The 72,089-nt window shown below is 39.3% G+C and overlaps 1 protein-coding gene across 1 annotated transcript; it reads right to left on the reverse strand.

The window, feature by feature from the left end:
* Positions 1-409: 409 nt before the first annotated feature.
* Positions 410-53,940, reverse strand: LOC140241574 (uncharacterized). The gene is made up of 14 exons (XM_072321309.1): positions 53,878-53,940; positions 48,723-48,989; positions 38,195-38,365; positions 36,963-37,053; positions 28,527-28,610; positions 27,641-27,742; positions 25,164-25,298; positions 21,748-21,966; positions 11,630-11,701; positions 9,975-10,049; positions 8,539-8,760; positions 7,075-7,293; positions 4,723-5,161; positions 410-2,974 (listed from the first exon to the last, which is right to left on the reverse strand). The coding sequence occupies exons 2-14, from the start codon at positions 48,941-48,943 to the stop codon at positions 1,053-1,055; spliced, it is 3,972 nt and encodes a 1,323-aa protein (XP_072177410.1). The 5' UTR covers positions 48,944-48,989; positions 53,878-53,940; the 3' UTR covers positions 410-1,052.
* Positions 53,941-72,089: the final 18,149 nt, after the last annotated feature.

The raw sequence follows: 72,089 nt of genomic DNA on the forward strand, positions 1-72,089 counted from the left end.
TACTACATTTCGTGAAGATACCTTGAGAAATTTCTGAGATGAGGGGGAAGAAAGTGAAATTCTAGCATTTCCACTTGACCTTTGACCACTGACTTTATGACCAAAAATTTTCAATAGATAATCTCAATTGTGTAATACATGCATACACCAAGTTTCACGAAAATACATTCAAGCATCACAGAGATATAGACCGATTCTGTGACGCGCTATGTGTATTTTTGGCATGGGCAGCGCCATTACTGCGGTGTCTCAGCCGAACCCCCCTCCTCTCTCCCCACCCTTCTCACGCGCACGGAATGAAAAACTGATGCATGGTTGTTTTAGCCAATGGGCGTCTTGTACTGAGTGCGCGAATGCTTGCTTAGTGCGCGAACCTTTGTTACAAGTGCGCGATAAACATGTTGCCCGTGGGGTGGGGGAGAGGAGGGGGGTCGGCTAAGACACCTCAAAATGAGCTTATGGCTGCACCCAGTGCCACAAATTGTCTGCTGCCCTCAACGAACCCGAATCGGTCTATAGGGGAAAATGGTGAATATTTGTATTTGACCTTGACCTTTGACCTTTAGCATGTGCACCCAGAAGTTGAGAGGCACAACTTTGTTCACTCGTACAAGCATATGCCAAGTTTTATTTGGAAGCCTCAAACAGTTCTTCAAACAGACAATGCAAAAACATGCTGCCTCCAGTGCCATTTCAAGACAGGGGCATAAAAAGCTCTACAATATTTGTAAAAGTGTTTGATATGTTTCACTTCCAGACACAGAATATTTTACACCCTTACAACCACCAAACTGTTAAGTTGCAATTCAGTGATACCGAAATAGCATCTATTAATTCATAAGTATACAGAGATGTAGACATGTTTGCAACAGTTATTTCTACATTTAACATCGTGCAAGAATCCCATACAAGTTAAAAGGTGGCAAACACAAATTAATGTGATAACTCTCAATGAACAGCTCATGGTACATTATGGGCACAAATATGTACAAAGCAGCATTATTTTTTGTTGAATGAATAAAGATATATCTCCAATTAATTTCCCAGCCTCTTCATTCAGTGAAGTCTGAGAGCTGCTTTGGTGCTCTGACACGCCTAGTGCGGGTGTTGGAGGAAGGCTGGCCAATTTCCATGGTTTCCTCGCAGTCCCCCGATCCTTCATCCATCCTAAGAGTGCTCCCAACCTTTGCTGTCGAGGCGAGATCCTCCTTCTCGACAGGCATCACTGGCTGCTGCTGAGGTGCAGCCGCAGAGGCAGCTGGAGTGGATGTTGGCAGAATCGAGGAGGAGAGAAGAGGGGTGGTCTTTAACGTTACAGATGGTGATGAAAGCCATGGCTTGGAGCTTGACGTCACCATCATTGTTTTGTGTGCTTTCGCTGCCCTCTCTGTGCTCGCCTTCAGGCTGCTAGACAAGGCAATGAAGGGTGCAGACGTGGACAGCTTGGGTTTCTGCGAGGCTGTTGCAGCAGGGTCCACTGGCTTCGACACTATCTTAATGGTGGTGGTGGATGGTGCGGGCGATGGCTTATTTGATGGAGGCTTTGTGTCTTTCAGGTGTTCCTTTAGCTTTGACAGAGGAACTGTGTCCAAGTCCACCACAATCGGAGCAGAGGTATCTTTGGGCGCCTGCTGAGTGCGAAGCTTGGACAGGGGGATGGTGTCCAGGTCAATCACGATCTTCCCTCGTCCAGTAGTCTCTGCTGAGTTCCCTGAACCACTCGGTGATGCCAACGACACTGATACTATCTGGCCTGTTGATGACACTCCAGGAGATGGCTTCGCAAGAGAAATCTCTCTCATCGTGGGTTTGACGCCTGATGGTGACTTGGCAGGGGGACTGGTTTTGTGGGAGCTTGGTGAGTCAAGCTTGGTGAGTGGGATCGAGCCTTTCTCTAAGTCTTTAAGAATCTTTGCCTCAGTGACTATATGACCAGTGTGAGTGTAACTCAATGAGGCAGTAGTCAGTGGAAAGTCATGGAACTGCAGCTTTTGTATTGCTTGGACTTGTGCACTACGCTCGTCTTCGGAGGATTTCTTCACTATCTTTCCACTGCTGCTTGTGACATGCTGAGCACCAATCAGACCAAGCATGGAAACATCTGATGTAACCTTTGAACTCTTGCCTCCACAAACTGCAGCAGATGGAGTACTGGATTTGACGCCAGTACTTCTTGCTTGCGCTGGCGATGCTTTTGTGGTGACGAGCGTCACACAGGTGGACTTGGCTGGTGCCGACTGGGCTGCTTTGAGTGCTGTGGATATCAGGTGTGGTAAGTGCATGGCCAAACTGGATGTCTTGACGTCTGAATTGGAGCTTACAGAGAAATGGACGCTAGAGGTCTTTCCTGAAGAGCTACTGGAAGATGCTGTTCCACTGCTGGAAGAGGTTCCTTTGGAATGGGTGGATTTAGTCGGTCCAGGACCTTTAACCAGTCCACTGTCTGCACTTGCAAGAGCTTGGCCAAAGCTCTGCTTCGGGGAGAAGACACCTTCCAGGACCTGCATCTGAGACCCTGTTGTCTCCTTCAGCTGACTACCTTGAATGTTAAAGCTTAGTCCATGCAGGAGACTGCTGTGTGACCCACTGGAGGATGCGCCCCTCATCTGCTGGAGCTGGGACAAGGATTGTCCGGAGTCCAACGTAACCCTGCTGGTTGAAGCCTGCTTGGCCTTCCCATCTGTGGATGAAGGAGATGTAACCGCACCAGAGGTAGCCATCCTGGAGCTAGGAACACCTAACCCTGACGCCACCAGCGTGTAGGTAGTTGGAGGACGACCACGCTGTGTAGGAGTGTGTACCGACATGCCCTTGGTTTGACCTGAAGAGGTCACAGTGGGTGGGGTCAAGGATTGTTCCCCGGTGATGATTGGGAGATCAGCGAGCTTCATCTGTTTGCGCCGCACTGTGGCTGGACTCTGGCTTTGGCTTCTCTTCGGGGCTTGCTTCACCACAATAGTTGTGGCATCAATTCCTGTTTAAAGAAATGCATAAGAGAGTCCTTGTGACAGTTTATATCACAAAAGTAACATTAGTATATCACATGTGTAGAAGGGAACTGACCAACATTAGTAAATTGCATGTGTAGAAGGGAACTGACACTAAAAGCATTAGAGCAGCTTCAGTGTTGCACAGCAAGCAACTGCAAATTGCATTATCATTTGATATTTGACAAATTTGGTCGCAAAATGTAGTGGGCAAAAGAAGTAATTCTTATTAGAAAGAGGAGCAGACTTCTTAAAATTGCATGCCTTTAGCTGTGACATATTCACAGGGTACAATGTAGACACATGCCTGGTTATGTTCATTTTGATATGTTTATTTTCATTATTTATTCTTTTTTTTTAAAGTAGTAATTCAAGGCAAATAAATATCATATTTTTTTGGAAGTAGTAATTCAAGGCAAATAAATATCAGTGTTTCAATGGCTAGATTATGGAGATTACAGTGTAGGCCCATGACTTTTCAATTGGATAATTGGCTGTTCATAATGAAATTTCTCATATTTACTAAAACATGGACATTGCTATATCTTCATATCATGATCAAATTCAAGTGCAAGTCAACCCACTCAGACCCAGGACTCAAGGGGGTCGCTGCTGAATAATTTTGACATTATTTCATGCATCTGCTATTTTCTAAATGTCTGAATAAAATTGGTTTGTGCAGTAAGTATTATGCAAAATTGTTCAAAATAATGTCAATCTCAGTCTGTCTCTAAATTCAGTCAAAGTTCCAGGCTGATTCAGGAAAATGTGAATGACTGCTGATCCTATACAGCAGGATACAAGGACAGCACACACAATGGGCACCCATGATGTACTTTCATTGACAGTAACTAATGAAGATGTTGGTGATCATCACAGAGACTCCAACCCCAAGTACCTTCTGATCTGGAGATTCTCCCGCCTAAAACCCCTAGCAAATGGGAGACTCCAACTTGATGTGCGCGGCGCAAAACGCGAAGCACGAAATTCCTTGTGGCCGGGGTCCAGGGCCCTCTGAAGGGTCTTGGAAGCTCTAGGGTTCTAGATGCTCTCTCGTGCTATCTAAGGCTTATTTTTCAACATACGATGACACTAAGTAAGAAATCATTTCAAGCGGGAGACACAGAGCCAGGGCGGGAGAAATTAAATCTCAAGTGGGAGAATAGGAGATTTTGCAAAAATGGGCTTTCGGCGGGAGATCTCCTGTCGAAAGCGGGAGAGTTGGAGTCTCTGTCATCATGCCATCCAACAGTGCCCTCTGGAATCCCAAGTTCCTGTGCCTTTAAAGTAACCTCAAATTCTGTAATAAATATTTCACTCAATCTCGTCATGTTTTCTTGCTTTTTCATGAAAATATCATTCATCTTTTTAAAAATAGTTGTTCCCATGGCAACTGTCATTGCCATGAGGTAACCACTACATTGTAAAAATTGTGATTTAGTTTGATTAATGAGATATGTTTATACTGACATATTTTGGTGTTTACAATATGTTTATACGATTTTTAATGAAAAATATATTTTCTTTTAAAGAAAATAATTCATTGCCATGCCAATGGCTGTGGTATAAGTCATCATTTAGAAAAATGGCAACAGGTGGATTTGTCTTCAGCACCTCCAAAATAGGGGAAAAAGTACCAAAAGAAAAAAATCAAAATCTACAGAAAATTTTAATAATACCCCAATATTGTCTAAACAACTCGCTGTCTACTATCTACCGAGAGTTAGCAGTTTACCTTCTGCAGGTGACATTGTTCCTGTCCCAGCCATCTCAGAGCCACCAAAGCGCACTACCCCTTTGCCTTTAGTCTTATTCTCCTCCTTACTCTGGCTGGCCGCCCTGGCCAGGTAGGTGGTATACTGCTTGGCTTGATTGGCGGAGGACAGTGCAGCTGCAAACGAGGACGTCTTCAGTGTCCCCGATGAAGGCGCAGCAGACGTGGCTGGCCCAGAAGTGCCTGGCTGTGCCATGGAAGAGGAGGAGGAGGAAGAGGAGGGAGAGGAAGAGGAGGAGGGCTTGGATGACACTGTTCCTGTGGAGGTGAGTGAGGGCGCCATGGTGGAAGCAGCAGCGAGGGCAGTGGCTGTTGTGGACAAGGTGGTAGTGGGTGTAGGGGCACGCGAGTTGCCCCCCTTTGGAGTCTTTGGGGTGGCAGGCAGGGTAGATATCCCATGCTGGTAAAGAAAAGCAAAAGTACAGACAACACAAACATTATAAGGTGTAACTGGATGAATTAGTCGTGCAAGTGTGCAAGAAATTCTTGACATCAATTACTATAAAGCAGTCCTAGTAAAGATGTAAACTAGAAATGTCGCTAAGGTGACTGGTATGCCTCCGCCATAATGCATGATTCTCCTAATAGGTCTATAGTACAACATGTGGACAATGTGTGATTACATTTTCACAAAATTGGCAAAATATTAAAATGACAAGTTTGTCACAAATGTTTTGAATGTTCACCTTCATTGACCTAGGTTTAATTGGGTGAATAGGAGAGCATGTGTTTGGGGATTTAAGGACTTTAACTTGACTTTGACCCATTCATAAGTTTATGCATTGAGTAATTTTCAAGGTATGGAGAAAAAGTGCAATTTCTGTATTGAAAAGTACATTGTTACCATTTTCATCTGGCCATTGACCCTAAAATTCATAGGATAACCACTGTCAGGCAGAACATGCATAAATATGTGGTATGTTTCAAGATAACTTGAGCCACTTCCAAGATATGGAGGAAAAAGTTAGTCCAGCACTTTCCCTTTATCTTTGACCTTTTGACCTTTGAGGCAAAAAAAAAAAAAAAAAAAGTTTCCAGAGAATCTCTATTAGGTTATACAGGCAAATACCAAGTGTAAAACAAAAAAAAAAAAACAAAAAAAAAAATATCCTACTGGCATTGCATAAACATGAGGGAAATACTGTGTAGTAAAATTTTGAAGTGTTGCCCTTGACCTTTGACCCCTGACCCCTAAATTCTCTAGATAATTACTGCCAGTCAGTACATGTATATATACTATGTTCCATGAAGATACCTTGAACAATTTCCAAGGTAAGGAGAAAAAAGTGAAGTTTTAATATTTTTACTTGACCTTTGACCTCATGACCCCAAACTTTCTCCAGAAAATCTGAATTGGGTAATACATGTATACACTAAGTTTCAAGAAAATATCTCCAGGCATTGCATAGATATGGTGGAAATAGAGAAATTTTATGTACTTTACCTTGACCTTTTGACCTTGAGCATGTGCACCCAAAAGTTGATAGGCACAACTTCACCCCCTAATACACATACATGCCAAGTTTCATTAGGATACCTCCAAAGGTTTTTTAGTTACGCTGTCTACAAAATTCATTACGGACGGACGGAAGGACGGACGGACAACCCGAAAACATAATGCCTACGGCACCACTTCGTGGCGGAGGCATAAAAACATCATACGGGTGAAATGTACCGCAACAACATAAGTAAAATTTTTCTAGAATTATGGTATCATTTCGGGTAATCAGAATTGTTTTTGTAACCCCAATTGTGCATTGTTAGCCGACTGGCACGTACACAGGGCTGCTTCGTTTGCCAGTTGGCATGGAAATCTGAAAACTAATTGTCAAAGAATAGAGATAACTTTATCTCCCTATTTCCAGTTGTGTCACCATGTTCTTTCCACTGGACTGAGGAACACCTATGTACAATGCGCTCCCATTATAACAAACACAGTTATAACAAAATTCTCATTACAACGAAGTAAAAATTTAGGTCCCCAAATTTTCACCCATATATGTTCATGTGGTTTAATGTTCAGTTATAACAAATTTTGATACAATGTAAAAAGACTGCCGGTCCCAAGGACTTCGTTATAATGGAAGCTGCCTGTACCTGAATGGGCTTGCTTATTTATAATTGCAAGTTTGGATGGCATACTGAATGCTGGTGAAAAAGCTTGTCGAGTTTGGTGCCTGGGCACATAAAGGATAAACAAAACTATCACAGGGAAAAACTTTCACAATGTTAAAAATCCTTCATAAATGATAAGATAAGACAACTTTTGCAATTTCCATGAGAACTAGGTATTGGCTAATAGCTCTAACCAACCTCAACAGGAGTAGAAGGGGTGCTGGATCGGCGGCCTGGGATGGGGCCCCCTACTGGGGGCGTCTTGCGCCCCTTCATCTCACCGCTCAGGTCCCTCTGCACCTTCTTCTTGCGCTCCTTCTCCTTCTTCTTGGAGTGGTGATGATGGTCCCCATCCCCCTCACCGGACCCATGGTAGGCGGCAGAGAGCACTCCTGTCAGAAAGTCTGATATCTCATCCTACACATGTGAAAATAAAATAAAAAACAAAACACAAAAAACATATACACAATAAAGCATTTTAAGAAAAAAAAAACAGAAGACATACCAACTGCACAGTTTCTGTTGAAAATGAGCTGTGGTCATCTGTTCTTTTCTCACAGTGAGAAAGGGGAACCAAGAAGTGAAGGGGAAACTATGTAAAACATAGTTCTCAGCAGGGCTAAATATTCATCTTCCACCATTTGGAATTTGCTTCCGATAAATCAAAAGGGTCTACCAAGAAACTTGTCTGGCTGACACGATTGGCCAGGATAATGTGTTGTCTTTGGAGTAGTTTGAGATCACAAGGGTAAAATAATTTAGATCGAAGTAACCGACTTTTATTTCTGAAGCGTCTTTCCCAATCAGTAATGGGTAGGTAGAATGTCACATGATAATCGATCATGCCCTAGCATGAGTATTTCCCAACAAGCTGCATGCAATTCATCCTTGCACTGAAAATCAATTGACACTGCTATGGCCCAGTTTGTAAGTGATTTTAAAACATTATATTAAATGGGTTAGTCAAATACCGGTTAGTGATTGGCTAAACACAGTCACGTGATGGAGGCACATTGGTTATGTTCGCCCATGGGCAGAACATTTTTGTAATGTTCTCCCATGGGAAGACATTTTCACGTAACAAATGACAAACGATAACAAAAGACTGAACGATCATATTTTTCATGCAATCGATAGGATAAATTTGACTAGCCCATATAATATAACAGATGATGACTTTTGTTGTCGGGAACATGTACCAAATGTTTTACCCTCAGGGTTTGAAATGCTATTTTGGGAGGCTGTAAGTCCCTCGACTTCGTCTTGGGACTTACAACCTCCCTCAATAGCATTTCAAACCCTTCGGGTGGAACATTCGGTATGTTCCCTCCCCTGCTCGTCATCATCTATATAATGTAGTTACCACAATCAGATGTGTTCTCAGATTGCAGTGCTGCAGGTGTACATCTTTGGCTAATATTTTCATTGTCATCCATCTGAAATCCATTATCACACTACACTTTGGATTACTGAACAAATCTATTATGCATATGTGTCCATTTTAGAGCAAAAAAAAAAAAAAAATTCTAGCAGTTTCTGTACACACATGGATACTATGTTTCAACCTGACAAATGATAAATAACCAAATTATGGTTGTGAAAGTCGGGTTGAGAGAAGGGACTAATTATGCTGTGACGTCAACAGAGGGCTTCCTAACTCACCAGGATGCACCTGTCCACCATGGTCTGAGTGATGCCCTCGTGGAGTTTCTTGGTCTTGGAGAGGCGGAGCCTGTCATCCGCCCCGCCCACCACCACGAGGGTGGTCTCAGCCTTCATGCGCTCCCGCAGGTTCTCCAAGCCGTCCTGGTTGCACTGGCTTGACTCTTGGCCGATGGCGAAGAAGGTAGGAACTTTGCTGTCGAAGAGAGGCTCGTCCAAGTCCTGCATGCAATGAAGGAGAAGTACAGCACTAAATGCATCATTTCCCCGATACAAAGACAAAAACTGAGACGCTGGTGCGAATTTTAGACTCAAGATGGCTGTTGTTTCTTTGTTTGTTTTTATTCCTTGTGCTTTACTTCATTGTTCATTGCTGACATTGTTTCACCCAGCCACTCTTTACTTTCAGACAACCATATTCACAAGCGCCTGCTTTCTCTACGATATCCATCAATGCCATGTCTTATATTTCATCTTTTGCCAGTGTTCTGGCTGGTCCTACACTGAGTAATTATATTGTAACTCTTGCTATTTCTGTAAGTATTGTCCCAATTTCAATGTGATATCTACTGTGACTAGGATGGAGATAGATTCAAATGTAAAGATTCTGAGCAGCTACTCAACTTGATAGTTTACTGAAAGCAGTTGGGTGTATCAAAATCCAACCACCACTCCAAGTTCAGCTGTTGAAGTTGGAACCACTACTGACAGAGAGAAAAATCTGATGACCTTTGACCGCCATTGACCCGCAGCCTCTCCCCCCCCCCCACCCCATAAGTAAAAATTTTCTGTGGCTAGTAAAATGTTGCTACTTCATCGACAGTGATGAGGAAATTGTAAAGCACTTGCATACCTCCGCCCATTTAGACTCGTTGTGTGCAATGTTTTTGTAGGGGGTTGCAGGACTCTGTGGCCCGAATTCACAAAGGTGGTACAAATGAAACCATGGTTTAAACCATGGACAAAAACCATGGAGCGCCAAGTGTCGCACTGAATATTTCGTTACGAAATTTGTCATTTCGTCGACAAAATGACCGTTTCGTTAACGAAATCATCATTTCGTGGACGAAATGTTCATTTAGTTACAAAATGTTGTCATTTCGTTACAAAATAATCATTTCATCGACGAAATGACTGATTTCGTTACGAAATATTCCATGCGACACTTGGTGCTCCATGGTTTTTGTCCACGGTTTAAACCATGGTTTCATTTGTACCACCTTCGTGAATTCGGGCCTAGCAGTCCATCTTTCTATTTGAAGATGTGGTTTTCTGCAGCTGCACCTTTCTGTGGTTTATATTGGCTCCAACTTTTTTTTATTTGAAAGATGAAAAGTAATACTTTCAAGAGGCATTATAGTATTTCATTCATTTGTTGTACTATATACTATAAAATCGTATTCGCTGACATCTCTGATGGCAGCAAGTCAACTTACCCCTCTGTCTCCACTAATTCCACGCATGGGAAGCCCAAGGCAGACCACAGCTGATACAGCCTCCACAAGGGATACCTAGAGTATGCAATCATTCAAGAGGATAATTCATAGGTACAATTGGTGAGGATGAGAAAGAAAGGAAAGAAGGGTGATTTCATTAAATATGAGAAGGAAAAAGGGCACAGAATACAAAGAAAGAGAGAGAGAAAAAAAAATTGGGGAAAAACAGTTTGACAAATGAGTAGGATTGCTGTGGAGTCGCAGACAAGCTAGGTTTTACACTCTTTGATCCTCACATTTCTTTCTGTCTGATGGAACCAGATTAATAGGGCTGCCAACCTCAGCAGATGGTTATAGCCATAAACATACTGCTGTACTACAAAGAAAACACATGCACACACACACACATTTCAGTGGAAAAAACACACCAATACTTTGGTTCAAAATGAGAAACTTGTATTATAGCCATATGCATGCCACATCAAATAAAACAAACTTTTTTTTTATATTAATTTTGATAAGTAAAAAATATGCCAGATATTGTCAAACATACCAGTAATAGCAGATCTAAAGCGAGAGAGAGAAAAAAAGAGCAGCTGGCATTGAGATTTGGAGTGATGCCAATTGGTCATAATTGTAATAAATAGTGCGTCAGGGAGGAGACATAGTTTTGTCATTTTAATGACATAAAATGTTGCGCAAAGCAACAAGTGACTGCATCATGTGATCATTTTGAAAACACTGCTGTCACCCTGTACCATCTTTTGAAAAGGCCTAGCTAAAACTTAACCCTAATACTGTCCTTTATTCACTGTTTGGAATGTCTGCTGGAGTGCTTTCTTTGCTGGTCGGCACAAATGTCCGCAAACTAATCGCCAGTGAACAGAGATTATCTAATCCTACGTATTAAGCCCTAATTGTGTTACAAAGGCCATCCTATTGGACTAAGGCACGTAATGGGTGCATTTATTAACTCACTTTTTGCGCAGAATTAAGGTTTCCAAAAACTTTCAGGGAGGTTTGGGCAGTTGATGAATACAAAGCTGTTTTGATTATGGGGTTAGAAATGCGTTTCTGAAAATGTTGAGAAAAAAGCGATTGCAAACACGTTTGAGCCAGAAAAGTGTTTTTGTAGAGTTGATAAACGCAAAGTCCTTTTTAAACCCGTTTGCAGCTTGGACTTGCCCACGCCAACCACCACTAACTACACATCTCCGCTCCTCCGGTCAAACTGCGCAATGAAGCTGTGCAGTGACAAGGCCTCCAAATCAACTCACGAAAGAGTTGATAAATGCAACAACTCGAGAAACACGATCTGAAAAGTCTTTGCAAATGCATTTTTTATAGTGGGTATTGAAATGCGCTTTAAACACGGGAAAGTCGATAAATGCAACCTATCACGCCTGGTGTTATGAGGGAGCTGGCTAACTTCCAATTATGTTAAGTTTGGAGGAATATATTAAATGCTGATGAAAAAACAACAGGAAGTTACAGCTAAGTGCCTGAGCAAAAAAGGGTTAATGAAGGATATACCACTGTGTTTTTGTGGTGCACCATAACAGATGTCCACAGTACAAGATACAAGCACACTGCTGCAATGTTTAATAGGTGTGTGGACACATGTGTGCGGGATGAAAGTCTGCTGATATACTCACGTGACAGGCAACAAGAGCTCCAACTGACCAGCCCAGAAGCACGATGGGCCTGTTGTGAAAATTTGTTCGCAGCTGTAGAAAGACACAATACGATCTCTTGAAGGTCTTTGGCAACAATACAAATCACTACAAGTTCATCGACATTTCATAAAGAATTGAAAACCTGTCATCTTCAAAAAAGTTTTTTCCTCCATCTCTTTTAGAAAGAGCACATGGCCTGCTCAGGATTCTCAAAATTGCAACTCCAAACAAAATGAAACAAAAAAAAAAAAACAAAACGGAAGAATCCAAGCTAGTCGAGCCCTCACTAGGAACATAAAATAATGTTCCTGATTAGAGATGAATACTGCAGTCAGATTGTAACAATATGTTTTTGTTTTTGTTTTTTTTTTTTGTTTTTGTTTTTTTAGGTAATGATCCCACAGACAACCCATATTTTCAATGAAATTTTCACTACGGTTCCATTCATAATCATGGATTTAGATAACAACATTAAAGGAGAAAAAAGGAAATACATACCCCGGAAATTGATTTTTAGACACCTTAATATTAATAAGGTTAAGGCAAATGCATTTTTATGCCTCCGCCACGAAGTGGTGCCCGAGGCATTATGTTTTCGGGTTGTCTGTACGTCCGTCTGCATTCGTTTACGCGATAACTTGAGTAATATTGACTGGAATTTTACCAAACTTGGTCCAAGTATAAAGTATGATGGGGCAATTACTTGATTAGATTTTGGGTGAAATCGACCAAAGGTCAAAGGTCAAGGTCATCATGAAATTGTATCTGTTTACGCGATAACTCCAGACTGGATCACGCAAATTTCACCAAACTTTGAGGATAATGTATGGTGGGACAATTACTTGATTGATTTTTGAGTGAAATCGGACAGAGGTCAGAGGTCAAAGATCAAGGTCAAACCCTAAAGTTGATCTGTTTATGTGATAACTCAAAACTGGATGGAGCAGCTTTCCCCAAACTTGGTCCAAGGATGATTTATGATGGGGCAATTAGTTGAGTAGATTTTAGTGACATTGGCAAGAGGTCAAAGGTCAGAAGGTCAAGGTCAAATGCTAAAAATGTTGCTATTTCCCCATATCCATGCTCAAAGATATTTTCTTGAAACTTAGTTTAGACATGTACTACTGCATAAAGATTCTCCAGATTGAGTTTCATGTCATAAGGTCAAAGGTCAAAAGGTTAAAGGTTAGGTGAAAATGTTACAATTTCACTTTTCTCGCAGATGGTTCAATGTATCTTCATGTAACTTGGTAGATACGCATGTACTGACTGGCAGGGATTATCTAGGGAATATAGGGGTCATGGGTCAATAGTCAGGGGTCAAAGGTCAAGGTCATTTCCTCAATATTTTACTATTTCCCTCATAAACTAGTATATATATGCAATGTTTGCATTATTATTTTTAAAATTCAATATACAATATGTACATGTATTACCTAATGGAGATTCTATTGGAAATTTCCTGCCAGAAGTTCAAAGGTAAAAGGTTAAGGGTCAAAGCAAGGTTTTAATGCAAAAAAAATTAGAAATGTCGCTATGGCAACTGGTATGTCTCCGCCATAATGCATGATTCTCCTAATAGGTCTATACCGGTAGTACATGTGGACAATGTGTGATTACATTTTCACAAAATTGGCAAAATATTAAAATGACATGTTTGTCACAAATGTGTTGAATATTCACCTTCCTTGACCTACATTTAATTGGATGAATAAGAGAGCATGTATTTGGGGATTTAAGGACATTAACCTGACTTTGACCCTTTCATAAGTTTATGCATTGTGTAGTTTTCAAGGTATGGAGAAAAAGTGCAATTTCTGTATTGAATAGTAAATTGTTACCATTTTCATCTGGTCTTTGACCCCAAAATTCATAAGAGAATCACTGTCAGGCACAACATGCATAAATATGTACTAAGTTTCAAGATAACTTGAGCGACTTCCGAGATATGGAGGAAGAAGTAAGTTCAGCACTTTCAATTGATCTTTGACCTTTTGACCTTTGACTTTTTGGCAAAAAAAAAACTTCCCAGAGAATCTCTATTTGGATGTACATGCATACACCAAGTTTTAAAAAAATTATCCTGCTGGCATTGCATAAATAGGAGGGAAATAGTAAAATTTTGAAGTGTTGCCCTTGACCTTTGACCCCATGAATCCCAAATTGCCTAGATAATCACTGCCAGTCAGTGCATGCATATATACTACACTCTAAGAAAAAAAGGTTCTTTTGAGCACCATTAAATGGTTCTCAGCACTGTCACAATAGCGACACCCTTTTAGGTGCTCGTGAGAACCTTTTCTAAATGGTGCTTGTCGGCACCTTTTGCAAAAGGTGCCCATTAGAACCTTTTTCCCGATGAAATGGTGCTCGTGAGTACCATTTAAAAGGTGCCCATGGGCACCTTTTTGACTAAAGATGGGCACCTTTTTGACTCTTTTCAAAAGGTGCTCATGAGAACCATTTCATTGGAAAAGGTTCTAATGGGCACCGTTGTTAAAAGGTGCTGACAGGCACCATTTAAAAAAGGTTCTCACAGGCTCCAAAAAAGGTGTCGCTATTGTGACAGTGCTGAGAACCATTTAATGGTGCTCAAAAGAACCTTTTTTTTTTTTTCTTAGAATGTAGTATGTGAATTGATGTCTGTGTATTTTTGGTGTGTTTCACATGCAGTGCTGGTAAGGTGCTTCACTGGCACCATTCTTAAAGGTACATTACCTATCTGCATTGAAAATGTGCATCACAAACTCATTTGAAATGAAATGAATTCATCTGAATTTCATCTCATCAGTCAAATATACGTTCAAAACATGTATACATATAGCAATACATCAGCATATCATACATTATCATTGACACTGGGAAAAAAAGAGCAAGGATAACACACCCATACACACACAGTTTCACAAGCATGAATACATGTACATGACATTCACCAATATTTTTTCATGAAACATTACTCAATAACTGAAAAGCATAGAAATTTGCTCTTTCACATATTCGCAGAAATGTATTTATTCACCTTCACTTTTACAATCTAAAGGTGAGGTTTGTATTTGTCATGTTATAATCTGTCAAATATTCTTAACAAAATATTTTCATTTGTTCACTAATTTTTTCCATAATATTTGTCATTTGTGTACCGAGCAGTTCTTGAAAGACCATCACACATCTCTGTACAGATGATATGAAATAGCAAGAGGTGCATCAGGCTTTTGAAATACATAACAAAATTTCTAATTCTCTGTGAAATAATTCCTGCATGGATGAGATACAGTAATTGTGTAAGTCATAAGATAGGCAGAAGGCAAGTACATTACCTGCTTAAGTAGTATGAGGAACTTTTTCCACATATTTGCTAGTTTGTTTGGTGTTGTTTTTTTTCCTTTTAACGCATATTTGTCCTAAAAGCAACTACAAAGGGCAGGAAAACAATTCCATTAAACAGGACCTTTGGTATTGTCACAGAAAACATACATTATATTGTTGGTACTGTATGATACTTCGGATAGGATAAGCTTTACACTTCTTCACTTCACTTCACTTCACATTCATAACGTCGAGTACTTGAATTAACTTATCTTTGTATACGAGTGACCTTTTTTGTTGTTGTTGTTGTTCTGCAATTTGAGAGCACCTTAGACACATCTATACAACTGCAAATACAAGAAGAGTATCAATTCAGGTTAATCATGACTTCTGACAATTTACAGCATGTCCTACGAAAACACACACAAAAAAGAAAAGAAAGGAAAAGAAAAGAACACATTGTTTTATAATGAGAAGGATAATAAGAATCCCAAGGGGAAAAGAGCTAGGATACCACACCCACACAGTTTCACAAGCATGAATGAACAAAATTCCTCAACCATGATCTTAAATATATAACATTGGGAATCGATAAAAATTTGAAGAGTTTGATAGCAAAAATCGATAAGTCCATTTTTGAAGATTTTGAAGTACGGTCTCTGTCATAAAGTACAAAATAATACCTTTTAGATTATATATTGGTTACTACACTTACATATAAAGGTAACATTTTTGAAGTTATGGTCAAAAGAAGCAAACATTTTCTTATTGTTCTCTTTAGTTTTCTTGACCTTTAATCGCAAATATCTCCACTTGGCAAATATGGACTTATCGGTTTTTGCGAACAAACTCTTCATTTACACTTTTTTTTTTATAGCAGAGCAACAAATTCATTAGAGTAAACTGTATGCAGGCCTAAATCTGAGGTTTGAATTTGCTGTCCTATAACCTGCCTATGACAATAATATGTTGTTAGCATTTGTCATTTTGTTCACCAAATTTGCCAACAGTCTTTTAAACACCACACATGTACATTTTGTATTTCTGCAAAAGCAATATAAACTGGTGACAAGAGGTGCATCAGTGCTTTGAAATAAATTACATAATCTTCAATTCTCTACACAATACGTAATTCCTGCGTGGGTATAAATGCAATAAGTTTTACCTGTCTAGGTGCAAATTTTAAAAGTGTGCAGAAATCGACCACACAATGACTGGAGAATTATAAAGAGCATTTTCCTTTTGTGCTTTTAAAGTTTAGAACTATGAATGACTCCACTTCTCAGATTGGCATCTGGTGTGATCTCATTACGTCTACCCCCCCCCCTCGCCCCCCCCCCCCCCCCAATTACAGTTGATTCAAAGCTGTTAAATGCAATTTATAGTGAAACATTATCACTGGTACATTGTAAGTTGCAAATACTGTATTGGGATCATAACAAAACATGTGACCCTCCATCACACAAACCAACAAAAAGTCGCCTGACATAAATATTTGGTTGACGGCAGATTCTGAAAGAGCAGCTATAAAATACACTATAAGTCAATGCAAACGAACTTACCTACCCTATCTACATATTTCTCAAAGGTTTTCTCTGGCAGCATCAGTGTGTTTTCTTTGACTCAGCTCATTCTTGGCTAGCGTAGGTTTCTGGTCGATGCTGTCAACGGGCTATCGGGCTAAAACTGTCATTCTGATTGATGTATTCTTTTGGTCACCCAGCTCATTCTTGACTAGCCCATCGGTTCTGTTTGATGCTGTCAACAGGCTATCACAGGCTGTCATTCTGGTCGATGTATCGTCTTAGCCACACAGCTCATTCTCGACTAGCCCAGGGTTCTGGCTGATGCTGCAAATGGGCTATCCCGGGCTCTTATTCTGATCGATGAATTCTTGTGGCCGCCCAGCTCATTCTTGGCTAGTGTTAAGCCTACCGGTTCTGGCCGATGTTGTCAACGGTCTGTCACGGGCTGTCTCTCTGATCAATGTAGAGTCTACCTTTTTCCCTAACCGCACCAGCGACCCAAACACGTACGTACTGCTTCATCGTCCCGGCCAGAGTTACTTGTTCCCTGGTTTCTGTGCATGTTGGTGTGTCCACTTCCCTGATATATGAATTGAAAGATACAATAGACCTACACCGCATTAATAAAACAATGTCATTGCTATAATTCGATAAACAGAACACGGCATTACACGGCGTGACTCCTCACTGAGAACAAGCCTGAAAACATACTGAAGAGATTTTGACCTAACAGTTAGGCCTACTGGGCTGTAGACAGACCTCTATTGGCTCTAACGTTAACACTGACAGTTATACATAACTTATAAGCTTCTAACATTAGAACAAATTTCCTTATTGCATGTAGACGGTATAGACCTTACCCCGGGGCGCTCCTTGTACACAGTTATCTTTGCGTTCGGCGTTGGGGCTATGTTTCAGAGTTAGTAGACTCTATTTTTAATAGGCAAAGAAATATCTAAACGTTACATGCATACCTAGCTAAGTAACTTAGCCCGGCCCAGTCGCTGTAAAAACGTGACAGCCATGCTCCGGCCCTGCACGGCGTCTGTTCGGGCTAGCCCATGAGCCATTGCTATGCCAAATTTCTAATTGTAAAGTGTCTGTCAGCTCAGCCTATGTTATTGCATAGATCTGGATCTACTGTACCTGGTAAACATTACAAAAGATAGCAGCTTCGATCAAATTAGATCTATCATTAAGATCTAGCTAACCGTTAACCAGTTGAGGACGGTTTGATTTTGCTACAACACGCATTTTCCATAGTCACCTGCCCGAGTATGCTCGGGACTCGTCCTCAAACTGAGTGATGAATCTAACACGTAACATTCTAACTTGATTTTGTACCAACGTCGAACGAATGTCATCTAAAAATGAGATAAAACCACATTAAAACTAAAAATCTTACCTCTTCTCCTGAATTGTGATGACTGCTGTGGCGAAAATGGAATTGACAGTGACACGTTTCCAGTCCACTTTGTCAAAAGTAATGTCTAACGTTACCGGGTGCCGTTCGTTATGATGGGCGTGATGTGTCTACACTATCTAGCCGCGCCGTCTGCCGTTGCGCTGCATGTATGGTATTGCATTGGCACTCTGCCGCTATGTGGTGGTAGGTTTGCATAGGCTAGCGCAGGCAGGCAGCACAGGGCTACACAGCCGCGGCGCGTGTCGCCGCGGTTACATACTAGTAGTCCTACACAGTGCAGTGCTAGTACTAGTATGTGTACGTTTACGCGTACGCATATCTGATCGAGCGCTAAAATTGGATGGTGGGAGCTGTCAGTTGGCACGCAGCCAAGAGAAGTCATTAGTCTACGATAAAAACAATTATGTACTTTTTATTATCACAGCAGTAAAAACGCATAGAATATTTTTGTATCAATACCACAGTTTTGGTGATTCTTACATCTGACATTCGAATATACAGCAAGGGGAAAAATGAAAGTGGACCTAAAGATATTGTTTGACCTGCAGGAGTACCACAAATAACACTCGGGGACTGGGTCGCATACTAGCAAATGGTGACGAACGGAACCATTTCGATTGGGAACCATTTATAGGTGCTCATCGGAACCATTTTGCGAGAACCATCTGACGAGAACCATTTTGGAGCCGACGAGAACCATTTGAGAACCTTTTTTTCTTAGAGTGTATGGTCAATGAAGATACCTTGAACAATTTCCAAGATATGGAGAAAAAATGAAATTTTAAATTTTTACTTGATCTTTTGACCTTTGACCTTTGACCCGATGACCCCAAACTTTCACAAGAGAATCTTAATTGGGTAATACATGTATACACTAGGTTTCAAGAAAATATCTTCAGGCATTGCATAGATATGGGGGAAATAGTGAAATTTTAAGCATTTGACCTTGACCTTTTGACCTTTGACCTTGAGCATGTGCACCCAACAGTTGATAGGCACAACTTCACCCCCTAATACACATACATGCCAGGTTTCATTAGGATACCTCAAAAGGTTTTTTAGTTACGCTGTCCACAAAATTCATTACGGACGGAAGGACGGACGGACGGACAACCCGAAAACATAATGCCTCCGGCACCACTTTGTGGGGAGGCATAAAAAAAAAAATCTATTTGGCACTGTTATTACACTCTTTCTTCATACCTTTAAAATTACTCAATGCATAAACTTATAAAAGGGTCAGTCAGAAGTTAAAGGCATAGTTTACCATTTGCAGATGAAACAAAAACCCAGCATTAGTGCTTTAAACTAGTTCTGAAATGCGAGTTAGGGATAGAAACAACCACTGTAAAAAACTGAATCCGTATAATCGATGCTAAGTATTGTTAAATACACAAAATTTAAACAATAGTTATAATCCAGATTAAACCATCTACAGTTACGGTTTATTGAGAAAAATACTGATATCTCCTTATATTTTAGGCTTTGTTGCAAAAATTTTATATGGTAGGTCGTTTTGTGATACAACAGACCTACACATATGCATCAAATGTGATATCTTGAACATTTTTAAAATCACTGCTCCCAAAGGTAAACTGGACCTTTAAGTAAAAATCCTCAATTCCCCAAATACATGTACCTGAACTCTTTCATAGACAATTATAGCAAACCTAGTTCAAGGAAAGTGAACATTCAAGATATTTCTGACAAACCTGTCATTTCAATATTTTGCCAGTTATGTGAAACTGTCATCACACATTGTGAAGACATTGTACTACTGTATACGCTATATATTTCGCGTGGGTTTTATTTTCGCGAATTTCGCGAGTCGGGAGCTATTCGCGAAATTAACAACACGCGAAAATATTACCTTCCAAAATGAATCCCTTGCCTTGATGATACGAACATTTCAGTACTAGTATACCGGTACCATGTCACGGCTTACCGAACAGACCATACTGGCTAAGCTTGTGTACGTACATAAAGCACGTCCACGTCTAACTACCTGTACTGTATACACAGCCCAGTCACTGTAAGTAGCATTCGCACAGCGTACAGCGTCTGGTCGGGCTATAGCTAATCCACGTCTACTTACGAATGCTGTAGAGCCAATCCATTATCGCAAGGGGGTAGAAAACTTACTAGTATTACTCAGTACTCGTAACCGGAGAACATTCAGTATGTGGGTCGTCTAAACATGTCATGATAATTATTTGTACAGATATTGTTCTTCTTATATTTCTTTTTCATTAAATTATATTTCACCACATTTTCAACTACTAGTACACAGAATATAATTTTATCCCTTTCGATGATTGGAATACACCCAAGACACGAACTGGTCATGCGAAGCCAGCTTGACTGGCATCAGCCCGCGCGGCCCACCCAGCGCGCGCGTAACAACTGTTACAAGAAAGAACTGAATTCTCAGTTCAACGAATGGTACGCAGAAATGGTAGCTGTTGGACTTGAAGATGGTAAAGCGATCGGAGACATTGCGAAAGACATTGACCTCTGCACATCTGTGTTGAAGCCAGTGCACGCCAAGTGGCTCATGGCCGTCCATGACGTCCTACGGCATGACAGGGAGATCATCACCAAAGGATGGGAAGTAACCGGAATCACCAATGCCGTTATCCAAGCTAGGAATGCTCCCGTTCCTGCAATGGACGACTCCGATGCTAAGGGAGACTGGGAGAACTAAACCGTTCTCCATCGGGGTTCTGTAAATATGTTTGACTTTGCAAAGTTACCGTTCTACAGTTACAATTATCTTTGAGGCGTTCAACTTCATGAATTCATCGTTTGCATGCGGTGTTAAACTTTAACTCACTGTGACTTTATTTTCATAACTTTTGTGAGGACTAGTATGTACTGTAGTATCAATTGTGGAAATCCATCATGATTTGGCGCTCCGGGCAGGATCTACCACTACGAGTATTTTGTCATTCTATTCAAGATTTCATCGGTAGCATTTTGTAATCATCATTTCACATTAGTAAGTTCATACAAATTATTTTACATCTTTATCTATCTTAGTTAAATATACATACAAATATCATTTGTGGATGTTGAAAATTTTCATAGTATTTATGACAGTACCTATAACTCTACACTGATCTCTAATCCATGAAGAAAATTTCGAGTAAAACTTTGACATTATGCATTAACGATCAGTGCATGGTATGCATGCTATAGTGTTCCAAACAGTAGACGGCGCAATACTATTTCTGTGAGAAAATCCACTTTCTTTTGTTTTTTTTTCATTGCGCCACAACATTACAAACGCGCGGCGTGTCACCCTTGATTACCTGTACTAGTACTAGCGCTTGCATTTGCATGTCGCTACGTCTTTACAAGTACTGTATGTCAACTGTAGTGGCTGGGGCTTTGTATGCTCCAGCTGGTTGCCGTTGAATTTACTCGTACCCCTCGTACCACTCGTCAGAAATCTAGCGCGATGGACTTAACCACTTCAAAGATGTTGAATTCTAACTTACTAGTTCGCAGTTTTTGGTAAGTTTTTGTTCATGCAGTGTATAACTAGTATCATTCTTATTTGCTAGTAAGTTGAAAATTCACACTTTCTTTGCCACTTCATATTTTCTCTGGTCTCCCAATCGCGAATTTAACCACTCGCGAAAATGTGTGACAGCGGCAATTCGCGAAAATTTATGTACACGAAAATTATAGCGTATACAGTATACACCTATTGGGAGAATCATGCATTATGGCGGAGGCATCAGTTGCCATAGCGACATTTCTAGTTTATCACTGCTGTGCCCACTGCGACAAAATACACGTATATGCTATATCAATTTTAATTCCTTCGTTACCTCAGACACCTTGGTGCGGACGGCTCCAATCATATGCTCCAGACACAGTGCAGCGGTGATCCCCGCCCCTCCTTCGGGGGCGTGGACCGACACAGGCACCACCTTCCCCAGGTTGCCTAGCTGCGAGTTCCAGTACCTGAGGCGGCGTGATGGGGGCATGGTGGGGTGGGTGGGGCCGCTCGGAGCTATGAGGAGGATGGGAGCTCCTGGCAACTTCTTCTGTTTGAAGATCAAATAGTTTAGAATATCAATATTTCAATATATCAAAATGTCCATATTTAAGATAATATAAAGTTTTGGTACCTCAAAAGTTTCCCTGAATTTCCTTGTCTTAGTTTGTGTTTTAGGTTAAAGTACCTTTCATATAACTAACACTGTGAGACTTACTCGCCCCAAAGTGCTCTCATGTCTTAGTAATCATGCAATTAACTGCGACCAGCAGCCCAATACGCATAGCATAATGGGGCTTCGCATTGTAGTATTCAGGATCATGAAAGATTTAGTATCGCGGGTAAATATCAACTTAAAATCCAAAAATTTCTTCAATTTGAAGACTTACCAATTAAGTTGAAGTATTGAAAACAGGCTTCAGGCAATGTTTGGTTTTGCCAATAGTCCCTTTCTGTTCGAATTGATGACTGAATTTGACTCGGTCGAGAGGACCTTGGGAGAGCTACATACACTGAATACTACGGCCAGCGCATTGGCACACATCACATGCGCACAAATTTCAAATCCATGAACGGATAAGATGTTTGTGTGCGTATGCGCTGGCCGTCAATTCAGTGTAGCTCTCCCAAGGTCCTCTCGACCGAGTCACATTCAGTCATCAATTCGAACAGAAAGGGACTATTGGCAAAACCAAACGTTGCCAGAAGCCTGTTTTCAATACTTCAACTTAACTGGTAAGTCTTCAAATTGAAGAAATTTTTGGATTTTAAGTTGATATTTACCCGCGATACTAAATCTGTCATGATGCTGAATGCTACAATGCGAAGCCCCATTTAGCTATGCGTATGGGGCTGCTGGTCACAGTTACAGTAGCTATGCGTATGGGGCTGCACGCTGCTGGTCGCAGTTGTCATGCAATAATGGTTTCGTACAATACATGTACTACCTCGCCGCCGTACGGCGGTGGCTCTGGTACGAAACCATTATTGCATGATTACTAAGACATGAGAGCACTTTGGGGCGAGTAAGTCTCACAGTGTTAGTTATATGAAAGGTACTTTAACCTGAAACACAAACTAAGACAAGGAAATTCAGGGAAACTTTTGAGGTACCAAAACTTTATATTATCTTTAAAATATCAAAACATCAGTATTGAATTATCAGTATTTAAATACATCATATCAAACGGTACCCTAGCAAAATGTTAGGGAACCTTTTATGACTTGCCCCATCAGTATCCTCTGGGATAAGGTCTTGCTTTATCTATGTGTGTATACTTTAGTCTTTCTCTCATGTTAATACTTGTTTTTGTAACCATTGTTGTCTTTTTTACAACATATTTTTTGTTCTATTCAGTCTTATGACTGTGAGACATGAATATCTCAATGAAATATGATTCATTTATCTATCTATCTGTCTATCAATGGATCAGTGAGGGAAAGCTTCCTGGTAAAAAGGTGATTTCACAGAGCACGCGAACGATTTGCGAAGGACACGAAAGGCAAAATCCAACATTCGGAAACCTTTTTCTCTGAATGTGTTCTGACAGTGATGCTAAAAACCATTCTTGCGTAGTTTGTGCGAATGCTGTGTGTACGATATCTATAAAAGTACAGCCAGTTATGTACACGAAGAACATGCAACGGAAATGCTAACAATGGAAATTTTTCAATGATCATGGGAGAAATGTTTTCAAGGAGAGATGACAGCTGTCTTTCAATTCTCTGTTGTGTGTGTGTGTGTGTGTGTGTGTGTGTGTGTGTGTGTGTGTGCCGACAGTTGAGGACCTATCCCCATAAGCATTTGATTTTTGTGGGTTCCCAAAACATTATCTAAAGTTTCAAATAATTAATTTTGGCATACTTTAGAGTCATTTTATGAGTATTCTGTGATATTCATAACAAACATTTTATGAGTATTCTGTGATATTTATAACAAACATTTCATTCTCTTGGCAGGTTTTTTAAAATCTTTGTTACAATATAGCTGTTTGATATGTGGATTTATGCTACAATTTTGATTTGTAGGAAAACGCAGAGCTTAAAAGAGGTCATACATCAAGGGTGCGGATTTGCTCCCAAACATGCGTCAAACGTTCATGAGAATGTCTCAAAAGGTATGCAAACAGTTTGCTGTTTATGTCGTAAAATGATAGGAAGAACTTCGTGGATTTCAAGATTTCGGGGTATGTTTGGGGTTTCATGAAGATTTTGCAACCATCGCACACATCTTGCGAAGGTCTTGTGCATATGAGGAGACTTTAACGACATTTTTGAGAACAAATCACAAGCAAATCATGACCCAGTGTGCAGAAAAGGTTCGTAAAAAATTTCAGAATTGTTTGAAGTTCTTGCCAAAGTAAAAATGACATCTGCGAACAATCGACAATGCTTCCGAACCCCCACATTCATTTCGCGATCCTTTGCAGACTAAAATATGAATGTTTGATTTTGCCATTCACGTCCTTCACAAATCATTTGCGTGCTCCGTGAAATCAGCCCTTAATGAAGAGAATGATTATTGTATTTCAAAAGAAACATGAAAAAGCAAGCAAACATCTTGATAAATTCAAGTACCATGCGCTGTTAACTGGAATACATTTTAAATGAGATACACTTGTGAACAGGCTGAAAATTTTCTTTATGATGATAATGGCTTACCGTGAATAAGTATGAATCACCAAATATATTATGAAAAATCACACAAAGTACTTGACATTTTCTCAAAAACCAAAGATCTCCCAGGAAAAGAAAAAGAAAAAAAAAATGAAAGATGGTTTTCATAACACTGAGTATGCAGTGACTATGAATCACCAAATATAATGGAAAATGTGTCCAAAAGTGCTCATGCACAGCCTGAAGTCTGGAGCCTGGTCTACATAATATTTTATCACTGTTTACCTGTTAAGTTTACACTATATTTCCAAATGCAAAGAAAAAAACAGCTATCAGATGCATTTAAGCAATGTTAGCCCTCAGTGAAATTAATGCAAGCACACACATACAGATGTAAATGCACATCCAAGTGTGTTTGGGTGTATATATATATACACACACAACAGATACATATGAAAAGTGAAGCTTCTCATACGTGTAAACTCTATTTCCTTGGATTGCCATATGCAATTTGCAAGATTTGTGTTTCCCAGCCTAGTTCGGCCACTGTACCATTCTTAATACACTGATCATGCTACATGAGTGACTTTTCAAACCCTCCCAGGCGTGTGAATATTGCCCCTGCCTTACTGGTTTGTGGAAGCTTTGGAGACCAATCGCAGGATCCCAGGGTCTCTTCAGCAGGAGTGACAGGGCCTCAGAGCTTGTGGTGTTCCCCCGGCCGGTGGTGGATGGGTGAATCATCTTGTCGATCAGAGCTGGTACCTGCATTGATTTAAAACAAGAGTGGAATGGAGGTCAATAAAGGATACATGGATGTCAATTTTGGAACATTTAAAAAGTCAGTCTGAAAAGAAAGGGCAAAATTGGATAAAAATGACAAAAGTTATGAAGTTGTATAGTTTTGCTCATTTTCAGGAAAATACTTCTTGAACGATCAACACGATTGTACAAATGAGCGAGTTAATGATGTCATCACATCATAACTGGCCATATAGTTTGTACACAAAACATTGAAATTTCCTGTCTTTTTGTTCAAATATATTGATGTCCCAGTATCAAATTCTGATATATCTGAACAGTCATAACTTTGACCATATTCAGCCAAGAATTACATTGTCTCACACATTCCTAGCACAGAAAAAGTTAATTTTCATCATTTTTTTTACAAGATATAATAAAAAAAAAAAAAAATGAGTTGATATCATCATCTGCTTACTCATTTGCATATTTGTATCAACTGTTCAAGAACTATAGGGCAAAAATTTGCAAAACTTCACAATGTCATAACTTTCCTAATCTCAATCCTATTCTGATTTAATTTTCATTGCTGTGCTTATGAAATCTTACTTTTTCTTTCAGACTAACTTCTAACTAATTGTCATTTCATTCCCCCTCTTACCTACACAGGGAGAAGACAATGTGTGAAGGTGGACTTCTCTCAAATACATCAATCACTTTGTTCTCTTCCAGTCTTGGGACAGATTACACCATACAGTATGATATGACTGATTTTTGTTCGTACAAAAATCATCATCTTATCAAGCTACTTGTCATCTACATGATATACTATACACAATGGCCACATTAAAGGCATGAAATGTACAGTGTAGCTTTGATTGGGTTGGGGATTGAGGTTTTAACTTTTTGCAAGATAATTATAAACCACATATATGAAAAATTATAGAGCGTACCATTCTAAGAGGAATTAAAAGTTTATTTGGTGAAAAAAGACCCAAGAGACTCGCGGGTCTAGCGCTCACCTGAGTATCGAAAGTTCACCTTTAACGCAGTCACTAATCTAAGTTACACACAGCTCTACCAAAATTTGAACAGGCATTCTCAAGTAGAAGATGAACATGAACAATTAGGGTCCAAATTCAGACCCCCCCCCCCCCTCACAATATCAGTTTTAGCTCTACCACTTCTGGTTCTAGACAAGAACACTTTTTTTAAGATTCCTTAATTTGGGGGATGGGGGGAGGGTGGCAGGAGCATGGTGCCCATATTAACAAATTAAGATCCTAACCCCCTAGGGATGCTTCCTCACAAGTTTGGTGAACATCCATAATGAGGTTTTCAAGAAGAAGATGAAAAATGTACAAATTAGGCCCCAATTTGGACCTCCCCACCCCTCCCCCCTGCCCACAAGGGGGCACCCCTGGATCCGCCATGAACAACCTTTTTTTTAAAACTACAGTCATTAAATGTACTAACTCATAGTATGAACTTAGCTCTATCACTTCTGATTCTAGAGAAGATTTTTACAGATTCTTTAATTTTGGTAGGTTTGGGTCCCTTGGGTCCCTCCAGGTGGGACACGGTGCCTCAAGCTCTCAAGAAGAAGATGAAAATATACCATTTGGGCCCCATTAGGATCCCTCCCCACCCACCCCCCCCCCCCCCCCCCCCGGGTCCCAAGGGGGGGGGGGGCACCCCTGATTCTGCCATAAACAAACTTGAAACTACAGTCATCAATGTACTAACTCTCATAGTATTAATTTAGCTTTCTGGTTCTAGAGAAGAAGATTTTTAAAGATTCCTTAATTTGGGGGGGGGGGGGGTTCAGGGCCCCTTGGGGGCCCCCTGGGTGGGGCATGGTGCCCATTTTAACAAATTGAGATCCTAACCCCCTAGGGGTTTGGTGAAAATTGGTCTTGGGGTTTTCAAGAAGAAGATGAAAATGTAAAAAGTTTATGCACGATGCACGACGGACACCGGACGAAGAGCGATCGCAATAGCTCACTTGAGCCTTCGGCTCAGGTGAGCTAAAAACTCAACCCTAATCTCAACCAGAACTATACAATCCCTTTTATCATCAGTGGTATAATCATCAACATCATGATCTACTCCACTTTTCACCATTATCATCATTTACTGACATCACATCCATTGTCAGTCTCATCATCACTTTAAGAAGGTCTTCATCATGTTCAATGTGAATCATTCAAAATCATATCAATGGTTTGATCACATTTTGAAATACAAGCAAAGATCTCTTATTCAAGATGGATACTCTACAACAAATCTACATTATCTTTGTGTGTGTAAAAAGTACACATGGATAACACTGCATATTAAAGAATATTACAGTGACTAAGACTGACCTTTGATTTCAAGCTCTGTAGGACATCAAGATATATGGCTAGCAGTGAAGAGCTGAGGTTGGCTACCAGTACACCATGCAACCACTGGGTCAACTTGGGGTCCTATGTGCAAAAGCAACGTTGTCGTTGTCATTCATTTAACAAGTTATGGGTATGCAATGTACATTGTATTCAATGGTGAGTGCATATTGCACATGGTGCAGTAGTTGATTCATTTCAGGCAACACTGCCATCAAAACACAAGCATTTTAATAGTGAGGTTGTCAGACCAGATCAATCATGATATGAAAATACCAAAGGGCCTGGTCATTCTCTATAATAAAAAATACTTTCATCCCTGTTGTATTATACTGTATAGGCCATACATGTATGTTTCTTGAATTTCATGAGTTGGGTGCAATTTGTGAATTTAAGAATGAGTAAAAAACTATATCAACTCTCATCCCAACATGAATGTGATGTCATGCACACACATACTGGTACCCAGCACACAGTACATGAACAAGGTGTGTGATAAAAACTCCACAAATGGGAATTCAACCACTCACTAACTTTCAAAATGGTTGGGAAGTCAGTCTTGCAAAAAAAAAAAACAACAAGAACAACAACACCAACAACAAATAAACAACAGCAACACCTTGCTAACTATGGCTTATATAGTATCTACATTTTTGCCTTGTTTGAATTGTAAGATTTTTTTTTCCTGTAGTATGGTCTGTGTACAGGCTTACAGCATGTTCTCCATTTCTCCTATAGTGCCACAGCCATAAAACATCAGTCACATGACATACGAATAGAAATTCCCATACAAATGCATATTAGGGGAAAAGAAGACAATGCCTGCTACAACTGCATTACACGAAGCAACAGAAACACAACAACTTACCCATCCTACTGATGCCAGTGTACGCCTTACCAGCTTTGCACACTTGTCTACGTGTATTCTTCTCTTGACTGGCTCGTTGGGTAACTGTTATTGACAAAAAAAAAAAGGGTTTGTTACTACACCTTAAAAATAACCAAAAACAAAACAAATACACAGCCAACAAATTGGCTTCACCTCTCTCAGTTCAGGAGATTTCTCTATCAAAAGTACTTAATTACTCAAATCTACATTGTAACTAGGAAGGCATTTTCATGTCTGATTCAACTTCTCAACTTCTTGATCTTCTCCATGCTGCATTACTAGAATTTGTACCCCAGCCCCTCCCCCCCCCCCCCCACATGCATGCATAGGTGTACAAACCATGCATACATCATATATTACAATAAAACTGGACATGAATCAAAATTTTCTGATCCTCTCACATACTGCGAGATGTTCTACAGTGAAAGCATTATCTCAGTTTGCTCACAATGCAGTGTATTTGACTTGGCCTATAGAGATGATATCTGAAAGGGAGCATACAATGTACATAAAAAGAGGAATGAAGACCAAATATGTCACACATTGTACTACATTGTAGGCTATGTCTATTAATCTTTAACTACATGTACATGTACAAATTTGTAACTGTTACAAGCAATGCTATGACTACAATGTAGCTTTTGTGATAAGATATGGCAGAATCTACACTGTATCTGTATGAGAAAGATCAAGGAATTACAGTACATTGTTCAATCAAAATCATGTTTACACAGTATTCTGATCGAACAGTGCCCTTTGATTTGTTCTCAAAATAATTGTTTCAGTCACATGTTAAAGCATTGCTATGGCAACCATAAAAAACAAACAAACAATCAAGTGACACTTTTAACTAAACAATACATAAATTATATGACACTTTTTCTGTAAAGGGATCAATTATGGCACAGACTAATATGTGTGTCAAATTTCATCATGTCAGCTACATGTAAGAACTGGAGAAAGTTTGTTCCACAAACTTTACATAGATACAGTTGTAGCAATGGACCAATCAAACAGCCTTTTGTAGGTGAGCGTAGTTTATCCCAATAGGACAATGCTGCAGAGTGACAGGGGAATTTACAAATATGCAACACCAGTTGCATCATCCCACAAAACCTACTCTTTGATGGTCATGGATGAGAGACAGATCACAAAAGGAAATGTGGACACTTTTCCCAGAAGAATGGACACAAACTGTGAATACACAGGGAATTCCCCTGCACTTTGGTAGAAATTGCACCACTACCACGACACTACCACAAGAGCAGTTCTGTTTCCAAGGTAACCAATAACAACAAACACACACACACACACACACACACACACACACAGTTTACCACATACAATTGTAATTCTCCTGCAGAACAAATGTGCTTTACAATTGTATTTGAATGCTTGACCAGTTGCTTGAATTCCTGAAAGTTGTACTTCCAAGGTAACCAATAACAACAAACACACACACAAAGTTTACCACACTTATACAATTATTGTAATTCTCCTGCAGATCAAATGTGCTTTACAATTGTATTTGAATGCTTTACCAGTTGCTTGAAATCCTGAAAGTTGTACTCCAAGGTAACCAATAACAACAAACACACACACAAAGTTTACCACATACAATTGTAATTCTTCTGCAGAACAAATGTGCTTTACAATTGTATAAATGCTTGACCAGTTGCTTGAAATCCTGAAAGTTGCACTTCCAAGGTAACCAATAACAACAAATACACACACAAAGTTTACCACATACAATTATTGTAATTCTCCTGCAGATCAAATGTGCTTTACAATTGTATTTGAATGCTTGACCAGTTGCTTGAAATCCTGAAAGTTGTACTTCCAAGGTAACCAATAACAACAAACACACACACAAAGTTTACCACATACAATTGTAATTCTCCTGCAGAACAAATGTGCTTTACAATTGTATTTGAATGCTCGACAAGTTGCTTGAAATCCTGAAAGTTGAGATACAATGTATCATTTGTTTTATCACCTTTTCCATAAAATCTTGTGTAAAAACAAAATAAACCAAAGTTCAACACATTCTCATTTCTGCAAGGTCCCCATGCACTTGTAAGTGCTTGCCATACACTTAGTACACATTTTGTACTTGTCAGCCGTACTCCTAAGGCATTTCTTGCACACACTGGTATTCATATCTGATATCTGTACATGCATAAAGTGTGAAAACCAACTTTCTACTTTCTACATCAACAACTGACCTCGCAAATTCACCTGTAATTCATCTTTGCACTTTGCATTTCTACACAACACATCACATTGCTGTCCACTTGGACAAAACTTTCACAGTTGTCAAGTCATCAAAAGAAATGTCTCCCAGTTTTTCTTTTTTTTTTAGCTTCCACCTTCATAATATGACCATTGGACATTCCTCTCTGAAGTTCTGTGTAAAAATGACATTTTGGCCAAAATTCAACAACCTCTGACACGAACATAACAGAGGATTTGCCCTTAATCTCCTCAGCACATCTACAACTACTCCTTCTAGTATAAAGTAGCAAATCTGGGCCAAATATCAAGAAAGCCTACTACACAGCTTCTTACATATCATGAAAACAGGATGTGTGGCATGTGGGTGACAAGCCCTAGACAGAGCCTCTAGCATCCTTCCTGAGCGGTGACATAAAAAAAAAGGGAAAAGGAAGAAGAAGAAAGGTTTCCTTCCTTACTTAACAACTTAAAAGTTACCGAATACGGGCAGTCAATAATTTCTTTTGAAAGTTAATACTAACAGTAGGTATAGTCTCTATGGCTATTGAACCACAGCCACAAAGTATACTGGTGGTAAATGCAGAATGAATGGAAACATGAAGTGCCTGTTTACACATATGAAGAGCTTGCTTCCAAAAGGCGCTAAATCCAATTTTTATCGAACTCCATCTTTCGCATGATTCGAACAGATCTTTGTCATGTGCACATAAGACACTAAAAATTTAATCAAAATTGTTTGAGGAAATATGAAAAAATCAAGCATGAAATTCACGCTTTCAACCAAAAGGCGCTAAATCCATTTTTGCTTTCAACCAAAAGGCGCTATATCCAATTTCTCTATTCCGGTCTCTGATTGGTCAGAGCACGCCAGCTAGGGGTGCTCTGACCAATGAGAACATGCAACACGTACTATTACATGCAGCGATACTGCACTACATAGTTCAATGGCAATTATTCACGGTCATGGATCACTACCACTGTTGTCTGTAGTGCTGTACAGAACCATGGCTATCAGTCGAAAGTACATGACAGTTTCATAATGGATGAAAGACCCAAGACTGCCGGTGATCTAAAAAGTTGTACGAAAAGTGGAAAAATGAAGCAGTGTTGAAGAAATGCAAGGCTAAGCAGTGGAAATACAGCTGTGAAAGGTGAGTTTACTTATCTGTACGACGCCCAGATTAAGTCAGTCCCATATGTGCATCTTGGTGTTGGGACCGAGATGGGCATCATAACCTACTTTGAACATGTTGAGTTGATTTATGAGCAACGTAGAATGTCAAATTTGGGTTTTATTACAAATTTTATAATTAATCATTCACTGGGATCAATCTGCTGGGGAAAATCGTGAAATGGGCCCCACCATGCACCGGCACCACAAACAGGGCTCGTCGTGCTACGTGTTGGCTACCAGCTAAATGTTTACCTGTATCTAGCTGTACAAGGCTGTAGTGTAACTGGTTAGAGCTCTAACGTTAGAGCTCTATTAAATGTTAGTACTATATAATATGTTTTAGTAAATTAAACCTTTTGATCTACGGGTTCTGTTCGACGATGCAATACCAAGCAAGGTAAATTTACTACTAGGCCTAGTCTATACTAGTGGTCTAGTAGCTACTACCAGATATTAATAGGGTGGATTTACAGCAACAGGGCTGCGTGTGTATAAACAGGGTAAATTTACCGGTACTTTTCGGCGATGCAATACCAAGCAAGGTAAATTACCAGTAGGCCTACTACTAACGTATACGGTGGACTAACTATACACAGCCCAGTCGCTGTACATGGTACGTCGCGACAGGGCTGTACGCGCGCGACCACCAACCACTAGGAGAGCGACGTAATCGTATTACGATAGCTTTGAATTTTGATACTTAACATCATTTTTGTCACCTCAAACTCAACGAGTATACTTTTCAATATTTACTCTACATCTGATGCTATCAGTATTCAAATGTACGGAATGAAACTTACCGAAATTGATCATCATATCCAGCATGTCCACACGGTACACAATCTTTCACGCCAGGCCTAACTATACACAGCCCAGTCGCTGTACATGGTACGTCGCGACGTACCGACGGTCAGGAATTGCGCCAGAAAGTGTCATTTATTTGTTCCACGGACTTATCGCAAGTGGTCTCCATGGACCCAGTGTGGCGAACTATTCTTCTGTAATAGAAACATGCATTTAACGTGAGTAAAGTATTCTGTTTAAAGGAGAAAAGTATACATTTTCCTAAGTTTTGTAGTTGTGTTGAGGTTCCTCACTTTGAGGCTGCATGCCGCGCTCGTCAGACGCTGTTTTCGCATAGCGTAACAGCGTCTGGTCGGGCTAACGGTGGACTTACAGCAACAGGGCTGTGTGTGTATAAACAGGGTACCGGTACTTTTCGGCGATGCAATGCCAAGCAAGGTAAATTACTACTAACGTTACTAACATAGGGTGGACTTACAGCAACAGGGCTGCATGTGTATAAACAGGCGAGCCGCTGTGAACCAGTACTGACATGCAGTGGTGGGGCCTATTTAACAAGTATGCCGTTAGTTTAGCGTAGGGTTGTATACCTATGGTAAGAATAATCAAGGGTCATGAGGAAGTCTTTCCAAGGATAGAATGAAGGGCAAAATCGTGAAATCGGCCCCACAGCAGTGTGCTTGCACTCGTGCATTTAGCAATTAAGCAAGGTTAGGTTAGGGTTAGGGTTTAAGGTTAGGTTAGGGTTGTACTTATAGTTGAATTGGCTGTTGAATTAGTCGAGGGACATTAGGGAGTCTTTCCAAGAATAAAACATGAAGAGCAAAGAAAAAAAAAAAAAAACGGGAGAAAGGGAGGACTATGCTGTGGAAATCGGCCCTGCCTCTGTATCAATTGCTCGTAAACACCGTTTGGTGGGGCCGCATTCACAAGTATTATACTGTGGAAGAAAGCCCCAACGCTGTGCTTTTGTACCGATGAACGCCACACGGTGGGGCTGAATTCACGAGTATAAAGAGGCGAGCCGCACTGTAGTATTAGTACTGACACGCATTGGTGGGGCCTACTTCACGAGTATGCCAAATGAAGTGTATTGCTACATTGTATGCAGTGGAAACTGGTCCTGTTGCTGTATCAATCATGCATATTAAAGTGTCGTTTGGCGGGGCCACATTCCTCAGTATTAGCCCTGTATTGTGCAAGAAAGCACCATATTGAACACCACATGGTGGGGATGTAACAGGTAAGCTGCCGTATTATTTAGTACTGATGATAGAGAGACAGTGGTGGGGTCCATTTCACAAGTATGTCACTAATTATCTGTTGAAGGAACTGTAATCAATAAATGAAGTCACCTTGACTCATTTTCTCAGTTAAGTTTTCTGTAGATCTACAGCGTGTAACTATTCAAGTCAGTCTATACAGTACTGCTTATGCTGTGTTGCAGTGGTAATGACCTGGTTACCTACTTTTCTAACTGTTCGAGTTGGTCTATGCAGCACGGGTGCATTGCCCTGGTAATGATAGAATTAGAGCCTGTCTAATATTCACTGATGGATCTTATAATCCTGATATGATTGCATTAGTGGGTTTTTTATGGTTGTATTAAACATTTAAAAATTATGTTAAAAAATCTGTAAATCAAACTAGTCCCTTTCTTTTTGGTCTTTTAGTAGAGTAAGTGTTGCTCCAAATCACTATGGCTATCTAGAAGCTATTGAGAAATGTATCAAAATTGGAAGTTTGAGGTTGTGTTTGCTACTTGTGGACAGATATTCTAAGCCATCGGTATTAATTACTTTTGATTGAATTCTCTTATTCTTCTCCCAATTCAGGTTAATAGCAAATCATCCTTGGAAGTCATACAACCTACAGCATATCTGCAAGCAGCAAGTGTCACTGAGCTGGCAAGACACCCAACGACCTGCCCAACTCGTTGTCACGCCCAATACATCTGTCCCCCCAAGAGCAAACCTCCCAAGGAGGGAGTGGGTGTCATTAAATCGGATTCGAACCTGAGTTGGGCGTTTCAACGCAGCCATGCATCAGTGGGGGCTACGCCCGTCAGCAGGCTGCCAGTGTGGTGCACCAGAACAGACTGCTCAACACATCTTGAGTGAGTGCCCTGATCTCCGCCCTCCTGACAACATGGACCTGACACACCCTACTCCTGAGACTGTAACTTGGCTACAACAACTGAGGGACGTTATTTAGCTGCCGCTGCCTCATACGCAAGAAGAAGAAGCGCACATCGATGACACTTACCATGCCTTATACCAGGAGGGTGACAGGATGCATTCATAGCAGTGCATGAAAGGCCAAGATTTCGTGAATCAGAGGATTGCGAGAAATCACAGAGCTTATCGTTCATTTCTGAGCTCATGCGTACTGAACCAGACAACGGAACCATCACAGTGGTCTTAATCTCATTGAATGCTGAATCAAGCTTTCTTGAGTACGCCGGTAGGTGCAACGTACTTCAAGTGGCTGTGTGTTTTTGACATCATTGAACTTAAGCTGAGAGGAGGAGAAAACATCCCTGGAAAACAACATCAAGGTGATATTGCTTGCATTTAGGCGGTGGACAGGAATTTGGCGAGGGACTAACCAAGTGGCCACTGCTTTGAATGACTTCCTTGATATTGAATACTGTGGACATCTCTGGCAATGAGGATGAAGCAACAGTGGCCACCAATGATGAACGGAACTCTGACTCGAGCTTATGGCAAGACATTATGATTCCTAGGGCAGGCACTTTAACTAGTTGAGATATTCTGCCATGGACTTGATGGTATGCATTTCATGCGGTAAACCTCCTGTTTTGGCTGTAAATGACTCAATTTTTACTTTTCAGAAATGAACATGGTAAGAAGACAAAAAAAGACAATGTGATTCACAGTACAGATGCCTAGATGTAGGCCTTATTGCTGTTGAATTACGTATGTATACAAAGAGTTTTGTCCACAGATGTGCTTTCATGTGCATCTGTTGCCTTCTTAATAAGTACTACAGTTTTAGCAAATTGACATTTTTTTTAAACAGATGTTTGGGTAGTGCAAATCAAAAAGCCTCCAGCAAAGCCTTGCGATGCTTTCTTAGTATTAATAGGTAAAGCATACAATGTGAGGGCTTATCATAGTGATTTGTTTTCATGTCTGTTGCAGTCAGATTTCTGCATGACAACCTGTATTCTATTTTCACCTGAAGTAAATACTATCAGTCAACATGATTTCACAATCTCTGCAAGACCTCACTTTCCTTGAGTCACTGTACCTTCTGTATAGACTTCATGATATTCAGTGCAAAGTATCATTAGGAGATCAAAGTATTTTATTGTTGTTGCTGCTGCTGCAGTTGTATTTTGCATGTGTGGAATGTATAATGAATAGGTGTACAGTATGCTGCTATTATGAGTAAAATTAAAAGCAGCATGCTGGGAAAGATTTCACATTTTGATGTGTGTGTGTTTTGGTGCATTTGTGTGTGTATGTGTATGTGGGTGTGTGTTTGGGTGTGTGTGTGTGTGTGTGGGTGTGTGTGTGTGTGGGTATGTGTGGCTACTGTGATGTAAATTTATGCAGTTCTCTAGTATTTACCTGGATTGTACATTAATGACATTCCCTAATACCAATGTTGTTGAACAACTCAAAAGTATTTCTTCCAAAAGGCGCTAAATCCATGATTTCTTCCAAAAGGCGCTAAATCCGAAAAAATCTGAAATATAAAAATTCATAAAAAATAAATGGTGTGTGCAGGATTTTTTTAATGTGCATTTTTATTACCTACTGTGATGGCTCTTCCACTAGGAGCATAGAGCTAATGAATAAACAAGCTGTAATATGTGTAATTAAAAAACATCAATTTACTCGAAAGTAGCCGGAATGGATTTAGCGCCTTTTGGTTGCAAGCTCTTCATATGTATATGATTGTTGGCCTAGTGGTTAAGTGTCGTGTTCTGAATGACAGCCTCCATGATAGCAGCTTGAGACATTTGAGACAATACAATCTATTTTGTACTTTGTACCTTTTCCTTCATTGCTCTGACTGTGACTTATTTACTCACTAAGATTCTCACAATACTCCAAGACTTTAACAAATTACCCTTCGTTAAACCTTCAATTACATCATTAAGATTTTAATGGGGGATTTTGATTGTGGCATGCCCTTGCAGTCTACAGCGTACATGTAAAAGTGAAACATACCCCTTCATGAGCCAGCCTCGCTAGTCGATTTGCCTGGAAGTGCTTCAGGATCTTGTTGAAAAGCTTGGTTTGCTGAGTTGTCCATCCAGCCCTGAAGTAAATGCAAAGTAAAGGCAAACAGTCCGAACATGAAGAGTGATTAACCTGTTGAGGATGGACTGATTTTGCTACAACATGCATTTCCAATAGACACTTGGTCAAGTGTACTCACAACTCGTCCTCAATGGGTTTAAGTGATGATGATAAAATATGCCAGCATGATCATCGTTATGGCTGGTGGGCAACAGTCGAATGACACCATTCAGAAAAGTTTTCAAGCTCATTACAATCTTCAAAAGAAGCTTAAAATTTCTACTTCGTAAGAAATCAGTGTGCTATTGTCATTATTGATCAAATATTTATACTTGCGAACAAATGAACCTTATTTTGTTTTCGTATTAACTAACCTTCAGAATAGCAAACCTTTTTTTCTTCATTTTTTAAACAAAACTAACCTTCGGAATGACAAACCTTCATTCATTTTAAGATTAGCACACCTTTTTAATACCAATCCTACAAATATTCTGTTTTCAGATTAATGAACCTTCGGAATAACAGACCTTATTTTATTTTCAGACTAATAAACCTTTGGAATAATGAACTCAAACCAATTTTTCAATACAGTCCAATCTCTCCTATCTGGCATCCCTTTACATTTGTATCTGGTTTTCTCTATCATCCAAACGCTATCTCGCCGTGATTTGTTTTGCTTGTTTTTCTATCTTTTTTTAACTAATAATTATGGGGAAAAGGGGGATTCCAAACTCAGACAAAGTCCTGCACAAACTCATATGAATTACATAATATTCCCAACGTATCACATTCACATCAAATTTTCATCTACGTTACATGCATTCAGATATTCACTATCCCCAAATCACAGCAAGAACATGGACAGAAAACTTTTCATTAAAATCAGGACACTGTACAGGTGATTGTTCACTGAGCAAATTATCAGAAAATTCTGAATGCAGACGAGCTGATGAGGATGTGACCAGTTCACTCAAAATTGATACATGTACATGTAGCTACGTACCGTTGGGTAGGCAGCTGCATGTACAGTATTAAACATTGAGTCTCCCATATCTGGCAAATCCCTTTATCTGGATGAAGGCCAGTCGCGACATGTCTGGATAGGAGAGGTCAGACTGTAGGTTGCGGTTCTCATCGAATGATGTGGCACTCCATCTCACCTTGAGAGTTTGTCCTCCCAGTCCTCATCACTGCGAATGTCGTCCGGGTCTGTACGGGCGAAGTTCACGTAGCGCTCGCACTCGTTCATGACGGACTGGGCCTTTGCGAGGTCGTAGGGCATCGGCTGGACGGGGGCGACATCGACTACATCTATCTCAGCATCAGGCTCTCTTTAGTGTATGGAGACAAAGGGACATTAGTAGAGAATATGTCAGGAAGTCAGCAAAGGCTTTCGGTATCAAAAAGTGCTTTGTTTAGGAGGAAGTGTACATTGTTATACATGTACATCTGCTTGTATGTACGTTGATCATGATGACGCTGTGATAGTAATCCCTCACAATTATCAGAATGTTTCACCATTTCAGATCTGTATTCACTTCATGCCGTAGTAACGACTCAGCATGCTTTCATGCATTATAGGTAAAACATACATTAGTATACATAGTATATGCCTGCAGAAACTGTCAATTTGTTCTCTAAAGAACAGACAGACATGCATAAGAAATGTGTAATATAATGCTGTGATAACACAATTTCAGTTGGGTAACAAAGAAAAGGCAAAATATCAGCCAAAAAGGTACACCAACAGTAATGCAATCTCAGAGCATATCCAATCATGGTTGTTAAATGTTTTATAGTTTGCTTTACAGATCAGGCCATATCAGCAGTACCAGCAGTACGTAAGATTTAATCTCATCCAATTGTTGGGAAATACGCTGTACTACTATCATTATAATATTAGTGCATTTCCATTGTTCTGTTGAACATTCGTAGTTGTACATTTTCTCAATGAGTACTGTAACAGTTAACATTTTCGCGTTGTTGAAATTTTTGCACATTTCGCGCAACCAGAAGCTAGTGCAAAAATAAAAGCATGCAAATATTTTTGCGTACCATAGAGTATGTTCCAGTAGTTGATGTCTTGATTCTGCGGAATTAGAAACCTGCGGAACTCTTCTTACCAGGCCAAGCGCGAAAAATTAGTCGCGCAAAAATATCCACTTTTACAGTAGATTCAGTTGCCTATATACATCTTGGAAAGCAAGGCTGCACACTGGCACTGGCCCAATGGTCCAGACTGATAAAAATCACTGTACAGCTGTGGGACCAGTAACTTTTTCAGGAATGGATCAGTAAATATAACAAACAAGGCAAGTGCCATAATGTGTCTTGCCCATTCGCGTAGAAGAAATTGTACGCGAATGGGATATAACAGATTAAAAAAAAGAGATATAACAGATAAAAAGAGATACAAAAGGGTAAAAATTTATGGCAAAAAAGAAATGTGCCATAAAAACTTAACATTGGGCCCTTAAAGTTTGTTGACCCCTGCCTGTGACCTTTGACCTTGTGGTGACCATCCACTCCCCAAGGGACATCTATATGTACCATCCAAGTTTGGTCACAAACGGACCAATGGATCAAAAGTTATGACCCATAATACATGTAGAAATGCGCCATAAAAAAACTTAACATTGGGCTCTAAAAGTTTGTTGACCAATGCTTGTGACCATTGACCTTGTGGTGACCATCCACTCCCCAAAGGACATCTACCATCCAAGTTTAGTCACAAATGGAGTTATGGATCAAAAGTTATGACCCATAATAGAAACACCCCATAAAAACTTAACATTGGGCCCTAAAGTTCATTGACCCCTGCCTGTGAGCTTTGACCTTGACGTGACCTTGACGTGACCTTCATATATGGTAAAATGTGAAACTTTGTATGACCCCTCTTCCCTCGAAGTTTGATTGCAATTGAAGCCCAGAGTGAAGAGTTGTTGAAGTTTTTGTTGCGTTACGAACAGACGACGGACGGATGACGGACGGACAGACGCCGCAGGCGACCCCTTACTTTAGTCTCCCCTCACCTCTGGTGGGCTCAACAAAAATGGGTACCTACTGGTCCGATGGTCAGGTACGACCAGTAGAAAAATTGGGATAGTATGTAGTCCTGCTATAAGCCTATATTATTGCTGGAGTTGTGTACACTTTGTATACATGGTGTGCCTCTACACAGAAATCAATTGTTGCTTGAAATCTATATCCAGTGAATAAAAGATATGCTTGACTGGCTCTGTAATGTTAGCTGTCTTGCAGAATGAATGCCACTATGCTCCAAGTATAAGACAATGAATACTGTACAAGATTTCTTGATCTGCACATTGTGTACTGTATACATTAATGTACATGTACATCGTGCATGTACAATGTAGGGCCTACACTGTACATGTACAGCGTACCTCACAGCTGCTCTAAAGGTTTTTTTTTTTCATCCTCTACACGGCCGCGTTCATGCGAATTTTGTAGCCAGAATCACAAACATGAATCATGATTCAAAACGGCGTTTCAAATCACGGTCTCAGCGGAAGAGCGTTCGTGCGGGCTTTCGCAACGCTGATTCTGGCTCAGGTCATCCTTTGCCATTGCGCAGCGCACTGCGCAGTTTGACCTTGTCTACGTCTCTGCAACTCGAGCCAGACCTCCTTATTCCAACTGTACAGTCGAGTCCTTTACGTTTTTATTTCGGTGAATACTTTCCGATAAGCTGTGGCATTCAGGCTCTGCCCGCAGATCGAGGAACAGATCGAAGAATAATCCTAATTCTTCGTCTCTCCAATTGTTTCCCTTGGTATAGACACAGCGCTGCAGCCATTACTTTTATCAACTCAATCAGAGAGTAATTACATGTATTATTATATTAAACAGTTAACGTTAGATACTACATGTAGCATAGAATCGGTGTATGGCGTTGATGTAAACAAACAAGTGCAAGTATGGTACCAAAACACACGATTCATAAGACGTACACAAGCGCGCGAACAGAACTAGAAGCTGTGGGATACCCCATGAGACACGCATGCGCAGAGCGCACAATGACGTCATAGAATCATGACTGAAATCACGGTTGCGTTCATGCGGTTTATGCGATCGTGATTCTGGCAGAATCATGATTCAAAACGCCCTTTTTTCCGCGTTTCAGATCAGCGTTTTGAAACGTGTTTAAATGGAAAAATCGCATGAACGCAACGCAACTAAACACGTTTAGCGACTAAACGTGTTTAGAAATGCAATTCTAGTTTCGCATGAACGCAGCCCATATCAACACATGTAAAGTGTATGCACAACATGCATCCATAATAGTGTACAATTTGTACTTCCAAAATAGCAAGCCATATTCGCGTGCAAAGGGCAGCACAATAAGCCCCACTCTGATTTCGGTGGCTTCAAAGAAAAAAAAAAGAAAGAAAAAATCAAGCCAAGAAGCCCAGGGGTCTATCACTTGTTCACTGGAGTATCTGAATACTGTAAGTTCACCTCCCCCGCATTCTTGCAGGCTATTAATATTAATACAATACAATGTACCTATTGGGGGGGGGGGGGGAGGAGGGTGTTAGGGCCTTTTGTCACACTGGTAATACTTGTAATATCTGCATGGATGCCACACATAAATGGTGCAGGATGCAAAATACCATTCACAAAGTTTTTTGTCTGTGTTGTGAAATGTGCCAATATAAATGTCTTGTCAGAAAACACCCCCCAAAAAGGGGAATCCCTGGTTTTAGAAGATACACATAAGCTTTCTGGTACAATGTATTGCAGCTTAATCCTAACAGGGCTAATTCCCCCCCCCCCCCCCATTTTGCACAATAATTCTGCTACACAAAGAAGGCCTTGTCATGAGGTTTCTTGATGTTTTCTTTTTTTCAAGTCTTGCCCAATTTTTTAGACCAAATATGTGATGCCCAAACAAAGTTACGAAGCCACGCCCATCTTTGTAACTGCACGTCACCCTAAAATGGGCACAATTTTGTTATCTGTGTACATTTCCTATGGAAAAACAATGCTCTGTCATGAAACTCAGAAAAACTAATTTTCCCATTATTATAATTTGACTGATAAATTTCATGCTAATTATAGCAAAAAGGTGGTCAATGATAATTTCAAATGAAAAAGCAAAGAAAAACAAAAGTACTTGTCAACAAACAAACAAAGAATTACATCTAGAATACATGGAAGTTTTTATGATGTACCATTGTGGAATACAATATGTACCCATGTACTTGTAGGTAACCAAATTTAGACTCTCAATGCATTTTGATGTTTATTCAAATAAGCTAAAATGAGATCTTAGGGACTGTACAGTACTGGTTGAGGTGGGGATTCATGTTTTGAACATTCCTAAGTGAGATAATGAAAATTGGTTTCCAAATGGCTGAGATATCCAAAAAAGTGATAATAATAAAAGGCGACAGGCCACACCTTTTATTAGGATCTGTTTCACCTTGTTTTGGGATATCTCAGCCATTTCAAAACCGATTTTCATCAAATAAACTTTTGATACCCCTTAGAATTGCATGCTCTTTGACATCTTCTAGAGTGGTTTCTGAATATCTCGCAAAATGTTAAAAGCTAAATCCTCACCTCAACCAGAACTGTACACACCCTTTAAGATGATACTCAATAATTCAGGACTTCTGAATGATTCAGTTGGTACATATTCAAACAGCTGTACCAACCAATGAAATTGCTCCATACATTCTGTACATGTACACCCATTAGCTGTCGGAGTGAATCGTGTACAAATGCAGGAGCTTCTTTTGCCGTATTGGCTCTTATTTACGGCTCGACTTGTAGTCTCATGTACTGATGCTCTGCTTGCTCCTCTTGCATGAACTACACAATAAGACTTTGACAAAGGCTAATTTCACAGCGACAAACAACAGTCATACTGACTACAATGTTCAGCACATTGTATGTATACTGATCAAAGTCTACATGTACATTGTATGTATATGTACAACTGTATGTACAAAACATTAGATAACTTTAATTTTTTCAAAAAGGTGTACCCGGATGTTGCAAATTTGGTCTCAAAATCTGAAGAAGACTTTAAAAATGGCACAGCAAAATCTTTTCGCATTGCAGAATCATCACATGAAATGTCAAGGGGGGGGGGATCAATTTGACCCCCCCCCCCACCCCCCTTAAGATAGGGTTAAGAATCCAAACTTATACATGTACTGTATGTTATCGAGGAATAGCCCTTGAAAGAACTTGATCAAAATAAGCCATTGACTACGTGTAGGTTGACCCATTTTACCTACAACTTGTGTGTTGAGTCTTCATGTACAAATTGTAAACTGTGGTCATATGAATTTTTGTTGGTTTTGTGATGCACGGTCACTGATATAATTACATGTACAACAAGCTTTAGATTAAAGGACAAGTTCACCTTCATAAACATACATACAAGGACTGAGAGAATGTACAATTGTAGCAATATTAGTAGAACACATCATTGAAAGTTTGAGGAAAATCGGACAATCCGTTCAAAAGTTATGAATTTTTGAAGTTTTTGTGCAGTAACTGCTGGATGAGAAGACTACTGCACTGTATGATGTCACATGCGTACAACAATATAAGGAAAATATAAAGAGAATTTCAGAAAATTTCATCTTTTGAAAAAAGTACACATTTCCTTGACTCGTTACCGACATATGTTATGGGTAATATTATTCCCCCTGCCTCTAGAAAGAGGCAAGTCAAGTGCTCTTTTATTATGCAAAAAAAGTGAAAATACGTTGAATTTTCTTTACATTTTCTTTATACTGTTGTACACATATCACAAGCTGTAGTAGTCTCCTCGTCCAGCGGTTCCAACACAAAAATTTTAAAAATTCATAACTTTTGCATCAATTGTCCAATTTTCCTCAAACTTTCACTGATGTGTTCTACTAATATTGCTGCATTCTCTCAATCCTTATTTTTATGAAGGTGAACTTGTCCTTTAAGGAGTTTTCCTCTCTACATGTGTACAGGCTTGCACATTGTATACCTTGTACATACAGCTGCATACAGTACTTAAAGGGGAAATAAACCCAAAACATGAATTCTGCTCATTAGATTGGGTGTTGATAACTTCCCACATTTGCCAAGGGAACAATCTTATAAGATTTGTCCAAAGAGAGAAAAATCAGAGAATTTGAGAGCTCCGAGTGGGCATGTTTCCGTCTCTGCATGCAGCCATTGTTTCGAAGGTGCCGCCGCTCATCACAGGGGGTGTGACGTATTTGCGGAACAGACAGTGTCAGTCTCTCATTGGTCAAACTTCAACGTAAATACAATTCATATATACTCGATTTGTTGAATTAATTTTGTCGTATTTGCGATAATAATTCTAATCAAATATATATGTTCACGTGTAGTGTATTTGTGGTGTACGTTTGGGAGGTTGACCCGGAAGCAGAGGGAAATTGTGGGGGCTGGAGTTTACGGCGAGGTCACTCTTCACTTCGAGTTCGTTGTTTTTTGTGTCCACACAGTGCTTAACTACGAGTGAGGACCCCCCGCGGCTCGTGGTTAGAGCGCTAACCATAAGATTTCTCGTGGCTCGAAACATCGAGCAAACCTCAAGGTTTGGTAACTACGAGTGCGTCTTCACGGTCCCTAACTACAAGCTCTAACCTCGAAGTTTCCTAACTTTGAGGTTAAGGGCTCCCGTCTGAACGTAACTATTGTATACAGTAGTACTAATCAGTGGCAGATCCAGGTGGGGGTGCATCGGGCACGCGCCCCCTTTACTTTTTGTTATAAAACAAAAGAAATAAAAAGAGAAAAATGCGGGAGGGGACGTTCGCACCCCTTTAATTTTGTGCCCCTCTTTATGGAATTCGTGGATCCACTCCTGCTGATAAGTTCAATGTACAAATACAGCATACTATGTTATTAGTGCTCCACAAACAAGTTCTTATTGTACTAGTAAATTCTGTCACTGATTATCACTGAGATTCCCCTCAATGACATCACTTGGTAAAGGGGGAAAACCCACTTAGTGACCCATAACTGAACCCTACCCACTCCCCACAGACTTGTTTAAAGGAGACCTCCGCATGATTTTCAGACTTTTGCATTTGAACTTGTACTGTATAACTTGGTTATTCTGGGTACACTTATATGTACAGAGTTTCGTAGTGTACGTACAATTGTACAGTGTATGTATAGTGATGTATAGGATGAGGAAAAAATACATTTTTCAAAATTTACAATGAAGAAGGATGATGACATGGCAGATTCACCATAAGAATGTATGAGTGGGGCCTTGAGGAAGCAGAACAAAAGAATGGTACAGGTAAAATGTTAAGCACTGCAAGCAGTATTGTAATGGAATTACATTGTACATTGTTACATTTCTGAAATATGTGAGCCTCTATGTCATCATCCTTGTTTAGTGTACATATTGTACATGTATACTTTGTTTGGGGTTTTCCAGAGTATTGGTTTCTCTGCTCAAGAACCACATTAACTGACACGAAATCTATTCATGGAGTGCTTTGTAGATTTATATTCTATATGGTGTAAAATTGTAAGAATTGTATGGACTTCCCCTTTAATGCACACTATGCGCCAATGCACACGTACTTGTTCATTGCACATTGTGTACTGTATACAATGTGTCCACAAATAGAATATTATTCTACCAAGGCCCATGACGAACAGTACATGTAGTGTACTTGACTTGCTATTAACCCGTTGAGGACGGGCTGATTTTGCTACAACACGCTTTTCCCATCAAACTCTTGCCTGAGTATACTTGGGACTCGTCCTCAACAGGTTAAATGCAGTGCATAGTCGCTTGCATTTCGCAACTCCACATTGTGAGAGTGAAAGAAAGAAAGGAAAGATGTCCACTCACTACATCAGGCTAATGCAATGTGTTATGTGTAACGCTTTTCTGTGTTCAACAATTTTACATGTAGATTCACATCATTACAGCTAATATCATGCTAATGCTATTCTTACTCATACACATTAATTAAACATTGTAACTTTAATACTGCACATTTTCCACAGCAAAATTTGGGACCATTGCCCATATTTTGTTGTAAAGGACAAGTCCACCTTCATAGACATGTGGATTGAGTGAATTCAGCAATATTAGTAGAACACATCAGTGCGAGTTTGAGGATATTAGACAATCCGTTCAAAAGTTATGAATTTTTAAAGTTTCTGCTTCTAGTCACTGCTGAATGAGAAGACTACTACAGCTTGTGATGACACATGTGTAGAACAATATAAAGAAAATTTAAAGAAAATTCAGCATATTTTCACATTCCTTGCATAATGAAAGAACGCTTGACTTGCCTCTTTCAGAAGGCAGGGGGAATAATGTACGTCAGGGACAAGTCGGGGAATTGTGCACTTTTTTCAAAAAATACAATCAGGTGAAATTCTCTTTATATTTTCCTTTATCATTCAACGCATGTGACATCATACACTGTAGTAATCTTCTCATCCAGCAGTGGCTGCGCAGATAATTTAAAAATTCATAACTTTTAAATGGAATATCCTATTTCCCCCGAACTTTCACTGATGTTCTAATATTGCTGCATTCACTCAATGCACGTGTATATGAAGGTGGACTTGTCCTTTAAATATTTAACAAACTGTATAATTATGCAAAAGATTTTGCTAAGTTGTTATTTTGCAAATTTTGCGAGTCAGGTGCTATTTGCAATAAGACATGCGAAAATATTAACTCTGATCCCGACATACATGCGACATGCACACATACATGTATATTTCTCCATTCAGCACTGTACTCCACGACCATAAATCTAGCTAGTCACAAAATAGTCGGGAAGTCCGATTCTCGAAAAATTAGACTCAGTATTACCCCTTGAAGATGAGTCTCGAGAATACTCAGGCAGGTGTCTAGGGGAAATGAGTGTTAATTACATTGTAGTCTATCCTCAACAGGTTAAATATGGCGTACTATACACTAAATATCAAAGGTCTGACAGTGAACCACCCCCCCCCCCATCCTGACCTGATGGAGAGGCACAAACCCACAAAAGAGTGTTCAAATTCATACAATGTATGGGTTATTTTTTATTCTTTCCCTTTAAGAGGCAAAAGCTAGTGGAAGCAGGGGGTGGGGGCCAGACACCAGCCTGCCCCTCCCCCATTCCATAGTCCCTCAAGCCAGGTTTCCCCCAGATCTCCAGTGTATGTATTAAAGTCATTGAAACAAAAGTTAAGCTATTTGTATTGTCTTCACATGCCCTGCTACAGTGTACAACCAATCAAGTCAAAGGGAAGTTGTAATGTTACAGAAGTCATCATCTTGTACCTCTGAGTTTCGCTACACAGAATATCTTTTATTGGAGAAGATTATACATAAATGTTCAATTCATCTCATTTGCACAAATAAAATTGGAAAGAAATGTCATATTTGAAAAGCATTTCCTAATTTGGGAGAGAAACAAGCACAGCTCTCCTCCAAAACACATTGGTTACTCAGTAATAAGTTCAGTAATCAAGAAGCCTTTGTAAATTTTGCAATCAAACCAAATGATCATAAATGAAAGAGATGGGGATGAAATGAAAGAACATACAATTGTATGAATCTATTCATCAAATTATTTTTGCCCCATCTCATAAAACACAATAAAAAATAAGAAAATATGATAAAAACATGCAGCACATACAATTGTATGAATCTATTCATCAAATTATTTTTGCCCCATCTCATAAAACACAATAAAAAATAAGAAAATATGATAAAAACATGCAGCACAAAAACAGAGAAAGGATATGGTTTCTGGAAATTGAAGGCTTAATGGCATTTGAACATGTTCGTTATGGCGTACTGCACACAAGCAGCCTTTCGATTCTTAAAAGGTATTGTTTCACATTGGGAGCAGTGATTTAAAAAATGTTCTAGTTATCACATTTTATGCATATGTGTAGGTCAGTTGTACAATCTCTGTATCACAAAACATCCTACCATATAAAATTTTTGTAAAAAAGCCTAAACTATAAGGAGATATGAGTATTTTTCTCAATAAACCATAACTGTTGACAGTTATAGTCTAGAAATAGTTTTATTATAACTATTGTTCACATTTTGTATACTTAACAATTAATAACATTGATCATAATGATTCCTGTCCCTGATGTTTTTATGTATCTATCCCTAACTCACATTTTAGAACTATTTTGAAGCACTACAGCTCAGTTTTCGTTTGATCTGCAAACGGTGAATAATGCCTTTAATTCTGACCAGCCCTGCCTGACCATAGTTTACATGACCAAAACAGCCACAGTGCATACACTCTCTCACCCAACACATTATGTTTTTTTGTGCACCTGATCATGCTTGCGCCTCATCAGTCAAATTCTTGAAAGCAAGTTTTGGTGTTCTGACTTTGTCAGAATCGTGCCCTGCACTTGGAAAGAAAAAGACACAGATAATTTGGAAGTCACCTCATTCTTCAGAACTCTGCCAAACGTGAATTCTCCTCTTCTTCCATACCTTCTTTTTCTTCTTGGATCTTGGCCAGTGATTGAAATAATTTTCAAAAAAAATAATTGATAGTTGCATTGAATACATACCTTACAAATAATATGCATGCTGTCCTACAGACAGATGGCTGAAGCATCGAAGAATGTTCATACTCCTTTTACAGTTATGTATAGTTCAACACAATGAGAAATGGCAGAAAAGTGGCAGACACTACTCACACATGGTTGCGCTTTGAAGGCTGCAGACGCAGAGCCTTGGGGACAAACAGCATGCGGGCTGGCTTGGCATGGCTGGCGTTGGGATGCGAGTTCCAGGCCCTGGAGTACGAGTGGTCCAGCATAACCAGGTCTGACTCCCGATAGTCCCCGCAGAGCTGGGATAGAAAAGACGAACACAACCTGGAGCGGAGTCCATGGTCCGGAGTAGAAGACTCGGACATTGTGGCACGACTGTCTCGTCAAACACACTGTACCTGACTTTGGAACCTGAGCAAAAAATAAAACATCGCACAATAAAAGCACATTTACACTGAATATACTCCATCATTGAATTGACCTCACATTGTGATATATTCTGTAATTGCAGGTCTACATGAATACAATGTACAGTACAGTTGCATTGATTACTCTTTAAGGCAAACTAGTAAACTTCCAGCCCTAATACAATATTGAACGTAGATACACACACATAAATTTCAGAGACTCCAACTCTCCCGCTTTCGATGGGAGATCTCCTGCCGAAAGCCCATTTTAGCAAACTCTCCCATTCTCCCGCTTGAGATTTAATTTCTTCCGCCCTGACTCTGTGCTTTTCACAGGAAAGGATTTCTTACTTTATACTGCCATCGTATGTTGAAAAATAAGCCTTAGATAGCACGAGAGAGCATCTAGAACCCCAGAGCTTCCAGGGCCCGCTTAAGGGCCCTGGACCCTGGCTGCAAAGAACTTCGCGCTTTGCACTCGTGATGCACATATCAACTTGGAGTCTCTAGGGGTTTCAGGCTGGAGAATCTCCAGATCAGAAGGTGCTTGGGATTGGAGTCTCTGAAATTTAAAGCAACAAACACAATGCAAGCTGGGGACAAAATGATACCACAACAGTGTACTGAACAGGGGCGGATCCAGTATAATGCCGTTAAGGTGAGGCACCTTTGCAAAAAAAAAAAAAAAAAAAATGGGGGTGCATGGATTCTTCCCCCCCCCCCCCATATGTTTTCTTTTTATTAGGTGATACGCTATCAGCGTATCACCTATTGTGATTGTCAAAATCTCTCTTTATTTTTTTTTATTCTTCTTTCTTTCTGGACAATTTTGTGTCGTCAATATCTCAACAATGACATTACGGACTGACATGAAATTTTCAGTCAACATGTCTCATAACAATATCTAGCCACAATAAGGTTTTCATGACAGTAACATATCTATGACGTCATTTAGGCGCCATTTTGTGATTTTCGGACCTTGTCACATGATCGATCATAACTTCATAACTAGATGTAATTTCTGCGTCATTTTCGGTGGACATAAAGTTCAGGTCACGCTCTATCTTACTTTTTAACGCTAGTTACCCAGGTCTTCATTACGCGCGCGTTTGCGCGCGTCAAAATTTTAAAAGGCTCAAAACGACTTCCCAATGGGAAATCTCGAAGTTTCAGACAATTTTAAGCGTTTCAAACAGTTTCTCGCGGGCGCGTCCGTCCGCGCAATTTCGCGCGCAGAGGGCGTAACCAACATGAAAATGCAATTTTTTTGACTGATTTGGATTCCTGATACTTTGAGTAACAATATCCACTGATTTCCGATCGATGTTGACCTATAACAAAGGAATGCGCTGGCGTCAAAGTTGAAATTTCGTGTGCGCGTCTATGTGGAAATATAGCGAAAAACATGTCTTTGTTTATTTCGCAATAGCTCTTTAAAAAGTCCGTTGACCCTATGTTTTTATTGCATATTACAAAAGCATATGAATTGGAAATAACGTTTCAAGTATCAATATTTCCCGAAATACATTATGACGTCATCATATCATCATCTGAAATCAAAAAAGTGGAATTAATTTTTTTGAGGTACTGTTTCTAACATTCATTTGCTCGTATCTCTGTTGTTTAAGCTCAATATTATCCCAAATTCACATATGTTGTACTTTTAACATTTGCCTTTCAAGTCCTTGTCATGGTTTTGAAATTTGATGACGTTATCATACTTTAAATTGTGATTAAAAGTAAAGATGCAAAATCGGACAAGTTTACGTGTTATGTCTATGGGAAGTGATTTTTTTTAAAACCATCCATTGACTTGACAACGTTTAAGCACCTTTATCTCAGCTGATTTTGCTTCATTTCCTCTGAAATTTAAGTATGTTGTAGCTGAGACAATAAGCTGCAGTAATCATGCATTTTGTTCTTTGAAATCTTCTCATGAGGTTGACAATTTTGCAGTTTAAAACTGAAAATGAGAATGGAATGTGGACGAATCGATTCCTGATTCATCTTTCACATACATAAGTTTACGTTCCTCATATTTTCTCGTCGAGACGTATGGCCGAGTGGTTAAAGGCGCCGTCTCAGAGACGTGAGGTTGCACTCGTGCGGGTTCGAACCCCACAAGATCACGAAACAATAAACCTAGCTATTTTACTTTTTTTTTCTTCAATGGTGTATTACACATTCGTCCATGTAGAAATTACGTTCGTATATAAACGCACCTATACACACACACACACACACACAATATCCCTCTGTTTTGTGTTGGAGACCACATTGCTTCGACTGCTGCAGAATGTTGCATCCTGACTCTGTCAAATAGTATGTAATGACGACAACGGAGGTGTTGTACTTTGAGCAATTGTCTTTCAAGTCCATGTCATTGTTTTGTACTTTGATGACGTCATCACACTGAAAATTGTGATTAAAGGCAAGGTATCAAAATCAGCCGATTATAGGTTTTATGTCTGCGGGACGTATTTTTCCGAAATTGCCAGAAATGGCACAGCGACCTCAGTCGTTACAAGGCCGCATTTCCTTCTAGCAATGCAATACATGTTCACGCGGCCACAATTGTTGAGTGGGCATTGACTTTTTCCCCCTGTAATATCTATACATTTTTTTTTCGGCCTTAGCGTTTCCGTGGATGTCCCGTGGCCGAGTGGTTAGAGAAACCGTTTTGCATGCACGCTCAATATAACTTCAAGGTGCCTATATCACATTCTTTTCTTTGTCGATCACAGATGACCGACATCTGATGACCCCAGGCGTATCACCTAACTCGTCAGTGTGACGAGTTTCATGTCTCGTTTCTTTTGTTTTCACCAAAAATAAAGAGGGAATGCACGCTCAGTGTGCCCCCCTCTGAATCCACCATTGTTGAAGCTTACAAGGTACAATATTACATGAAAAAGTCTCCTTCTATTAAAAGGACACCTGAAACTCACTTTACATTCAATACATGTGTATAAAACTGTAACACGAAGAAAACTGGACATACACAATTAACTTAAGTGAAAAAAAAACTCACAATAATACAAAGTAGAACTATTGTACATGTCTGCATTGCCATTGGAAATTCCCACACATTTAACGTACTATGCACATGTACATGGTCCATATCTGCTCACACAGCAAATTAGCAGACTTGTGTGACCTCTAACAAATATCGACTAGTAGCAATGTTGAACATGCAGTAGCATGCAGTCCCCAACATCTGATGTATTACTGCTAAAATTGTGTATGTACAGTATACCAAATACAAGTATGTCTACTATTGTACCTATAAAATACTGAAGCATATCTTGCTAGCATACATACTTTCATACTGCACTGCACTGAACAACCATACACAGTACAATGTGTGGAAAGAAAGATCAATGGCAATACAAGTGTATACAGTATCCAATGTATGGATCTGTACGAGGCAGTTGTAGAAAAACACAGACAAGGAACATTCCCTCGAGAACAGCGAGAACATGCTTGCCGAAACGTTGTGATTGGGTAGGCCCTTTTCAGGGCCACTCACATACTCCAGAAAGAATATGTGGTGCACCGTGAAGCCTTCTACCACCCAACGTTCTACCACCACAGAAGCCTTCAAAGATTTCAATATATTATTATCATGATTACAATGTATAAGGGTATGACTGAGACAAGCAGTGACAAGAAGCGAAATCAAGAGCTATATCTGTAGTACAGCTGTATGTAGTCTGGCAAGAGTTCCATATGTACCCCCCGCTATGTGTTTATGTATACAATGTAAGTAACATGATTAAGTTTAGGAGGCTTTGGGATTAGGATTTTAGAGTTTACTCAGTTTAGGATTAGGGTTAGGGTTAGAGTTAGGGTAATTTAATATTGATCTCGGTGTCCTTGGTACCGTAACTCCTAATAACTACACGTAGGGTGATGCAGACTTCAGAGGAAGCTCGTCATACAAACAATGTACATGTAGGTCTATATAGTGGGGGGTACATGTATGGAACTCTTTCCATGTAGATGGTTCTAGTCTAATAAATTAAAACTGCAAGTAGGACCTAGGACTTGTAACTGGTTAGGTAGACTAGATCTACAACTATCTGATCTAGGCCCATTTGCAATGATTTGTGTCACATTTCAACAAGGTCATCATGGTCATTATTAGCAGAAGCCACCAAATCCTGTGAATCACAGTAAAATTTATCTGGCTTTTTCTTTCAGCAGAACGTGCATGTTTATACAGCTACCTCTTTCCGGCTCCCTACATGTACTCACACAGATCTATTTTATTACATGTATTCAAGTACAGACTGCTAGCTGCATGCTAGGAGCTGCTCTAGCCCCGAAGACCGCGCCGCCAGGCGCGGTCCTGGCGGCTTCCCCACTGTTTCGCTTATGTTATAGTTCAAGTATTCTGTGCGCTTGTGCATGTGATTGTGAATTCTGTGAACATCGGTGAGCTGCTTATAAGACATAATTTTGTGCATCACAAGCAATGAAATGCATCAAACAGTCGCCGATGATAGTCATTTAGGTTTCATCGACCCATGTAAGTATTCCTAGTAGTTTCTGTTGAAAAATTAAGGAAATATAGCGCCGCAAAGGCACCCGTTTGTTCAACATGAAGATCTTTTATGGGAGCACGGCGCAGCCGCCACACTACGTGTGGCGGCTGTCGCAGTTAGGAGCTGCTCATGCATGCTGCGTGCACCAAGCAAAAAAGGAATTCCCACACAGATGTGTATGCATGGGACAACAATAACGGGTTTATAGATGTAACATTTACAACATGCACAGGGCTACCTGAATTGGCTTAAACCGTTGAATTTATCAAGATTTTGGCACAATATTAACATGGAATGAATCTAAACGGGGTTCTCCTCAATATTAAACGCATGAAATGAAGATACCTTGTTCTATTTTTATCCTCGTCGGCGCGGCGTTTATACCCGTCGCATGGCATGGCGCTGGCATGTACCGCGTAAACATTCGAGATATCGGCGTATGTGTATCATGCATGCATACGTACAGCGCGGAAGCCGGCGTGCACGTGTGTCCGAGGCCGTTCTCGCGCGGGCGCGGACGGGACCTCTCAGAAAATGCCATAGATCATCACCACATCACATCATCAGGGATCAATGGGAAAATCATTAATGTTGTTTATAATATGTATAAGAATGCAAAATCCTGTGTAAAACTCGGTAATAACTTGTCTGAATTTTTTGTTTGTAACATCGGTGTACGCCAAGGAGAAAATTTATCTCCCCTTTTGTTTGCACTTTATCTTAATGATTTTGAATATTTTGTTAGTAGACATTATAAAGGGCTAGATATGTGCTCCTCTGCAATAAGGGAACATTTAAGTGATGAGGATGTTGAGGTCTTTTTGAGTCTGTATGTATTATTATACGCTGATGACACTGTAATATTTGCGGAGTCTGCTGAAGAGCTCCAGTGTGCTTTATCAGCTGTTCACAAATATTGTGATTTATGGAAACTCACTGTAAACACAAGTAAAACCAAAGTGGTTATTTTTTCCAGAGGTCGTGTTCGTAAGTTTCCTCAGTTTATGTTTGGGGAAAGTTCTCTTGACGTTGTATATGATTACACTTACCTTGGGGTTATCTTTGATTATAATGGCTCTTTCAATAAAGCAATGAAAAAACAGATTAATCAAGCACGTAGAGCTATGTTCCATTTGAAAAGCAAAGCCAGGAAACTATCTTTGCCAGTCGATGTGCAATGTGAGCTGTTTGATGTCCTTGTTGCTCCAATTTTACTGTATGGAAGTGAGGTTTGGGGTCATGAAAATTTAGAATGTATTGAAATGTTTTATAAGAAATTTCTTAAGAGTCTTTTAGGTTTGAAGCGTGGAACAGCTAACTGTATGGCGTTTGGTGAGCTCGGGAGGGTAAGCCTGACTTACAACATTGAGAAGCGCATGGTGAACTTTTGGCTTAGATTAAATGGAAATGTAAATGGGAGATCAAAACTGTCTTGTATTATTTATAACCTTTTACGTCAATTGCACGATAAAGAAATTTTTAGGTCTAAGTGGATAGTAAAGGTGAAAGATATTCTCGACAAATGCGGTATGTCTAATATTTGGTCTGATCGAGCCATTATCCTCAATTTAAAATGGGTTGAATCAGCCGTCAGTCTTCGTTTAAATGACATTGGTCAGCAGAACTGGTGTGCGGAAGTTAATAGAAACCGCCTTTGCACTAACTATAGGATTTTTAAAGAAAGCTACATTTTTGAGAAATATTTGATTAAACTTGATTATTTGGAACGGTTAGCATTATGTAGATTTAGATGTGGAATTCACAGATTACCTGTTAGTGAAGGACGTTATCTCCCTAATCAACAAGTTAAATCCTGCACCCTGTGTAAAATGAATGATCCAGGTGACGAGTTTCATTTTTTGTTTAAATGTCCATTCTTTGAAACGGATCGCAAAGTTTTAATTAAGACCTATTATGCTCGCCGACCGAATGTCTTGAAAATGAAGCAGCTTTTTAATTCTAAGAACGTAAGAGTTTTAAAGAAATTGTCACGTTTCTGTCAGATCATAATGGCCAGATTTTGATGTCTCGTCATTACTTTTCTTTTACATTGTACATGTATATATTGTAAGATACTACTGCCACTGTTTGCCATTAAGTACCGACTGTCTTACTTATTCGATCGTTTTTTTGTTAACCGTCGTTGTTTGCTTTTTGAAGTTCATTATATGTATATAGTATATATATGCTTTCTGTATTACATCTTTATTTATGGCTTTGTTTAGCCATAAAACATTTACTTGTTTGTTATTCTTCCATGCCCCCTGGCGGGGCCGTTCAAGAATAAAATTCATTGTCATTGTCATTGTCATTGTCACCACAAATCTCCAAAGCGGGGTTCCCACTATCGTGCGATCCATTGCGAACGCCACGATTGGACATTCGTAACTGATCGTGGAAAATTTGTTGAACTCGTCTGAAATTTCACGTTTGGATACGAGGTTATGCGAGTCAATACGTGTTGCTACGCTTGGATGCGATATGGTCACGATTGGTCTATTTCAAGCGATACGATATGTCGCGATCTGGTCTGCCGTTCAAATACGATCCGACAGGATTGTCCTGATTGAGTTCACGATTGGTAACGATCTAACATGACCAATACGATCAGGATCCCCGATCTGGTACGTGCAGCAACGTACTGATACGTTCCAATACGAATACTGCGAACCAATACGGGCTGCTGAGATAAGATACGATATCTTTTACGATCGGGATCAGAAGCGACCCCCATTTAAGGCGCGATTGGACCCGAATGGGAATATTATAGTCCGGCTGACGATGGATTTCATTGTTTCTCTTAACTTATGCATAGTGATTAGGCCTATTAATTTTATCCACAACCATTGATGGTGGCAAGGCTTGACAGGTTGACGATGATGACAGCGTAACCTTTGCAGTATTGCTAATGACGATTATGTTGTCAGAGAGAAAGCAGCACCCAGGCCAGCCATAACCTCAGATATTCCCTCGTCTAATATTAAACGTAAAGAAATTAATAGATTATTAAATCGACATGCTCACCCTCCCCCTCACAAAAAAGAATGAAATAACGAACCCAAATACATAAGATCAGATGATTACCCCTCTTCCCCAGAAAAAAAAAAACCCAGCAAGACAATATGACCTTTCTCTCCAATACATGAAGAAAATACTTATATGATGAAATAGAAGCTAAGAAAGAGGATGGGATCATTTTGAATGTTATGTAACATAGTATTATGTGTTATATACCCTCGATATAAGAAAGTAGGCCGAATGGATAGTATTGCTTATGTGTTCGATTTCATAGTCGCAAAGTGTATGTATCATATGCCTTTTTATTTCAAAATGTCGTTATCTCATGGGTTATTCAAAGTTTGGTTTATTCGGCTTGATTTAGTGTTTTACTTAACAATGTTTAACATAACTGATACACACACATAACAGAAAAGTGACTCCCTAATCAAAATGATGTCACTTTTTAACAAAAAAGAAGGTTTTACGCAAAATTATTTCGCAGGGGTATATTGCTACACTTATTGAATAACTAACTGTGAAAAATAATAAGGGTGATCTTCATTGTCATAATCATACGGGTGATCTCACATCCACGACAATGGTCACTTTTACATTTGCAGTAATAATGAGAGTTGAAAATAACCATTTCCCTCTAAAATTATGCTCTACCAAACATACAAAAAAAGACATTGAAAAGTGTCAAAATAGATGTAAAGGGGTCAAACGATGGCTGATGAAACAGCAACTCTTAATTACTATGTACAATACACAAACAGCAGGATACTGCACCCCCCAAAAATACTCTGTGATATACTTTTAAAAATTAACCATTTGCCTTTGATATGTACCAATTCAAGCACGATTCATTAAATCATTCTCATCTTTGTACTGACGTTAGTCAATACGTGCAGACATACAATCGCCATTTTATTTTTGCTCATTTTTTGTTTTCGTTACAAAAGTTATCCCATATCCTGTTTTGTGTGTCTGTATAATGGTAATAACAACTCATTAATGAAAACATCACTAACATAATGTATGAAAACATCTAAAAATCTGTAATACAACTTTCATTTTATGAAATCATTAAAAAAAAAATGATTTTGATATTGTATCTTAAAAATTACGGCAATTAAACCCCACACCGTCATACAATTTACCCTTTGGAAATAATAATCTAAAGATGCAGGCTACCACCTATCAGAATACAAAATAAATTAATTTATGAGTAAAATAATGCAAATGGGCAAAAAATAAAATAAAACAAAATAATAATAATAATAAGCGCAAGTGAAGTGAAAAAGTCGATCCCGATCAACACGATTAAGAAGCACGATTAGAAGAGATTTGCTGCGTTTGGATACGATCCTAGACGATCTGATGCGATGATCACGATCAAAAACTAATCGTGTTAATTGTAGAAAATTTTTGAACCGTCCAAAATTTTCCTACGATTAACGCGATTGCCACGATTGACCTCAAGATCTGATACAATCCGATACGATCTGATAAGACCATCGCGCTTGCTGCACGATTAAGACCACGATTTCAATCGTGGCGCCAATCGTGATAGTGGGAACCCCGCTTTAACGTTACAGCAGATTTCTGTGATCATCACCTCACCCCCTCCCTACTTGTAATACATTCTTTGTCCTAGTTGTATAGTTTATATATTTATTTAGTGTTGTTAATTGTGATACTAAAAAGGGATAATAGAAAATATGGAGATTGATAGATTTATATCAGATTCTTTGCTTGGCAACACATGTGATCACGAGTCTGTCTCTAATCTGCAAAATGAAATGTTTGTGATTTTTTTTTTCTTTCCCGATTTTGTGCAGATACTATGGATGTTAAGTCCCCATGACAATAATGACGATTATAGGATGGAAAAAAAAACAGTTACTGAAGTTTTCATTATGCAATCAATGAACTGAATTTGAAACCACAACTAGTGTAGGTCGTTATATGTTTTTTGTTTTAAAGAATATTTTATTCTTCATCAATGGGAAACATAATATACAAACAAATTTATACAAAATTCTCTGGACCAATTTCATAATCCTTTACATCAATAAATACAAAATTTATACCAAAACTTTACATCAGTTTAATATGTTTTGATACACTCTGATACATTTTTTTTTTCACAATCCATATACACAATCCATATATAAACGTCTCTTCTTTTCTAGTTTTACACTACTAATCCCTCATTCTCTTAACAATTGTATTCTTTCATTACGTTATAAATTCTATTAACTAAATCACTTACCCAAAAAATAATTTCTTTTCAGCTTTCGTTCAATCCAACCTAAAATATCAATATCCATTGACTGAAGTTTCATATTGTTAAAAAACAAAAACAAAACAACCCCCTCCCTCGCATCCCCCCTTGACCACGCTATACCCCCGTCCATTCTCCCTCTTACTACCCCACCCCCATCCCCCTCCCCCTTCCAAAACCCCCATCACAACAAAACCTCAAAGGCAACTGAAACCTGTGTGTCCTGACTTACATTATAACACTTAATACGAGTGCGTGGAAAAGGCATTTCCTGGTGGATGTGCAGCAGACCCTACTCTATTAAATAAACGCAAAACAAATTCTCATTTTTTTTCCAGTTTTCCCACTTTTGTAAATGTATTGACAACGTAGTACGTATAACTGCTAACTTTTCTTCTTCTAACATATCCTGCTCTATAGACCTTTAAATGAAATATTCCGTTGGGGGTGTCTTATTTTTCCTTCCTAAAAAGCAATTCTTCACCAAAATTATAACATGGTTAACTAACTGAGCTTTTCCTTTATCTGGTAGCTCTATACCAAAAAAAGATCTCTTCCCAACTCAACTGTTGCAAATCAACATATTCAAAAAAAGGAACTACATTTTCCCCAAACTTTCCTAGCAAATTCACATGTATAAAGTATATGTGATAATAAACATCGATTGCAATTTTCCTTAATCTGGCATTTTTTTTTTTTTTTTTTGCATGGGCTTTAAAACTCAGTTCAGCTAAATGAATGATAGAATGTATTTCCGTGCAATAAGTTGCAGAATAATGATTATTATCATGTTTGGATATCGCAATCGAAGACTGTATATCTTCGATTGCGATATCCAAACATAATTATTTGATCCCCTGCAAAATACAAAGTAATTCAAAACATGACAGACATTGCAAGATAGAAAAAAATTTAAAAATCAAGCACAAATACAATAGCATACAACATGACATGACTGTTAAATACCTATGTATACAAGTGATATATATATATTTTGATGTCTTACTATCGACTTGATGAAGGTATTTGCGCTCTCTCACAATAATTACTATTATTTGCGTTGATCTATGAATATCAAATTCAAATAATCAATATCAAATACTAAAGAACGCCTATTGATAACAAATAAACGATGACTATTTTGAATTTTCCTTTTATTTTTTACTTAATAAATTACTACGATATTTTGGATTTGACTATTGATTCTATTTTGTAGACACGTCCGTCATACAGATATGTAAATCGATTTTAAGTCTCGAATTTTACCCCGAGGCCTCGATCAATGTCAAGCTGCTGCTTATGATCGCGGTCTCCTGCTTTTCTGTTATTGTAACCAAAAATGTTTGATTTTAAAAATCAATTTATTCAAATCCCCCTCTGATATATTTTTTTATCTGAAATTCGTTTATTGGAACGACATGATATACTCGGAATGAATAATCAATTATTATTCACATAATCTACAACTGTTGATTCAACGATTCGCCTCTGAACATTTTTTTTTTTGTGAATTATATGCTACACGTCTTATACATCGAATACTGTCATGTAAGTGTGTGTGTGTATATATGTACTTTGAATTAATTTGTAAGACAGTATGGTTGCTTGTGTGTCGTGTAATGTGAATTTCTAAATATGTGTACTCTTTTGTTATGTGTGATTTGGAAAAAGGCATAAATCAAATCAAATCAAATCAAATCAAATCAAATGAAGAACAAGAAATTATCAATTGGTGTATTGATTTGTTTATTTACTTATACAGTTATTTATAGTCACTCGTTTACTTCTTTATTTAATTATTCATACCTAATTAAACCTTAGCAACCAGTGGCGTATCTGGGGGGGGGGGGGGGAGGGGGGAGGGGGGGGGGGCAAGGGGGTAAGGGGGGCACGTGCCCGGGCGCCACTCCTTAGGGGGCGCCAAAAACGAAAAAAAAAAACGGGGGAAAAAACGAAGAAGAAAAAAAAAGAAAGAAAAAAAAAAGAAAATAAATTACCAGGACGGGGGAGGGAGAATGGGGGGGGGGGGGGGGGCAGAGGGGGCAGAAAACTAAATTAAACAAGATAAAAACAAAACATGATGATGACGCGGACAAATTGACAATGTTTATTGTGTTCATGCACACAAGAATTCCATGTTTTGTAAGCTGAAATACAAAAATTTTCTGCTCGCTCGCTGCGCTCGCCAAAATTTATAAAAAAAAGAGAAGAAGATAAGAACAAAACGTGATGATGACGCGGACAAAATGACAATGTCTTCTGTGTTCACACATGTCATTTTATCTATCAATCACACATGTCATTTTTATATATCAATCGTTATCTACAAGGCCGTCACTACACTGTAAAAACATCGGTGTTAGATTTAACACCATGGGTGTTAAATCTAACACCGATCAAGCTTCAATAGAGGACCACACCCACAGGTGTAGAAAATGCATTGTGACGGTGTTAAAAAGTGTTCACCTGGCACTTCGTGATGTTAATTTGATACTGTGGCTGGTGATATTTTTGACACTGCGCTAGAGTTAATTCAATAATGACACCGCATGGTGTTGATTTGATATTGGTGGTGTTAACAATGGTATAACACCCGTCCAGCTTCAATAGGAGACCACACCAACTGGTGTTACTGTGTTGTAAATGTGTTTACGCATTTTTTTTTTGAAAATCAAGTACTTTATCGGAAAATTCTTTATCGTCTTTTTGAAGTTCAAAATTAACAAGAAGTGCAGTAACTAAGAAACTATTCAAAAAACAATTTTATATTTTGAAATGACACCCGGAGGTGTTAATGTAACACCATGAATAGGCACCGGAAATTTAACACCAGCTCGGTGTTTCATATTTAACACCGGAGTTTTTGCAGTGTATATCTTGATTAGAATTGTAAGATCTAATAAGCAAAAAATGACAAGAATTCAATGTTTTGTAAGCTGAAATACAAAATTTTTCGGCTCGCTCGCTGCGCTCGCTCGCCAAAATTTATCAAAAGAAAAAAAGATAGAACAAAACGTGATGACGACGCGGCAAAATGACAATGTCTATTGTGTTCACACATTGTCATTTCATATTTGGCAGGCAAAATGTTGCACGGAGCAGCGACTGCAATTTCTGTCGTTCTGAAGCGATCGCCGATTGGATCAAAAGAGGGCACCAACGGTTTCGAACATTGGGGGGGGGGGGGGCGCAAAAATCCAAATCAAACAAGATAAAAACAAAACGTATTGATGACGCGCTCGTACTAATTGAGAGTATTTGTTCAAGTCCTCAGTTTGTTGGTATAAATCGTTATCTATAAGGCCGTCACTATATCTTGATTAGAATTGTAATGAGAAAAAAATGACAAGAATTCCATGTTTTGTAAGCTGAAATACAAACATTTTCGGCTCGCTCGCTGCGCTCGCTCGCCAAAATTTGTCAAAAAAAAGATAAGAACAAAACATGATGATGACGCGGAAATATACACATTTCGGCTCACTCGCTCGTACTAATTGAGAGTATTTTTTCAAGTCCTCAGTTTGTTGGTATAAATCGTTATCTATAAGGCCGTCTCTATATCTTGATTAGAATTGTAATAAGATTTGATAAGCAAAAAATGACAAGAATTCCATATTTTGTAAGCTGAAATACAAAAATTTTCGGCTCGCTCGGTGCGCTCGCTCGCCAAAATTGATCAAAATTTATTACATTTAAATCACCCTCAAAAGACCGCTTTTAAGTGCTTGAAAAAGCATATCATGTGGACTTTTTTTTTTAAAGTCCCTTCCGGCATGGGGTTGGGGTTGAACACTTCCGTTTTCAGAAATTAGGGGCGCAATTTTCGCGCTTGCCCCGGGCGCCGTTTTCCCTAGATAAGCCACTGTTAGCAACCACTCTGACATTAGCACTGGACCTTTTATCACTACAGTTTGTGAATAATAGTCTCGCAATGGTCTTGGTGGTCCGTTTGAATTAATAAACGAGCGATTGTATGTGCATGTGTGGTAGGTCCATGGTATTACTGTATTACCAACGAGGTAGGCTCCTACATGTATACGAGGAGTGTTCGCCTATAAACCTCCGTACAGTCCGACCTCTCCTATCCGGACATGTCGGGACCGTCGCTCATCCGGACAAGGGATTTGGCCGGATATGGGAGACTCAATGTTTAGTACACGCAGCTGCCTATACCCATTTGTAGCTATACATGTAACCTTTTGCAGGTACCGTACGCTGAAACTCTTTCTTTGCTATCAATGAATGATATTGAATGTCTGAATGAATGTTATACCCCTTTAGATAAAATTTTATGTAAATATATATCAATAATGTTGAGAATAGTATGTAATTCATGTGAGTTTGTGTAGGAATTTTGTTTGAGTTTGAAATTCCCCTTTCCCCGTGGCCCCGTCGAGATTGCGTCCGGATATTAGAGAAATCCGGATAAAGGCAGAGGAGATCACGAGGTCGGACTGTATCACCAACCTGCGTTATGCAGCTGACGTGGCTCTGGTTGCGAGCTCTTATACAGTGTAGATGGATGAATAATTCTTGCTGGAATGTGTGAAAGTGGACAGTGAGGAAGCAGGTTTGTCTCTCCTGACATACAAAAGACGAAAGGACAACCCCAGGGTGACGATAGCAATGCGGTGGGGGGGGGGGGGGGTGGATGTTTTTAATTGGGTGATGTTCAACAATGGGAGCAACGACACCACCGAGATAGCCTTCGGCGTTTCTTGGGTACTTGTAAAGGCGACAGTTATCAGACTGGTTCCTGTTTGGAAGGATAGGCCGAATGTGCGCCAGCGGACAAGGATCGCGGACGTCTTCCTCGGTCACTCGTGTTCCCGATTGATCACCTACGGCGTCGAGTCATAGAAGCTAACAATATCTGTCAGGAAAAGAATAAAACAAAATTCGAAACTGGTGATTCCGCAGACTGCTGATAATCAGCTGGACAGGGTATTGACAGAGAGAAGACCAACAACTATATGACAGAAAAAAGATTGGTGAAAATTGGTATCCGATGAACTTCTGCGACAAACTGAAACTGCAGTACCTTGGCCATGTCATGAGAGCAGAAGGATTTGTGTCTGATTTCATCACAGTGATGTGGTTTTGGGGCCGGCAATGAACGAGGGTGATCGATGATGTGGCAGCTTTGACTGGAATGAGGCTCTCCACTGCTGTCCAGGCCACAAAAGACAAGGAGCTATGTACAGACATATTGTGCGTCGAGCCACGGTTGCTCAGCCCTACTGAGCCATCCCGCATCGCACCATGACGATTGCTGCCATTATGCTGCTGGGTTAATGCCAATGAATGCAGCAGTACTCAATATACACATGTAGTATGGGAAGAACTATGAACGGAACTGCTATAAGTGCCACAGAGAGGCCGAAATAATTTTTCGCTTTTTCGGGTTACAGAAAGTGAAAAGGCAAGATCTGAGAGCTCATCTTCACGACTTCTCGGTCCGAGAAAGTGAGGAGGCAAGCTATTGTAGATCTCGTATTCTAGACATCTCGGGTGAGAAAATAAAGGCGAGATAATTATCTTACCTTTTCGACTTGATAATCTCAGAAGCCGACCTGAGATCTTGTCTTTCGACTTCTCGTGTCCAAGAAGACAAAAAAGCTAGGCATATATTATATGAGGTTCTTTGTATTCTTACCTCCTCGGACCCCAGGAGGTTGAGGAGACGAGCTTTACTTCACCTGGTGTGCAGCTACACTAAGCTGGTCTTCCATGGGGTCCAGTTGGATGTGAGGTGGGACACACCGGGTTAAACACCCTGCTCTTTGCGATGAATGAATGAAGCGGGATCTTTTACGTGCATGAGTTCTGACTCTCTCATACACGGGATCTCCATTTTATGTCCTATCCGAGGGACAGAGTGTTTTGCCTCTTGCTAGAGGGGACGGTATGTTTACACACAACATTGCTCAGTCCAGACTCGGGTTCAAACCCGGGCCCTTAGGATCGTGAGGCAGACGCGCTGCCGACTGAGCCAACTCACCGCCCTTAACCATGGCGGTCCGGATGCCGAGGGCCACTCCCACTCACACTCCCCAATGCGTCGAAAAGCATATGAGCTATGAACTGCAACTTTACAGTCTCTGAGCTTGTGGTATGTCCTTACACAAAGAAACCATATTGATAAACTAATTGGTGACTTGAAGACAGAACCACAAAGTTATCCTAGCAAAATGAAATTTTGATCATGTCAAAATGGGAACCCGATCTTGGAAATGAGAGAGAAAATAAAAGAAAATTGTAAGAAAAATCATAACGTAAGTACAAGATTAGTAATATTCTGTGTATACATTTCGAATGCAAGAGGGTATACCTCCTCACCTACGTATATGCCCTCTTACAATGTACCTATCCATCACTCTTACAATATTTTGTATCATCTTTTACATGTTATGGTACTGTCCCACTCGTGTTTCTCGTTGCGCTCTTGTGTACTGTTCCACCAACTATAGTTTCGCAGCCACAATTTCGAGGTTATTGTGTCTATTCCCATTCTACATCCTCCATTGGTTTCTTTTTCTCTCTGATTTCTTCAATATATTTGTTCGAATATTTTGACAATAATTATAGTGACCTGCACCGCAAGCTGCTTAGTTATTTTGTAATTTTTTGTTCAAATCTATGAATTATGTATTTTATGTATGACTAATCGGGAAAATGCAGAAATGAAATCAAACTGAAAAAAAATACAAACAAACATAACACGCAACAATTCGGATGTCCAAAGGCTATGATCTGATGATAATTACCACGGACTTCCTGATAGTTTGATTGTGGTAATCAAGGTTCAGATTCAGCGTTGTGCTAAATCTAAAAGCAATAGCAGGCGTGTATCAACTTGGACAGAAACCCATATCCCAATCCATTAAACACAAACAAATAAGATTCCCGCGATGTCATTCGTTACATCAATGAGGATTGAAACTTTTCTTGAGCTTATAAGTTGGCTTGCAACAAACAACGGAAAAAAACTTTAATATCTAGAGGTACAAGGAGTGACTTGATATCACACACACACACACACACACACACACACACACACACACACACACATACGAAAGCAAGATTTGTTAAAATAGATGAAACAAAGTACACACGCACACAAACACTTTCCGATATGGCAGGAAATTCAGATAAAAATTACTTGAAAATCACATTGTCTTAGTGGATTCCCGAAAAAAATGCGCACATACACAAGCATACATACATCCATACATATATACATACATACATATATACATAGGCTACACACTGAAAATTCGTTACAACAGGAATGAAATATTTTTTTTTCAAACAAAAATAACACAAAACAGAAAATGATCCTTCAGTACCAAAATTGGGTCAAAATTTATGACATCTCTTTAACATCAATATGCTGCTGACATTGAAAATGTAAGAGGGCAAAGAATACAGGCCATGAGTGAATGTAAACAAGTTAAAGGGACTTTACAGTACTGGTTGAGGTGGGGATTCATGTTTTGAGCATTCCTACGTGAGATAATGAGAAACATCATATGAAATATGAAAGAGCATGTAATTTTAAGAAGGATTCAACGTTTATTTGATGAAAATTGGTTTTCAATGGCTGAGATATCAAAAAAAAAGTGATAATAATAAAAGGCGACAGGCCACGCTTTTATTAGGATCTCTTTGTTTCACCTTGTTTTTGGATATCTCAGCCATTTCAAAACCGATTTTCATCAAATAAACTTTTGATACCCCTTAGAATTGCTGCTCTTTGACATCTCATAGAGTGGTTTCTGAGTATCTCGCAAAATGTTAAAGGCTGAATTTTCACCTCAACCAGAACTGTACACACCCTTTAAGAGGGGGCGGATAATATCACAATTGTCATGCTGCCACAGTGATTTCTAGGGACTTCCCAAAAGACCCGTCAGCGGCTCTCATTGGTCGATCGAGCTATGAGGAAGTGAAGAAGCGAAAAGGTAAGTTTGCGCCCCTCTTGCTTTAGTGTCTCTCATCGTTGGCTGGACCAGATTGGTATGAGCGTGCCTCTGTTTGCCTTCTTCGCCATTATTGTATGCACTATGTTTGGTTGGAAGATGGTGTGGATGTCTATACGTATAATAGCATTATTTTGTACAGAGTCACGTGTGCACATCGTGTGTACGTGTCTCGGTGTCAGGGTGTTGAGAATGGCGGAGTCATTTACAGTGTATAAATGGCTTATTCTGTAGAAGACTTATGCCGCTATTAACCCTTCTGTGCCAATGAGTAATTTTTATGTGCACTAATTTCACACACGCGTATCTATGGTCAGGACTTTAAAGGCATAATTTACCATTTGCAGATGAAACAAAAACACAACATTAGTGCTTTAAAATAGTTCTATAATGTGAGTTAGGGATAAAAACAACCACTGTAAAAATTTGAATCCGTATAATCGATGTCAAGTATTGTTAAATACACAAAGTGTGAACAATAGTTATAATAAGAATGCTTCCCGACTAAACCGTATACAGTTATGGTTTATTGAGAAAAATGCTGATATCTCCTCATATTTTAGGCTTTATCGCAAAAAAAAAAAATATATATGGTAGGATGTTTTGTGATACAACAGACCTACACATATGCATCAAAGTCTTGAACATTTTTTTAAATCACTGCTCCCAAAGGTAAACTGGACCTTTAATATGGCACACTGGGGATTGATAGTCTTTGATAATAATTATGTTGAGAAGTTTGGAAGGATTTTTTCCCTGTGCAATACATATAGTGTGTTGTTGTTGTTGTTGTTTTTTAACACATGATATTTATACACATCTGTGGTGCGTATGATACTGCACACAGGCCTGTTGTTGCTAAAAAAAAAAGGACTCAAAAACAGAAATAAACGACAAGGGGTGCAGTATCTCCCGCATTATAGCCCACAACTACTATACGTAATTCCCCATGTGATATTCTCAATTCTCATTGGCCAATTGCTAGGAGGAAGTTATGAAAAGTAAATGATTTTTTCCCCCGGTAGATTTGTAGATCGATCGCAGAGCGTGCATGGTATCGGCAACGTTGTAGTTTACTGATACCTTGCGGAGAGCTTATACTGCACACCAAAAACACCACTTAAAAGATATAATTGTTATTTTGACTACGTAAAGCTGACTTCAGTTCAGTCTCTGCGTGCTACATAATTTCTTCAAGTTCACCTGGTCGAAAACAAGGTACGCATAACTGGATGATTAAGTTTGCCTTGTTGCCTAATTGTTGTCATTATGCTCTGTCGTATATGTGTATCGAGATCGTCTACATAGGCAAAAATACGTGTCTATATACATGACATGTACAAAAATACGTGTCTATGTAGATGAAGTGTGGGCAATGCGTTAGGGCAGGGAGGTACAATCCCTGGTTAGGACGTGTGTCTGTGTTTAAACCATTACAGTGTTATAGTGTACAGAAAGAGGCCTATATCAAAAGTTTTAGGTGGGGTAAACTGCATTTTGACACTACTCCAACATCCTATCTTGTCACAAAAGCAGGAGACGTTTGTGTCGATATAATGCTATGTCAAAACACAATCCTGCATCAAAGCAAAGTGAAATGACCACTGAATATTTAGATGGCATATCTAAATACATCAAAGTAACTCATCCGGGGCTGAAAACACAGCAGTTTGACAAGAGTTCGAAGTTTTCAAACTTTGTAAGATTCGTTTTGCTGGCTCTTGCAACATCACTTGTGACTCCATGCGTCAAACAGGTGCCATCTTACGCGTTATTATCCAACTTTGTAATAGACGATGAAGGGCTATTCTCATCGGCGAAATGATTAAAAATCCTTAATCCACCCGTCCCCCTTTGATGGGGATAATCCCCTGCCATTGATATACTGTTATTGTTACTTGGTGTATTGATTTAATAAGTTTCATTTAATTTCAGTTGTGTAATAAATTTTGAGAAGGTTTGCTTGCAAAATTAAGAGACTTGCGAAGATAATGGTAATCATCATCCTGCATCTTATTTATTTCGCATGCATGATTGTAACTACTGCTACCATTATAGTGTATAGCAAAAGCATGTGAAACATGAACCCTTGTGAGAAGTCTTACTGCATGCATCCACGACATTTTGTCCTACAACTACGAAATATTCAAACGGTCAACTTAGATCTTTTTTCTTATAAGAACTTGAGAACTTGCCTTTGTTAAAGAAAGGTTAGATAACCTATCAAATAAAAATTGAACACCTCTTAAAAATACAGCAATACATGCACAGACGTATATCACAAAGGTATATTGAAAAATATGTTTATGAAATAGCAAATTATGTTTATTAAGAGGCAAATTAAAAACATATAGGCTAAACATTCATGTATTATTCGAGTAGGACGAGATAGTATCGTCTTTCTTGTACAGAGCAGCAAATGTGTTATCAAATTCAAAATAACTTCCAGTGATTTGGGGCCAGATTCATCATAAAGAAGGGTGTTGTTGTAAGTTGGAACAGTATGGCAGTTAAACCCATTATCAGTAGGTGGGGGGGGGGGGGCGACTGATCAGCTGTCAAAGTTCAAGTCCTCTCTGTATAGGACGCTACACAATAGATATCCAAACAAAACAAACTAGTAGGCCTATGTCAACTTATTTATTATAATGTGATAACTGTCTCTCATTCAGTTACCAAGTAAAACAAAAACAACAAGAAGAAAGCTCATCCGCGATGATTACGTGTGAAATTAAAGTAGAATCTAATTCGAGAATAACGTTATATAGTTCAAAATTTGTATTAAAAAATACAATTACGTCACATGCCATGTATGCATTAAACCTACAAAAAAAAAAAAAGAAATGTGGAAAGAGACAGTATCTTTCTTTTTTATTTTGGGTGAGACGTTTGATATCACTTTTTAACATTAAACCTCAGCTTTGCAAACCAGTAAGTGAGTTGTTTGAAAATACATCCATACAAGGCAACCACAAGCGATGTATAGGCCAATTTGTTAATCAGTTGCTACCACAACGTCGCTAAAAAAAAATAAAAAAATATAAAAAAAATCAGTGCGAAAAGAATGAGGGACGTAGGTAAACATGACAAAGGGGTGCATTACGTCACACACTATAATAGCCCACACGTGGGTAATTCCCTGAATTGTGGATTCTCAATTCTCATTGGCTGATTGCTACGAGGAAGTACAGAGGAAGAAAAAAAAGTTTGGTGAAACTACAGTGTATCTCATTTTTAGAAGACACAACTTTTTGTCGGTAGCATTACAGCTTGACAAAACTACATGAAGAGCATATAACTTGTTAGTGTGACTTGAATCACATTGAAAGCAGCTCATCTTGCTTCATATCTCTTCAGGTCGGCACGAACAGGTTAGTGGATACTTCTATCAAGTTTGCTTGGTTTGCCTTCACTATCATGCCTAACACGCTACGTATTTGATATCACACAAGCTCGTCTCTGTGCGTGATATGTTGTTCATGCGTGTGACTTTTGTGTCTGTGTATGAGCAGGGAGGTGGCCCTGGTATGAGCATGCATAGGTCTATGGTGCATGGGAGTCGGAGACTTGTATTGCGCCATTTCAGTGTTCCCCACTTTGGATGCTTGAGCTGGGGCAGTCAAGCATGCTGCTGTATAGTGCATGCCAAAGTTTTTTTTTTCTCAAACTTCCCCTTATTATGATTTTGGCTCGAACTGAAAGAAGTATATAGGTTCATAACGTTAAAACGCGAACCTCCGTAAAGCTAAATCAAGCTGCCAACTAAATGCTATATATAAATGCTGATCTACCTCTTCCTCTCGAGAAGACGGAGAACACAATATAGGCCCTATGATATACTTCACTTATGGGTAACAGTTTCTCAAAAGATTTCGTTATGTGCATGTAGATTCCCTCGTACGATCGTTCGATTCATTACCTAGCTTTGTGATTGGAGCCTCTGAAAGTCCTTTCTGAAGGGCTAATTGACCATAGTATATCTCGCCTATATACACATTACTTATGGTATACTTGTATCCAAACGTGTTTAGTATGTATACATAAGCATGTCTATTTCCAGCAAATCCCAAGCCCCTCCACCGCTCCGTCTGTTCAGAATATTAAGATTAGACAAGTAAGGAGAGAGAGAGAAAACGACACGGAGTCAAACAAACAGAATTGTGAATTTTTCATCAAAATAGGGTGGAAATGGCAAGTTGAAACTTCATATATTTGCCAAAAAGAGTAATGTAAGTCACATTCATCTGTGCAAGATGAGGAGATGATGCTGTAATTCCACAACTCTCGTATTATATTCCAGGGGTGTTTCATAAAGCTGTTCGTAAAGTTACGAGCAACTTACGAGCGATTGGTGATCAGTTCTGATGTGCTATACTTATCAGAATTTCAATAATTCAGCACAAGAACTGATCACCAGTCGCTCGTATGTTGTTCGTAACTTTACGAACAGCTTTGTGAAACATCCCCCTGGACAGATTATATATATATATATATATATATATATATATATATATATATATATATCCATAGGATATTACCCCCCCCCCCTTCTTCCCTTTCAAAATTAATTGCATCATCATTTCAACTTTATGACGAATTAACTTGATAGCAGGATGCATGGGATTCATGCTCCTTTGCCTTATTATGTGTAGAAAATGAAGTTCAATGTGCTTTATGTGCAAATAGAGAATGTTGTAATGTTATATTCAAACGGAATTATTATACTGTATCTGCTGTATTGGATTGTATATTAGATCTACTGTATCTATTGACATTATTTTGATGTTATTCAGTCAGGAACACTAATATGTTGTACACTTTCAAAAGACTTTAGTAACAGAAACATTTAATTTTTGTCATTTTTTTTCACGATCAATGGAAATTTGCGAGTCATGATATCATAAGCTCACTCATTTGCATTTGCATATAAAGTGTTTTGCAGAAATTAGCGAAACTTCATAATTTCATAACTTCCCTAATTTCTATCCAATTTTGATCAAAATTTCACAGTTGTGTACACTGGTACGATTTTGATTTCTTATCAGACTAACTTAACTTATCAGAATAACAGGAATGGGATTCCTCTTTCATAGGATAAAAAAAAAAACCTATTCATTTTAAGCTTGCACTCGCCAAGAGAGAAAAGGGGAAAGAGAAAGAGAGAGAGAGAGAGAGATCTAGAAAGAAAGAAAGAAACAAACAATCAACCAAACAAACAAATAAGAAGTTGAAGTTATCAAACTTAGCCTCCTTTCTTTATATCTTGGTTTGACATCATGCAATTCATC

Source organism: Diadema setosum, chromosome 18, assembly GCF_964275005.1.
Source record: "Diadema setosum chromosome 18, eeDiaSeto1, whole genome shotgun sequence".
NCBI lineage: Eukaryota > Metazoa > Echinodermata > Echinoidea > Diadematoida > Diadematidae > Diadema > Diadema setosum.

Coding starts and splice junctions, on each gene's coding strand:
- LOC140241574 (XM_072321309.1), bottom strand. CDS start 48,943: ATGTCCGAGTCTTCTACTCCGGACCATGGACTCCGCTCCAGGTTGTGT. Junction 28,611..36,962: donor CGAGGCTGGCTCATGAAGGG/GTATGTTTCACT, acceptor TGTCAATAACAG/TTACCCAACGAGCCAGTCAA. Junction 2,975..4,722: donor AACAATGTCACCTGCAGAAG/GTAAACTGCTAA, acceptor TTCTTTAAACAG/GAATTGATGCCACAACTATT.